This window comes from Strongylocentrotus purpuratus, unplaced genomic scaffold, assembly GCF_000002235.5.
Source record: "Strongylocentrotus purpuratus isolate Spur 01 unplaced genomic scaffold, Spur_5.0 spur5_scaffold_11, whole genome shotgun sequence".
Taxonomy (NCBI): Eukaryota; Metazoa; Echinodermata; class Echinoidea; order Camarodonta; family Strongylocentrotidae; genus Strongylocentrotus; species Strongylocentrotus purpuratus.
Genome location: NW_022145596.1, coordinates 20,878,655 through 20,950,743, shown reverse-complemented (window position 1 = coordinate 20,950,743; position 72,089 = coordinate 20,878,655). Strand labels below are relative to the sequence as shown.

Genomic DNA, 72,089 nt, shown 5'->3' with positions numbered 1-72,089 from the left:
TTGGTTAGGGATATTTCCTTGTCAAAAACATATATTCATACATATGAAAAAAACAAAAAAATGACAATTACTTTTCAAAATACGGGTGGATCAAGAGGTTCAGGGCCATTAATTTAATGGCTTTGTTCTTCTGAGAGGTGGAGAACAAGAACAAGAACAAAAAAAAAACAAGAAAGAATTAATGGAATAAGAGCGTTTTGACAATTTAAGGCTAATATATCAACAAAGATAAGATCGTTGTGAGTCTATTTCAATATATGCTGCAAAGCCAAAATGAGAACTGCTAAACAATATATGAGATCATTGTGTCCCCCCCCCCCCCCCCAACCACAACAGCTGCACTAGGGCTGCAAGAGATTGTTTGCCGCACACCATTTAATCATTATAACATTATCATAGTTTACAATCACATTATCTACATTTAGTCACCGTTTTATCAGGGAGGTGAGACCCTGGTTTTATTCAAAGTTGTTCTATTTAAAGATACACATCAGTTGTTTGAGAGGTAAACGTTTAGTCTCCTACAATCAAGACCGAGTTTCGTTTAATGTTCAAGTGTAAAGTTTATGATAAAGAAAAAGTTGAGTACCGGTCATGCGATTACATTGTGAACTAAATGGGTTAAAGCAAGTAGGAAATGTTGACTATATAGTACATAAAAAGTGATTTATTCTGTGAGGGATAGACTGGATCATAATAAAATAAATCTTGCTGGAGATGACTGAAATTGTTATTTAGGGCTAACGTGGCTTGACAGTTTGGTCTAAACTTTTTTCCCGCCATATTTCGAATATAAGTCCAATGGAAGAGCAATCCATTATAGGAATTCTATGAAAATGTTTCCAAAACAGACATATAAAGAATAATCAAGCTCATATATTAATATTCATCTTTACAATTAATCAACTTTCTTTTTAAAGACCATCATTGATTGCTGTTCTTGAGGTGGGCACTTAAATTTCTCTCTTTTGTATCTTTCTAATCGAGTGTCATAGATTATGAATTAATACAAAAGACAATGATATTTATTTAATCTAACGAAACGATTCCGTACCGACCTTCAAATTTATGAGCCTGTGTTATCATTAACAAATTAAAATATAAATTCACCCATTTAACAAATAATTACATGTTCAGACATGATTTTTTTATTCCCCCTATGTCTTATCAAATATATCATCCCAGAAACATATGGCACCAGCTTCACAAAAAAAGTCGTCATTCGGCCAACCATTTCTAGAAACTTTTTTTTTTTTGGCTAAAGTCCAGTCATTCCCGCAGAAACGTTTATTTTTTACTCCAAAAAATCCATGAAAGAATAAAGGTAGAAAATATCATCTAGATAGCAATTAATTAATCATTAATTATAAATTATCTGTTACTGTAAACATTTTACCAGTATATGATACAGTTTTTACAGAATTTCTAGTAAGTGGCTGTCAGTTTATGATCATTAACCATATCATTCCTTCAAAGATAGGAAGGTTGATTAGGAGCATTTAACCTTTTGTGTTCAGTAACAAATCTCTTTTGTTTTGGGGTTTATATAAAGACTAAGTTATTTTTCAGACCAGCCTTAGAATTATTAATTTGAAGGCTTTGTGCTACTTTTAACCGCTCCGATCTTATCTGGAAATCAACCGAAGTAAATATATTTGTAGCTCACCAATCGATGAGCATATTCCTAACAAAAATTCATTACCAAAAAGAATCCCCCTTTCTCTATAACTACATAGGTGTTTAGATGTCTCGTAGTGGAGTGGTGAACACTCGACTAGAGGTACGTAGGTCATGGGTTCGAACCTCGTCACTTTTAATCTATATTGCTTCTTTTTACCAGATTGTATTAATGGGCACCTACCCTGACTATTCAACGTACTGCAATGCCCCAATTGCAGACAGGGTGCACCGTGTTTGTGGAATAAGATCGAAGTAACATTATATGTCAATACATTATTGAGTTAATTCAGAAGATCATTCTAATTTGAGATAAGTTAAGTTGTGCGACAGTTCATTTAAGGTCTTCTAAAGTTTACTGGAGCCGCGGGGGAGCGTTTCCGTAGATAAAAATCTCGTTTTATTTGGTGGCATTTGCGTGTTTGTTTGCCCATTGCTAAGATACTATCTATCAAAGGTCTATAGTATTTGGTTGTTGATCAATTTGAAGACGTCTTCGGGGTTCTGCATTAGCTTACCTTTCAATAGAAAACCATAGGTTTATGTGATAATAGCTTTCATGGTTATGTTCGGAGCATCAAGAAAATGCGTTAACTCATGTAACAAATATTGTTTATCATTATTTATGTGTTCTCCTGGTAACATAACAAAAAGAAAGGCGACAGCAGAAGAGAAGTTATACATAAATATGCAATAACATTACGGGATGCTAATTTTATTCTCTCTATCTACCCTCATGACTCTCAAATACGGAATACTATAATATGCAGAATATACAGCAGCAAAATACAAGGGTTGAGGGGAGAATAGAAAGATTTGAAAAAGTTCGGTCAATTAACAAAAGGCCTACTTAAAATGAAGACGTAATAATGCAATATGATCAAATTTTATTCATCGTTGTCTGGATTTCGCGCCGAGCGTTTAATATGTTCAGGGAGATTGGTACTATAGATCCTCATATAGAAGACAGAATATTGCATATTCGAATGCAATAATCTGCCGATTTGTATGTATGTGCCATAGTGTATGTGACTGTATGAGTGCGTGTACAATGAACAGGTCCATACTAACTTTATCTTCTATATGTATTGAAGGTCCTTTCCATTCCTTTTCGTTGACTAGCACTTTGACTTAAAATGTGCATATGTATACAGTGCGTATCAAAAAAGGTTTCCTCGTCTTTGGTAGCTTTTAATTAAAAAGTTATAACATATGTGAGCTTGAATAATATTTTACTGTCAAGAAGAACGAATTTCCTGCCTAATGCTACCATTTTCACGAAAAGTATTTTCAAAACCCGCTTGTACCAGGGGACAGTCGATTCATGTTTGCCTATTCTCTACATTATTTACGTCTATGTTGTATCATACAGTGTGCTGTTTGAAAGGGAGGTGGGGTACATATTACTTTTGATGTTTTAACCCACTCCACAATATTGTATTTATTACAGGACCGCTGATGGCCACTTTCCCTCACGTCAAAAATATGATAGATAGTTTAAATCCGACTATCAAAAGCTAACAAATTTTAAGGTAACTACTACCAAATGTCTTTTTACATGTTATAAAGAACTTAAAGGCAGAACATATTAATTTGTGTGTTTCTCTTTCTCTCCCTTTCTTACCCTTTCAAATAGAACATGGCTTCTTCCACAACGATCGCTGTTCTTTGCTTCGGGATCTGCATCAGTGTCCTGCTGTCACAAAGTAATCTGTGTAAAGCTCAAACTACTACGGGTCTGGACACGGCCACATACACATATACAGATTTAGTAACAGATGGAGATATCCTAACCACTAGTGAACCCGGCATGACAACCACATTGGATGCCATATCAACAGTAGCACCTGGCAGAAGTACACAAACAACGTCTGATCCAGGTGTGACAACAGGAACACCAGAAACCCCTGATCCAAGCGCACCAACCGTAGTACTAGAAACTCTTGTTCCAAGTGCATCAACAACGGAAACAGAAACTCTCGATCCTACTGCACCAACAACGGTATCACAAACTCCTGGTCCAAGTGCATCCACAGCAGCATCATCAGAAACCCCTGATCCAAGCGCATCCACAGCAGCATTAGAAACCCTTGATCCAAGCGCACCAACAGCAGCATCAGAAACCCCTGATCCAAGTGCACCAACAGCAGCATCAGAAACCCCTGCTCCAAGTGCACCAACAGCAGCATCAGGAACCCCTGAACTAAGCGGATCAACAGTAGTACTAGAAACTCTTGATCCAAGTGCACCAACAACGGCACTAGAAACCCTTGATCCAAGTGCGCCAACAGCAGCACAAGGAACCCCTGATCCAAGTGCACCAACAGCTGCATCAGAAACCCCTGATCCAAGCGCTTCATCAACCACAGAAAGAGAAGAAGAAGGAACGACACCCCCAGTCACAACAAGTCCCCCAGAGGAAGGTCTTTCGGCTGGTGCTATCGCAGGAATTGTCATTGGTTCGGTAGTGGGAGTGTCTCTTATTGCAGGTGGTATTGGTTTCGCCGTGTTTCACTTCAAGAAAGCCTCACAGGTTACTCCGATGAGCAACGATATCGAGATAGCGAATATATCTACGGACAATATTGATGATGTAAACGACAAGACAAAGCTAACTCCCCCTGATAATGGTCAATCCCAGGCGTAATTTCAAGAATGACATGACTGTGAGATACTGCCTATATGTAATTCAATTTCAATTCGTAACTTGATTTGTTATTGTTCTCATAGAAATATTATGCAAAAAAGAAAATTGAAAGTATTGGCATTCAAGAATCTGTCACCTTAAGTTCGGCAACAAGGTGGACTTCTTGTGATTTTTTTGTCTCAGCGCAGTACATTTCACTGGCAAAAGCATAGTTAGAGACTATATATAAATGAATGCACCGACCATGACTACAATTGATATTATCATAAAAAAGTATAATACAAATTGTTTGTTTAAATAGCTTCTTTCGATCGCAGAATCGAGAAAAGAAAATCGCTAGCTTGATATGGGAGCAAGAGGCATCATTCCTTCCTGGCAAAATAGTGCTTATAGTAGTACGTTTGTGTGATGTAAATCAATTATTCATCTATTGCCAATAAAATCTATATGCAATGTGATTGTTCATAAACTAAAACTAAAACAAATCTAGATTTATCATCATCATTCTGTACATTAAGACAAATACATTTCTATGATAAAGCTGCAATGATAATAATAAATGCTTTTCATATTAACATTTGTTTCCCTTGGATTTAACAGCCCTATTATGTAGAAGTTCTTTCGGTCTTTCTTGTAAATATGAAATTGTATTTTATGGTATGACGTCATGAAATCATGCGGTAAGAGATATATGTATATATTTGTAGCATTGTATGCCCATAAGTGCCACCAATGTCATTATAAAGAAAGATATAAAAATGATTTGTTAGGTTATAAATTAAATGTATAAAGCAAATATGATATTCAGATTAGTATGTACAACCTGCTAAACAACCTGCAAACATTGCACAGTTAGAACGTACAGCTGCGTCATGCAAACTTATCATTTAGATGATTACTACAACAAAAGAATAGCTTTGCTACTCTTAAACTAGGGGATGTACCATTGTTGCTTTTACTTCGTTTATTTGTTTTTTGTTTGCTGACAAGCCAGAGAAAAATAGCATTTAACGATTTCAAAGTGGTGGAGTGTGACGTCATCAAAAAATCTATTTTTAGAATTTCTCAATTTTTTCTCCATTTTCCGAAAGAGCATCAAAAATATTGTCCAAATGTCGAAAACCAATTTAATATGTTAGGTATTGGCTGAGATCTAACCATCTGAATACATATATTTCCTATAGGAACTCAGTGTTATATGCTCTGGCTCCTAACGGTTAGGAGCCAGAGCATATATGTGTTCAGATGGTTATATCTCAGCTAATACGTAACATATTAAATTGGTTTTCGACATTTGGACATTATTTTTGATGCTCTTTCGGAAAATGAAAAAAAAAATGAGAAATTCTAAAAATAGATTTTTATGACCTCACAGCTTCGATACTCTTATTTCAAATACAGTGTACATAAAATCATTGTGAATAATTCTGCCAAATCAGGGGGGCGGCATCGACCCTGTATCGCCGGCCCTCTTTTAGACACATTTTGTACCCCAAAAATGTATTCAAAGGATCGTTCTTTCATATGCATTGTGTCTGCTCGTATTTTTATTCTTAAAAAATTTCAAATTTTCATAATAATTCACGTGTTTATATTAAGACCTACATCGTGTTTATTGCTCGTGGATGCAAAAAAAAATCTTAGCCAACTATATAACTAGCAAAACGGCATTTCGAGACGACATGACGTTCAGCAGTTCATAATAATTGTGATTGATAAGCGTCTGAAATGTAGATTTTCTTTAAAGGCATTGTTAAACAATGTTTCCAATTCTACAAATCTGAGATGCATGGCCCTACGTGTTATCAGTGTATGTGATATAGTATAATATTGAAGCCCTAATAAATTGCGCTTCAAAATTACCATTAAGTGCCTCAAAAAGTTAAAATCATTAAGTGATCGGTTTTACCATACTCATTTTCCCCAATAGACTGTAGTGTAATAAAAACTTTTGGGCAAACAGTATTTGAAATTTCGAATTCCAGTCATTAATATCTTGATAATCAGACAGGCGATCGGCTTCTAAAAGTCATGGATTCCTGACTGACCTAAAGGTTTATAATGATGATTTCAGCATTAGGTGAATCCAGGATTTTGTTTAGAATCTGAGACAAATAAACCCAATCCCTTTAATATAAATTCATCCATAAGCACACCTTGAGATACAATCAAAGATCATAAATATTGTTATCATGAATGTTTGTCCACTTTCCTTGCATTAACAACGATACAAATGATGAATGTAATATAAGGCTTTTAACAATACATACAACGATGTATCATATTTACTTGTTCACACCGTTTTTGTGATATGAATAAATTTCCTAAGGAGCGTGAGTTTAACTGTTATTGTCTATGTTTCGTATCTTCATTACATTTTTTGTTGCTATGGAGCTCAGGAGAAAAAATTAGTTGTAAACTGTAGCCAATTGTAACTCGTACACAGAGCTCGTTGGTGCCACAAATTGCTCGAAGGTTAATGACCAAAATATTGTTTCCTTCAGTAAGAGATGAAAGTTATAATGCCACAATAAGCTTTGTCACAAAGCTCTCCCCTCTTCGAAATATCTGTTCTCGCGCGGAAGTTCTAAATTCTAAAGTTCCTATTATGATATTTTTAGATCTGTCGATTCACCCTACCCCCCATGTCTACCATAGATAAGATATCTTTACGTCTTCTCACCAAATAGTACACCAATAACGATTTTTTTTTTTTTTTTGTCTGATAAATCATTAACTAACATGTACTCTACCCTCGCAATGATCATTAAGGCTTTTGAAAAAAAATACTTCAGAATATTAATTTAGGGGGAGTGTTATGGTTGTTGTCATGGTTATTAATTTTATACGTCATCAGAATACGCCAATCTATATAAAAACAACCCTTCCTTCCGAACGAATCACTAAGATTGAACTCGCAGGCTTACATGGTCGTCCGAAATTTAATTTTACGGCCTCGTATAATTTTCAATTCCCAGAGGACTGTTTTATTTTGGAATACATTACCAACAAATATCAGAGGTAAGTTTAAATATCACTGCTATCCTTACGCATCTTAAAGTTTAACATCTCAAGTTCTAGTTCTAGCCACAAAGAACTCATTTTTAACTAATCATTTGAATCAAATTAACAAAATATATTCATCAAATTTGAAGAACAAAATGTTTGCCTCTCTAGGTTACAATCTTCACGAAAAATATGAGTTGAAAAATGGGTTGGTGTAATAACCACGAAATCATCCATCAATTTTAGATGAGAGTATGAATAGATGAGCGACGATCATACTATCAAAATTAAGGGACAAAATAAGGTAAAATACATTTTCGATTGTCTAAAGGGTCTTCCAAACAGATACATCGTGTTTCCCGACTTTTATTTTTTAATGACAGCCCGTCCTCCCCACCCCACCCGAACTCTTACTTACATTTTCATTTAAATGAAAAATGAAAGCTTTTTGCATTATTCGTCTCGATTATTATTCGTAAAAGAAAGTTCGTTTAAGTACGCCACTTTTGAATTAATATTTAAGGCAAAATAGAGAAAACAACATTGACAGCCAATGGGAAAAATACCTCTTTCAAAAAACAAAAAAAAGTCTCTTTCCTTTTTATTGCTATTTGTAAAAATATACAGGACTATGAATACAAAATAAAAATTCTGTATGTTCGGGTTCCATACTCTATAATAAATATACGTCGGAGCCACGAGTTTTTGTCTTACCAATTATCTTTACGCTGGCACCTGAATTAAAATTTAAGACTCAATGCAAGATGTGTATTCTTCAAATAAGTTGGCGTAGTATTTTTATCCATGGTAATTCTCTAAAAACGAAACTCGTCCAAGAATATGGGTACACCCTTTAAAATATTAATTGAAACAAAGTGAAAACGAAAACAGTAAACCGAGAGATTTGTTTGGATGTAAAAGAGGCTACGATATAAATTATTTTTAAATTGTATTTTTTGTCTACTTTGGGTGACGGCTTTAGCAGCGTAAAATATGGATATACCAAGTCGATTGTCCCCATAATGATAAATAATTTGATAGAATTTAGGATATTAAGATAGTTGAACATTTGATACGGAGGTCCGTCTTCCAATGTAAACTTTATATTTTTGGCGGGCCGCATCGAGTCGGCTGGGGGCCACTTATTTAGAACCAGCATTTAGAGAAATGCCCCTCAATTTGTGAATCAATTTTTAAGAGAATAATAGGTCTCATTATGCGAATGATAAATTATTCTCATGTAAATAATTTAACCATGCCGAATATCCAAACCATAGCAACTGTTAGTTAGTTAATCAATCAACTCACTTATTATACTTATTAATAATCTCTTCTTCCTCTAGACTGACACATCTGTGCAACAATATCGTTGTTTCTCTTTCTCTCCTTTCTGTCTCTTCTATCCCTCTCTCTCTCTCTCTCTGTTTCTCCTTATATTATTGTATGACTATGATATACATGTACTTTTTTGTCGTTTTATTTTAACTGGGAAGCCCTCTCAGTTATAAAAAAAAAACTGTGCTAGCAAGGGGCTAGACTGTTCTATCAACATAATCAAACAAATATTGACAAAACATTTTAACATATATAAGTTATAACGAACACACACATTAAACAAGATATAATGTTAAAATGAGTGGGGGGATATAATACTCATGTACATATAAGTATCAATTATAATTTAAATTATGTGAGGGAAGGAGTTTGTAGTGTTCTTTAAATGAATCCAGTAAGTTTAATAAACGTAAAAAAATGCATTCCATATAATGGAGCCTTTACAGAAAGATCTTTTGAAGTACTCGGCTCTGTGTTATCAATGTATGTACAGATTTGTATTTTTTTTTTTTTTTTTTTTTTTGGGGGGGGGGGGTGATTTTACTTTGTATTCTTCATGCAATTCAGCCCTTGTGCTGCTATCTGGATTCTTTTGAATGAATCCCAACTCAATTAAATTTAATTCAAATAAACTTCCGAGTTTATCCCCGGATCGACGCCAAATTAACCTAATTTGTCTTTAACGTTCATATCATCGAATAAACGTGCTCTTCTAAATCATATACGCACGATTTAGCATGTGGTATGGCTCTGCTACAACTGCCCCATACTCAGTTGAAGGGGCGAAGGGGAACATTTGCCATCCCACATACAGACACACACACACACATATCTATTTAATTAAATATGAGTTTTTCCCAAATTTGGTGAGGTTTCCAAAAAAACTGTCCGTCATCATTATTACATTGCCCGGGAACATGTTGAATTGCACAAGATATGGATTTTTTTTTTAAAGCCATTTTTTGCTGAATCATAATGAAACCTTTCATGGTTCAGAAGCTAGGGTGACACTCAATGTCGTAAAGTTTGATCCATATAAAAAGATCGATTTCTTTTGTAGTCTATGCCTGACATATCGGGTTGCTATAGGACACAGTATTGGATTAATCTGAGACCCCCCCCCCCCCCGACAAAAAAATCGTCCCACGGTAGAACCACGTGACTCAACCTTTCGTTTCCTTAAACAAATATTTCAAAAATGATTGCAATGCAAGGTTCAATAGCGAGGTGGCGTATTCTCATCCGCATTTGAGTCACACAAAAAATCGGTCCCAAAAGACCGATTGTTGTTCTTTTTGTCATCAAAAGGTACATCTTTATCGTATTAAACGCTTCACAAAGGGTACGATATCCATGTAGGTCTATCTTCCGAACAATTAATGCTCACAAGGCGGCTTTCTAGCAAATTAAATAAAAAACAATTAAAACAAGTATAGGAGACTGGCTTTCAAAAAAGTAAACAACAGACATAAGATGTTAGAGAAAAAGTCCATTATATCTGAGCCACTTTAATGGGTATACGGGCAGAATTTTGGATGAGGGCGGATCAACTTTTTATGAATATTGTGGACGAGCAATTTTGACATTGCCTTAAAAGGTAACATTCACTTTCAATCTCCACTGTATGAAGAATCACCTGACTTGAGAAAGTCTACATGAGTCGATGAAAGGTTGCCTTTTAAGTTGTAAGGTTGGTAGAAGTCTAAATTACCTGTATCTACCTCCTTCCTATTCTTTTGGGTGGACAAACTTTAATAAATTAATGGTAAAGCTGTTGATTGTTCTCAAAATTCCTTCTTTTATTTTCTTTCTCTCCTTTTCCCAGTACGGAATGGCCCAACTATCAGAGATGAGGCTGCACGAGCTGATCGTTTTGTTTATTATAACTATAATTAACAAACCGATTATGATAACTGGTCAAAGCACCCAGTTAACGACAACAGATCCTACAACAGACGTTCTAACGACAACTTCATCAGATCCGTCAACAATTGAATTTAACACCACTAGCGTAACCACACTAGAAACAACGACTGATAACGCAACTTCTAATCCAGGTACACCAGTAACCGATGATACAGACGCAACAACAACAGCAACATATACTCATACCAGTGCACTAACAACAGGACTAACATCCACGTCAACTCCAGATCCAACTGCAACATTATCAACAGTAGCATCTGGCAGAAGTGCACCAACAACACTACTAGAAACATCTGATCCAGGTGTGACAACAGGAACACAAGAAACTATAGGTGCAAGTGCAACAACTTCAGGAACAACCCTCGATCCGAGTGCATCAACAGTAGCATCCGCAGCTCCTGATCCAAGTGCACCAACAACACCACCAGAAGCATCTAATCCAGGTGTGACAACAGGAACACCAGAAACCCCTGATTCAAGTGCACCAACAGTGGCACAAGAAACCCCTGATTCAAGTGCACCAACAGTAGCACAAGAAACCCCTGATCCAAGTGCACCAACGGTGGCACCAGAAACCCCTAATCCAAGTGCTCCAACAGCAGCACCAGGATCCCCTGATCCAAGTGCACCAACAGTGGCACCAGAAACCCCTGATCCAAGTGCTCCAACAGCAGCACCAGGATCCCCTGATCCAAGTGCACCAACAGTGGCACCAGGATCCCCTGATCCAAGTGTACCGACAGTGGCACCAGAAACCCCTGATCCAAGTGTACCGACAGTGGCACCAGAAACCCCTGATCCAAGTGCACCCACAGTGGCACCGGAAACCCCTGATCCAAGTGCTCCAACAGCAGCAACAAAAACCCCTAATCCAAGTGCTCCAACAGCAGCACCAGGATCCCCTGATCCAAGTGCACCCACAGTGGCACCAGAAACCCCTGGTCCAAGTGCACCAACAGCAGCACCAGAAACCCCTGATCCAAGTGCGCCAACAGCAGCACAAGGAACCCCTGATCCAAGCGCTTCATCAACCACGGAAAGAGAAGAAGAAGGAACGACACCTCCAGTCACAACAAGTCCCCCAGAGGAAGGTCTTTCGGCTGGTGCTATCGCAGGAATTGTCATCGGGTCATTAGTAGGAGCTGCTGCCATCGCAGGTGGTGTTGGATTTGCTTTGTATTATTTCAAATACATGAAAGGTGGTGCCACAGTTACTCCGAGCGATCATGCTAATGGCGAAATGAACATGACGGGTATGGAGGAAGGATCCATGACGACAGGAGCTGCTAATGCAGGTGACAATTCTAATCTGATTGACGAGAATTCCGGGAAGTGAATTTAATAGCAACATTCGTCTCTTTTTGGGCCAATATATATATATATATATATAAATTTAACACAGAGTTGACGCTCTTTTAAAGCGGCGTATCAACGATCAGGTAGAGCGTAAATTGGCGTTGGGTCCATTGCCTGAGCTCCGGCAGGGGGTCAAGGGGCTGAGTCACCGGAAGCTCTGGGTTTTTAGACATTAAATTACGGTCAGAAAAGCATATTTAGATACCTTATTTGTGACACTGGCATGTCACTAATTGGCGGGGGAGTCCGGGGGGCGGGGCCCCGGAACCTCAGGGGTTTTAGGTATTTAATTACGGTTAGATGAGCATCCAGGGGCCCTCTTTAAGGCCGTTCATGTGGTCCAGGGGGCAGAGCCCCCTGAAGCTCAGAGGTTTTAGATATTTAACTACGGTCAGATGAGTATCCAGGGGCCCGCCTAAGGGCCCTAGGTGGGGTTCCAGGGGGCAGAGCCCCCGGAAGCTCAGGGGTTTTAGGTATTTAATAAAGGTCAGATGAGCATCCGGGGGCCCGCCTTAGGGCCCTTAGTGGGGTTTAGGGAGCAGAGCCCCCGAAAGCTCTGGGGTTTTAGGCATTTGATTAGGGTTAGATGAGCATATTTTGATACCTCATTTGTGACATTGGCAGGTCACTTATTTTTCCCCTCTCTCTCTTTCTTTCTTTTTGTCTGAACATAATATTTCAAAAAGTGAGGGGGGCTCGAGCCCCCGAGCCCAGCCGTTCTGCAGGCCTTAACATGAAGGCTTCTAAATAAGCATAATTTTCGCCCTACTGTTAATATGGGAAGTTTTAATTTTCCAACAAATGCATAAAAAGGTATGACTTCCAAAAAAATTGAGAAAAATACCGGAAAATAATTTGTCATTTCAGTAACATTTGTAAGAAAGTGGTATCGAATAAGAAATACCCCCCCCCCCCATCAGTACACCAGCGTTCAGGGGCTCATGTCTTCTCACCCCTATAACAAAAAACACAAACGCTTTCTATCCTCTCACAATATTTCCACGATATGCGCGTATCGATAATATAAAAACCTCCATTGATAAATATAGGTGGCATGCGGAATGTTTAGGAAATTTTAATTTCTGTTAACATTCCTTTTCTTTGAATGGAATTTTGTATGTGATTTTTTGGAGGGGGGCGTTGGGGGGGGGGGGAATTGCGTTTTGCCCCCCCCCCCTCCCCCCACTTCCGGCGCCTATGCATGGTAATCTATTCTGCACACTAAAAAATTAACAGTGTTTGGTCGGTACATAGCCTTTATGCCATGTTGAGGTGGGAATTCGAGATCTTATAATAAAAGTATTTCTAAATGATTTCAAGGTGGTTTTTATGTGAAAAATGTATAATGTCTCCTATGAACAAGCCTTGAGTATGACAGTTTTTATGTCCTTAATTGTTGCACTAGGATTGTTGACATTTTAATAGTGTGTGAAAGTTAAAAAAAAAAAGAATAACCTTGTGCTTGCTTATTAATTACGAATATGTGTTTATTAGCCTAAGTTAAGTTAAGGCAGGGGCGTAAATCCCGGGGGGTGGGGGGGGGGGCTGCATCCCCCCTGGCTTGAAGTAGGGGGGATGGCCTGTACAATCACCCCCCCCCCTGATATTACCAAAAAATAAAGAGAGGAAAAAAAAGGAAGAAGAAGAAGAAGACAAAAATGTGATTGTTTCAATTTCAGCATAATGCATGAGAAATGAGTTATTTTGTTTATGTATAGCCTACACGTATACAGTATGTCACGATAAGGAAACGACGAGGCTTCTGCGCTTCGCGCGAGAGGGGGGAACTGAATTCAGATAAATATGGCTTATTAAGAGTCGAAAACGGTACAGCAAATCGTCTTCTTTTTATAATAATTTAAGGAAACGTCTAAGCTTCCGCGCTTCGCGCGGTAGGCCTATCACCACACACCCCTAATGAGCGAGCGTGTGTGTGTGTGTGTGTTGTGTTTTTGTGCGTGCGCGATCGCGCGCGCTTGCGTAAATTAGTGTGGGCGTGTGCTCGTGCTAGTATGTGATGGCTATCGCCGATCATCCGCCCCACTCCTCGGTACGGATTTACGCCCCTGAGTTAAGGTATGTGATAATTCTATAAGCTATAGTATGTCTGATTATTTTAAATATGTCATGTTATAATGTAAGACGTTAGTAATATATCCACAGATCATTTATTATATATCGTACCGTCCTGTTGCCGATTTGATGTTGTTACATTGTAGCGATTTTTATAAGATACATGTAGATCTTTATTTCATACATAAAAAAGTTATCAAATATTTTATTGTCTTTCAAATTAGGTATGTTTGTACATAGTTATCTGAGTAACAAAGAGATTATTGTATTGTTTCAAAATTGCATGATGATGATAAAGATTTATGATGTGTAGACCATGTACTTGATTTGCGTCACAAATATATCATTTCACTTTTATAGTGGCAAAATTATTTGACGTTTCGTAATTAATGATGATAAACAGGCTTCTTTTATTCATTCGGGTCTACGAGTCCGGACGGTTATTCGGGCTACACTATATTTTGTGACACAAAATGTCGGGTAAACTGAATGCAAATAATCACTTTCCTTTCCAAAGATGGTGGTTATTGAGTTAAAGATAATTTGTTTACATGTACATTATTATTTGAATATAACCACAAATATTAGTGGCAAAAATAATATATTCTGACTGGTTTCCGAACAAAATTAAACAGTAACAAAATAAGTTGTGAAAACATACAATAACGTTGTTGTTGCTGCGATTTGTTTAGTTTTTAGGCGTGTATCATTCAGTTGTTAATATTTACGACTATCGTATCCTCCTGTTGCGGGCGAAGTGTCGATCACTAGCCTTTTTACGAACTTTAATGAATATTATTATGAATGTTATTGAGCTGTCGTTTTATCAAGCAATCTGCTTTAATACAATGACAGTCCTTCTTGTGCAAATAATTTCTAATGTTTGAGGAATTTAGTATTTATGACCGTTTATCATTTCATTTTTGAAAATAACAATTATTTTATATATTTGCTTATTTATGTTTCAATGTCAGCAAAAGTACCTTTTTTACTTTGTATTATTATCGAAAAGCTGTGTACTTGCATGAATGCAAAAGAAAGTCAAATCAAATCAAAAAAGATATTTAGCTCGTATTCAAAAGTGTCAGGTCGAGACGCAATTTTTCTCAGTTTTGCTGTAGGTTTGCCAGAAAATGTCGGGTAAACTGGACCCAACACTTTGGGTGGTGAGAGGGCTGTATTTTACAAACCCGACCCTAAGGAAATTGTGGCTTAATTATTCACGAAAGGTCGTGTAACCTGAAGACGTGAAGATCCGATTGAACGAAGTAAGCCTGATGATTAGGATCTAGGACGTAGATTATGTTGTGCATAACAAACTGCATTTTAGGAGATAAATAATGGAAATCATGGGTGTATAGGCGAACATAAAGGTAGATGACTAATGACACGGGCGTTTTTCTTCTTCTTCTTCTTCTTCTTTTTCTTCTTCTTCTTCTTCTTCTTCTTCTTCTTCTTCTTCTTTTTCATCATCTTCTCCTTCTGCTTCTTATTCTTCTTTCCTTTCCTTTCTTTTGGGTAAGCAATTTAAGATAACATCGTACATGTATTGTTACGTATCTCTTTTGTATTTTTTCATGTAAACTTTGTATATATTGGTATACAATATTGATGGCAAAGAATTACGAAAGATCAACCAAATGCAATGGCGAGAGGCTTGTCCATGATGCATTGAAAAGTTCGAACATTACAGTGACGTAGAATGTAATCCAAACGTTAGTTTATTTGTCGAAAGTCTTTGCGATCGTGTAATAAATTGTCATACAAGTATAATTTGCTGCTCAAAAATATTATCTATTATCTAATATATTTGAAGAAAATGTTATGAATAATATATATGTACCAAAACATTCTTGTGCCAGTTCTTCGGTTGATCCTTAATGTTTTCCGACTTTCAAGTATATATATTTGAAAGGAAAACAAATTAATGTTGCTCCACTGGGTCAGATTGTTAATTATTTGTTTGTGAAAATTGTCGTATTATCTTAATTTTTCCTAATTTCTCCTATTATTTTGTATATTTGTTAAAATCACAATCAGGATGATTCAAATTTAAAGCTGAGCGAGCCATTTTATTTTTGTGTACATTTTGCATTTAGGTTGGAATATAACAGATATGTTGCAGTGTATAATACGAGAAGAGCAAATAAACAGAGATTGACTCATGTATACATTAACGAGAATTTGGTTGCTTTATTTTTTTGTAAATTATTCACTAAAAATTATTATTTCTTATAGGCGTGCAAGGCTCATTTATACGGTCACACAATCAGAGAAATCTTGTACGTTGCTATTTCACTTGATTTATTTTCATTTCCGAACATAAAATAGACATTACAACATGTTGACACGTGCGGCGTATGGTTGGAAATAAGTTTAAACAAACGTTCAATGAATGTGATCGCGTGACCAGTAATTAAACTTTACCTTTGACATTGTTAACATTTTTAGAAATGAGAATTGAAAAAGAAATGTTTAAAATTCGTCTGCAATCCACATACATATGAAGAAAAACAAATAAAAAATTATATGATATTTTCATGTTTGAGGAATTAAAAGGGAAAAAAAGAATCAATGTAAGAGATACTGAATGAAAGTGGGTTGTCGGTCAAATGAATCCTCTGAGGCAAAATACAAGAATATCTACAAAGCCGCCATTGTCAATCGTGTGGCTAGTCAAAGGATGTTGGTCCGATGTTCCTGTCGGTATCGTGATCCTTAAAGAATGGACAGACGTCCTGCCTCTCACGAGATCACCATTTTCGATCCATCTGGGTGTCAGTCTAACCGGATGTATACATTTTTAAAGGTTCATGACTTTATTGATATTTCTGAGATGTATTACTGGTTCTAATTGTTTGTTTAGGTAGGTTTGCCCTTTACTTAAAGGTGTGGATATTTATCTCTTTGGAACGACATAAATTAAACAAACAAGTCGGGTGCAGGCAGGTTGTACAAATTCTATCATATTTCATCTGCCTTGACACATTATCCCTTATAAAGATATGGCATTGATACTATAACCCAATTATTAGCACCAATAAAAAAAATATTTAGAAATGTTATCGCATGCTTTATTATTAGCACATACTTGCATAAAAGCGGTTTACAAACTAAGTCTTGTTTTACAACAGTTCTACGGGAGTGTTGTGGTAGTTGTTATGGTGCTGTTTATTTATTGTGACCGAATCAAAAAGGTACCACACCTACATTGCCTTGCTCTTGCCAAGAATCCCTCAGATTGGATTGATATGGTTGTCTGACACGTTTTGTTTTTTGTTTCTCATCCGATACAATACACTACATCAAGAGGATTTTTTTAGTTTGGAAAACATCGACATAACAACTAATAAAGGTAAGATTGAACTAGTAGTATGGCTTATCCATCATGAAAAGGGGATATGGGATATTAAATGACATTTTTGCGCCTGAAATAGGATAATTCCTTTTGAGAGTGTTTTAAATTTGAATATATTTACAATTGATAGGTATTTATCTTTATTACTGAGAACGTAATGATTAATGAATAATTAATTACTTTATAACATTACTCATAATTTCTAATTATAAAATAAATACCCGAACAAATATTACACCCCCAAATTGAAGGGTAAAACTTAAGTAATGGTATGTTGCAAACATTGACACCATAATCCTCGTCTCAACGTTAAAGTGTCTGCAAGGATTGATTCCTGCTTATTTGACTGAATTGTTTACCCCATACGTACAAAAAAAGAGAAACATCAGATCTCTTCTCAAAAGTTTCATTACTACCCCTCAAATAAACACAAATTTCCAATGTTAACTAATTACTTCAGTAGGTATGCTGAGCGTATTTTTACCTTCAAACCGTTTTTAATTCTCTCTAATTTATTTCTCTCTATTGCAGCGCATAGGAAGATATTTGTGATAATATTTCCGGTAACAGTTGTTAATGTTATTATTATTATCCCAAGCTGTGTCTCTCTCAAATTAACCCCCAAATGGACACTTCGATTAAGGTTTTCATTCAAATGCAAATATCATTTTATTTCAAGAATCATTCTATATGGCCATGAGACCGGCATGTCGATCTTCCGGGCCGTCGGGTATCAAGATGGTACCCACAGTGAACAATAGATATACGGCCGATTACAAAGGGTGTCAAATGTCAAATCATGATTTTGGGCACACTTGATTAACAGTCAAAAAATGATGTCAAGCATAGATTACCAATTACTCGCAAGATGCAATTGTTGCACGATCACAATGACTGATCTTGTTTATTGCAACCATATCATTAGGATATAGTAGTTTTAAAATAATTTTCATGGAACTAATACGGACAACAAAAGGGTCAATTTATGCCTACTGCTGTGTAAAAAATGCACGTGTGGAAAATGAGCGATCGTGCAGAGGGGTGAAGGAAGCAACCAAAGTGTTAAGTTTCTGTCTTTGAAAAAATGCAGGTACATAAGGGATGCATGTGCTCAGAAAAAATTACGTTGAATTCGATACTCATCATTCGAACAACTGAGCAAAACGTAGGCTTTATCATATTGATCCTATAGTGGTGTAGAGAAAGCTGATTCTATGATGTATCCATTCTGTAAATTCGTTTTTAATCTCTTTCTCAATACAGAATGGCGCGAATTTTGGAGAAAAGGCAGCATGGCGTAGTCGTTTTGTTTGTTATAACAGTAATTTACAAATCGATCATGATAACTGCTCAAACAACCTCTCCATCAAGTGCAGCAACGGTAATTACAGAATTGGATACAGCACCTTTTGGTAGCACAGATACATCATTCACAACAGATGTAACAACGGCTCACCGGAGCGGCACCACTGCATCAAATTCTGCAACAGCCGTACTATCAACCACAAGCGCAAGTACACTGCTAACGACTACAGCGGCTCCTACCACGTTTTTATCAACCACTGCAACTGCTGCAACAATGACTCAATCAGATCCATATACAGTCACTACAGTCACAATGGCTCTAGATAGAAGTACATCAAAAGTCGTAACTTCTGTTTCGGGACAACCTACAACAGCGCTAGTGACAATTGATACAAGTGAACCAACAGATATTGCCAGGACTACTGATCAACATGCTCCAACAACAGTGCCTGCAAATCCTGACACCAGTGAGGCGGTCCTAGTAACAGAAACTGTTGATCCAAGTGATCCAAACGCGCCAACAGTAACACAAGAAACTCTTGATCCAAGCGCACCAACAGCAACACAAGAAACCCCTGATCCAAACGCACCAACAGTAACACAAGAAACTCCTGATCCAAGTGCACCAACAGCAGCACAAGAAACTCCTGATCCAAGTGCATCCACATCAGCATCAGAAACCCCTGATCCAAGTGCACCAACAGTAATACAAGAAACTCCTGATCCAAGTGCATCAACGATGACTACTAGATGGGAAAAGGTGTCTACTGAAGCGAAAGACACAACCATAAGCCCTTCTGAGGAGCCGATCTCGGCTGGTGCTCTCGCAGGAATCATCATAGGATCATTAGTAGGAGCTGCTGCCATCGCAGGAGGTGTTGGATACGCTTTGTATCATGGCAAATATATGAAAGGTGGGGCCACAGTTAATCCGAGCGATCAGGGGAATCGTCATATTAACATGGTGGGTATGGAGGAAGCTGCTAATGCAGGAGACAATTATAACCTGATTGGCGAGAATTCCGGGAAGTGACCTTGATAGCAACATTCGTCTGATTTGGAGCTCAAAATGGTGTTAACGCTCTTCAGACTTATATCGCGGTCACGCGGTGGTTTGTTCGTCTGCCAGTGTTTATGTCGTTAATTGTTGCACTAGGATCATTGACATGTTAATAGTGTGTAAAAGTAAAAAAAAAATAATAACCTTGTCCATCCTTATCATTTACAAATATGTGTTTCTTAAGCTAAGTTAAGTAAAGGTATGTGATAAAGCTGTAAGCTATAATATGTCTGATTAATTTCAAATCTGTCATGATATAATGTAAGAAATTAGTAATGTATACACACATCAATAATTTGATATCGTACCCTCCTGTTGCCAATTTGTTGTTATTATATTGAGACGATTTATATTAAAGGTAGATCTTTATTTCATACATAAAAAGTTATCAAATATGTTATTGTCTGGCAAATTGATTGTGTTTTTAAGGTATACCCTGTGTACATATTTATTTGAGTTACAAGGAGGTTACTTGTATTGTTTCAAAATTGTTTGATATTTCTTTTAAAGTAGCATGATGATGATAAGGATTTGTGATGTGTAAACCATGTGCTAAATTCGAGTCGCAAATATATTTGATTATTTGATGTTTCGTTATTGATGAAGATACAGGCTTCTTTTGTTCAATCGGGTCTTCGCGTCGGGACCGTTAGTCGGGCTAAACTATATTTTGTGAAAACAGGCCCCTGTTCTTCACGAAATGGTGGGTAAACTAAATGCAAATAATCACGGATGGTCCTTGAGATAAAGATAACTATTTTTACATGTACATTATTACTAGAATATAACAACGAATATTAGCGGCTAAAGTAGTAAATTCTGATTGGTTTCCGAACAAAATTAAACAGCAACAAACAAAAATGTGAAAACTTGTCTATACAATAACGTTGTTGTTGCTGCTGTTTTTTAAAATAGTATTTAGGCGTCTGTCATTTGGTTGTAAATATTTACGCCCATCGTATGAAGTGTAAACTCTTTATATTTTTATACAATAATGAGAGCAAAGAAAAACGAAAGATCAACCAATTGCAATGATGAGAGGCTTGTCCATGACGCATTGAAACGTCCGAATATTAGAGTGACGAAGATTTCTGTGGGTTTACAAAAGGGCTAAATCGCCCTTTAGTTGATTTATCGAAAGTCTTCGCGATCGTGTTATAAACTGCCGTAAAAGTATAATTTGCCGCTCAAAAATATTAACCCTTTGACTACTTAATTATCTTATTCACATTGACTTTAACACAGGGACCACCAGGTTCCAGTAAGCAATGGGTTAACTGATATCTAAGATATTTGAAGAAAATGTTTTTAATAATACATTTGTACCAAAGCATTCATGTGCCAGTTCTTTGGATGATCCTTAATTTTGTTCCGACGTTCAAGTATATATATTTGAAAGAGGGAAAACAAATTAATCTTGCTCCACTGGGCCAGATTGTAAATTATTTGTTTGTGAAAATTGTCATATTATCTTAATTTTTCCTAATTTCTCCTATTATATTTATATTTTTTAAGATCACATCAGGTTGTTTGACATTTAAAGCTGAGCGAGCCATTTTATTTTTTGTACAATTTGTATTTAGGTTGGAATATAAGATTATGTTGCAGTGAATAATGTGAGAAGAGCAAATAAACATATATTGACTCATGTATACCATCAACGAGAATTTGTTTGCTTTATTTCTTTGTAATTCATTCACTAAAAATGATTATTTCTTATGGGATGCAAAGATCGTTTATATGGTCACACAACCAGAAAAACCTTGTTTGTTGCTTTTTTATTTGATTTATTTTTCTTTCAGAACATAAAAGAAACAATACAACATTTTGACATGTTCAGGGCATGGTTGATATTCAGTTTAAACAAGTTGTTCATAAATGCAATCCCATGACCAGTTATTCAACTTTACCTTTCACATTGTTAAATTTTGTAGAAATGACAATTGAGAAAGAAATGTTGAAAGTTCGACTGCAATCCATATCTATGCAAAAATTTAAAAAATTAAAAAATTAAAAAATGTTCATGTTTGAGGAATTCAAAGAAAAGAAAGCATTAATGTGAGAGAGAGGAACAAAAGTGGGTCGTGGTCAAATAAACCCTCTGAAGAAAAATACAAGAATATTTACAAGGCCGCCATTGTCAATCATGTGAGTTGTCAAAGGTTGTTGATCCGATGTTCCCGTCAGTATCGTGGTCCTTAAAGAAAGTGACTCGGTAACATTGTTGAAGGTTGGTGAAAGAAATTGCTTAATCTACTGTATTAACCCTCTGACATGCAAAAAATCCTGAAAAAATTCTCAATCCACGAAGATATCTAGGCCTATGGTTTTCTTTGAAGGCGTCGCTGTGCAATACCCTCTAACCGTAGTTAACAGTAAATTTTCCCAACCATTTTTGAATTTTCCCAACCGTTTTTCCACGAAAAAAAATGACATAAACCAGGCTATTAAAATCTGTCAACACTTATTGTCTGAAATGGTATGTAGAGCCAATTTATTGCTTTGTGAGGATTTAGATTCACCTAAAGTGTAATTAAATTGTAATAAAATAGTTGAGGGAATTAAGGAATCGATCAGATCAGTTTTTCCCAATTTGTATAATTAATAATGGTCCGTTTTCACTCATATTTACAGATTATCTTAACATCTCTCATTGAAGTCACTACCTTAGCACCACCAACTCTCATCTGAGCAATGTTACCAAGTCCCTTTAAAGAAAGGGACAGACGTCCTGCCACTCACGAGATCAACATTTTAGGTGTTTGCCTCTTTGGGTGTATTCCCTTTTAAAGGTTTATGACTTTCTTGGTATTTATCAGAGGTATTACCGGATTATAATTGTTTGTTTAGGTAGGTTTGCCCTTTGCTTAAAGGTGTGGCTAAGAATCCCTTCAGAAAGAAATAAATTAAACAAACAAGTCATGTACAGGCATGTTTTACAACTCCTTTAATATTTCATCTGCCTTGCTACATTTTTCCTCGTGAAGATTTGTCTTTGATACTATAACCCAATTATTGGTACCAATAAAAATAACAGTATGTTATCGCATGCTTTATTATGAGCACATCCATGCATAAGATCGGTTTACAAACTAAGTCTTTTATTACAACAGTTTTTCAGGCGTGCTGTGGTAGTTGTTATGGTGCTGTTTATTTATTGTGACCGAATCAAAAGGGTACCACACCTACATTGCCCTGCTCTTGCCAAGAATCCCTCAGATTGGATTGATATGGTTGTCTGACACGTTTTGGTTTTTGTTTCTCATCCGATACAATACACAACATCAAGAGCATTTCTTTAGTTTGGAATACATCAACATAAAAATTAAAAAAAGGTAAGTTTGCACTAGTAGTAATTCTTGTCCATCATGAAAATGGAGTGAAGCGGAGAACTTAATGACATTTTTTGCACAAGGAAATAAAGTGAATTTTTCCCAGAGTGCTTTTCATTTGTGATTCTACGAGTAATAGGTACTCTTGATTGACTATTGAGAACGTAACACAAAGCAAAGACACACAATTACTTTAAAGAAAATTTAAAGAAATAAGATTGAAAAGTTGTTGACTTTTCGATGTTATAAACTCCTGAAGAAAAAAAAATCATAAAATGAGTTGGTGAAAATAATTATAACATTGTTCATAAATTCTAATTAGAAAAAGAAAAAACAGCGATGTGGAGAATTTAATGATATTTTTGCACTAAAAATTAGAGAATTTCATTTGACATTTTTTTTCATTTAAATGTATTTACAATTCATAGGCATTAACAAAAATTTACCGGGCGTGTTTCACTTTGCCCCGCGTTCCACTTTGCCCCGGGTTCCCCCGCTTGGTAAATACGTTGACTTCGACACTCTTCATTCGAACAACTGAAGCAGCACGCAGCACAACGTAGGATTTTATCATATTGATCCTTTAGTTGTGTTGAGATAGCTAATTCTAAGAAATATCCATTCTGTAAATTCGTATTTAATCTTGTTCTCAATACAGAATGGCGCAATTATTGGAGAACAGGCAGCATGGCGTGGTAGCTTTGTTCGTTATAACAATAATTTACAAATCGATCATGATAACTGCTCAAACAACAAGTGCAGCAACGGTAATTACAGATTTGGAAACAGCACCTTTTCGGAGCACAGATACACCATTTACAACAGTACTGTCAACCACAGGCGCAAGTACACAGGTGAACACTGACATCATCGAGACAGCCCTTATAACAGAAACTGTTGATCCAAGTGCACCAACAGTTGCACCAGAAATCCCTGATCCAAGTACATCAACGGTGACTACTAGACGGGAAGAGATGTCTACTAAAGCGAAGGTTCCTACTACTAGCCCTCCTGAGCCTGAGCCACTCTCGGCTGGTGCTCTCGCAGGAATTGTCGTCGGGTCAATAGTAGGAGCTGCTGCCATCGCAGGTGGAGTTGGATACGCTTTGTATCGTTACAAACACGGCAAAGGTGGCGCCGACGTAACGGGTGTCAGTGGGAAAATGAACATGGTAAAAATTAATGAATAAAGGAGCTGTTTATATGAACATGATAATTCCAATGCGATCAATTGATTCGAAGAACAGTGCTTGTATATGATAACTACAACAGAATTATAGTTACGAAATTGTATTGGGTTCTTGTATATCGCCCATGTCCACAATACAAATTATGATTATGTCGCTCCAATAGTACCCCGGCTTTAACTTGACTACCAATATGTGCACATTTTGATTGGAATCATGCCAGGCATCCATTTCCGACACTTGGAACGAGAGTGGAGAATATGTATAAATACCTTGCCAAATAATATCAGTACTATACTGGGATTAAATTCGAAGCCCAAGTCAATCACGGCATAATATCCCAATGCAACCAATGAAAAGCTTTACCATATAACAAACAGAGTTAGACACAAATTCGAAAAACTGAGCACAGAAAACGGCGTAAACAATACAATGCGAGGCAGTTTGTATTTGAAAGCAGGGGCGGATCTAGCTTTTTGCTAAGGGGGAGGGAGGGGGTTGACCCAACCCAATGATGATGCAGAGCAATATTATTTCATAATGACGATGCAGAGCATCGTCCACGAGCCGCAAAGCGGCGATGCGATTTTCTTTTGGCTATTTTGGATCCCTGTAAGTGATGTTTTCCTGGCATCTACTTACATGCGGAGCATGATCCACGAGCACATAGGCGATTTTTTTTTGTTGTTGCTATTTTGAACCCCCAAAAGTTTTGTTTTTCTGGCATCTACTAACATCTACTGACCCTGTGTGGGTTTGGACAAATAATGGCGTTTTTCTATGAACATCACATTTTCACGTGGCAGCCCAAGGGGGGAATGGGGGTAAAACCCCCTAACCCCCCCCCCCCCCCCCCGTAGATCCGCCCATGAAAAGGCATGGGGAGAATCTTACAAAGTCAACCTACCGCTCATATAATATATATTTATATATATATGCTATCGGTTAAAAAACTTCAAAGTCCTTGAACGATTCGTCATAAAATATGAATTTTACATGGCAAAATGTGAAATACTGCAATTATATCCGCAGCATTTATTTGTTTTAAACATATGTCAACACCAGAGCGGCAACGCCAAATCTTTCCCTTTTACACAGCCTCGCATTGAACGATGTTGGTTTCATTATGCGTTATAAGCCGTTACCGGGATATTTGCCTGTGCTTGGTTATCCAAAGGTGTGACTCACATAAATGTGACTCCATAAATTGAATAAAATAAATATCATTTTATAATGTAAGCAGTAATAAATGTACCCATTTGTATGTACGTTTATACATGTTCTTCCTCATTCATTAATGCTGTAATGAGTTTATGCTCGTGATTTTGTCATTATTATTATTATCATTATATATATATTTGTTCTGTTAAAAACTATTGTTCCTCATTATGTTTAACAGGGCCTCATGGAAGAGCACCAGTATTGGTGATAATGAGTAACCCTGTCTAAATATCAGAAGTAAATAAATAACTAAATCCTCTGTGATTGCGTACGCTACTGCTACCAATTTTATCGTTGCTGTTGAAGGATATTTGTCAACTTATATATTACATATTTATTCAGTTCAGGTACAATAGCAGTACTTTACTGCCTGATGAATCAAACTTATATGATAAAGGAACAGACGATGTAGGCTCACTTGTAGATTTCTTTATATGTTTACTTTAATTCGATGCTATTGTTTGAGCATTAGCATGAATATGGAGATAATAATGAGGATTGAGAACGTTTACTTGGAAGCGAATGAAGAGTTCAAGGACAAATTATAAAATGGTAAATGGAGACATACTGGCATGCATGCACGTATAGCTAAAGCCTAGGGTTCTGGTATTTGTAGTAGTAGTAGTAGTAGAATGGTTTATTAGAACAACTGCAAAATGATAGCCCGAGAGCTAAATGACATTGCAAGTTTTACACACTCAGATTTAAAAAAACATTTTAACCAAACTTAGATCTACACTGTAGACAAGTACAAATAATACACAGTAAAATAGATTACAACTTATTACATATTACATACTTGCAAAAAATTTGAAGTTACAAATAGTATAAATTCGTCATTATTATTATCTTTTTTAATTATTGTTAAGTGAGGAATATTCATATTTCAAATATAAATTGAGGCTGATTTATTGAGTTTATGACAAGTAAATATATTTTGTTTACGAATGTTGTAATACACATACATAATTTTATCACATTGTCACCTCCTGTTTTGTATGTATGGTGTGTAAGTATATGTATTATGTGTGTAAATAAAAGTTTCATTATTTTTATTATGTATAATTTTGCTTGTTTAGCTGTAAATGGTAGAAGAGAAAGAAACAAGAATCAATTTTTTAAATTACAATTTCTTGCATACACAATGTGCCAAAGATACGCGTCCCAGTTATATATACGTACATATGTATTTATATATTTATATATACCTGTGATCCGTCTATGTTTTCCTATGGTTTTACTGTGAATATCTGAAAGTAAAGTTAAATTAACAAGATAAACTGAACCCTCTTCTTATTTTTTTGAATGTTCAGCAGATTGTTAGTATCATATTCATTCATTCATATTTGTCTTAAATTCTCAAGATATTGCGGCAATTGAACGCAATCAGCATGACTATCATTGCAAGTTTACCCGGTCATTTAGTTTTGTGAATTATTTATTCAGGCTGTAACATATAACATAAAACTTATGATTATGGAAAGAATAAACGATCCGAAATTGATAAACCTAATTGAAAATAAATCATACTTATAGGCATACTGGCCAAAGAAGTGTCAGTTTTAAATGTGTTATTCTCGAATACTAAATTTGGAAATTTCACCCGTGAGATATTCCTGATTAATAGAGAAAAGGTGTGAGAAAAAGAAAGGAATGAGCAGGAGAAAGGGGGAGAGAGAGAGAGAGAAAGAGAGCGAGGGGAAGAGAAAGAGAGAGAGAGAAGAAGAAGAAGAAGAAGAAGAAGAAGAAGAAGAAGAAGAGAGAGAGAAAGACAAGGGGAAAAGAAGAGATGAAGAGAGAGAGAGAGAGAGAGAGAGAGAGGGGGGAGTAGAGACGGTGATGACGGGAGTGAAGGGGAGAAAGAGAAAAAGAACTGAGGGTAAATGGTTAGAGTTGGTTCTCAAATAAAACGATTGTCTGAATATTATGATAGGCCTACTTCCCCCTTACCTGCAGTACACTATAGCATTCGTATATTCCAATCGTTCGTTTTTCTTAGCTTGGATGACGAATTTATAGGGGGTTTCGAATTATTACTTGCCAAAATGCAATTGGGACAAGACGAATATAACTCATAATTCAAACACAAATGAAGAGATATATCGAGGTATTCAAACGTGACTGCATGTGTAAACGGTGTGGCTTTTATAAATTGGTCACATGAAATATCCCGATTATGACTATCATGACAAGTGAGCAATCAAGTTTATGACTTTTTTGTTTAACCTTTGAATGTTGTCTGAACGTGACAACCGTTATTAATTAGCTCTTTATAGAATCACAATAATGATGCAATGTGTGAAATGGTTATAGTTATCAGATGATTGGCTGTACTTTCATGACGTAGATGGCGTATGACATATCTCCATATAGAGATCCTATATTTGTATATGTATGCATGACGTAGATGGACTTTGACATATCTCCACGGATCCTGAATTTTTATTTATGCATGTCTCAAAGTAATAGAGTTTTGTCTGTGCAGTAGTAGAGTAAAGGGTTACTCTAGCTTGCCCTCCTTTTTCTCCCTCCCTTCTTCCTCCCTTCCCCCTCCCTCCATCCCTCCATCCCTCCCTCCCTCCCCCTCCATCTCTCTCTCTCTCTCTCTCTCTCTCTCTCTTTCCTCTTGCTCCCCACCTCGCTCTTCCTCCTTCCCTCACATTCCCCTCCTCCCCTTTCTCCTCTATCTCTCTCGATCTACATACACGCATGCATACACACATTCAAGTTCATTACATGTAATGATTAAAACAATTGGAATACAAATCCTGAGAGTTCACTGCTTATAAAGTGTATCCGTCACTCCTCCATTTTGCTCTCTCCTTCTCTCTCTCTCTCTCTCTCTCTCTCGCTCTCTCTCTCTCTCTCTCTCTCTCTCTGTGTCCACAAAATATCCACAAAATAAAAGCAGAGAATATAAGATGAACAGGTGAAAGTTTGCGATTAAATGGAGAAATTTATTAATTCATTTTTGAAGTTTCGATCAATCAAGCACAAATTGGCAATACTTTGACGTATCTTGCGCGCTCCTCTCCAGTTCGCTCTGCACATACATTTTCAAAAACTTTCATTTATTTGATTATTGGTGATGGAATAAATGTATTTCATACAGGTGATGTATAGAAACGTATCTGTAAAAATAAATTTAGGCTGCATGTATGATTTTAAAACTTTCTTGAGGGAAAATATAAATTACAGATTTTCTTTTAAAGTACAGCGTAAATGGAAGGGGAGAATCGCCAATTTGTATATAAATGATCGAAAGATAAACAAATGCATAACTTTTCTTTTTTTTTAAATGGGAATGTTCTCAATATTTTTCCTGACCTGCCTTTCGTATCAGCTAGGGTGGGTTTTCCCTTTAGACAGGGATGTAACCCCCCCCCCCCCCTCCTCCCGGCAACAGCCTGGAAGGACGGAAGACGTTCTTCATGTTGATTCTTACCGTAATCACTGGCGGAAATATTTTCCCAGCCTATCTAATATTTCTAGATTGTACTTGATTTCATACGTCCCCTTTCGATGCAGATTTTATTATTACTAATTACTTACAATATCCTAGAATCATTTAATTTAAAACAAATACACTAACTATACAATTTAAAAAATTAAATAAAAAATTATAGTCAGATGGTGGGGGGGGGGGGGGACGGCTCGGGGGGGGGGGGTTGCATTCATCTTGTACACGTGCCTCCTTTAAATTAATTTATAACATTCCGCCGGTGTGGAAAGCCCGCTCTCCATCCGCAAATTGTTACAATTCTCCATTCCATTGTAGTTTTTTCCTTTTTATTTGTATTGTTAACGCTACCTTAGACGTATTTTGCCACGTGTGACGTGTGACGGACGTGTCTTTGGTTCTCTCTCGGAATTTACCGAAATATTTGGAATTATCTTTGAAACGTACTTTGGAATTCAAATGGTAGCATTTGGAAAGATTTATGAATTTGGATTATTTCTGTAGGTAAGCAATTATTTTGTGGGCTTCTAACACAATCCTGCACCTTCTAACAGTATAGCACGTGCGACGGCATTCAAATTTCCCGCCTTTTCTGGGAGGCCAATCATGGCGACGGCTTCGGCTCTCTCTGAGCCGGAACTGTCTGTGAGAAGTGAAAGTGATGACGTGTTCAGAGTTGTTACTCATAATCGACCTAGGAAAGGAGAACCTAATCAAAAAAGAAGACGAGAAGAAAGTGTAGCGGTAGAAAACTTAAACACTAAAACATCAGAATCAGACTCAAACACCACGGTTTATCAAACCCCTTCTCCTGGCAAAGATCCAAAGCAAACAGATTTCAAACTGTTCATTACCCCAATAGACAAACATAAATCTTTAAAAAATATGAGTCCCATAAAAATCGCACGAGCGATTAAAGATGTGTGTGTTAGTCCCGTGGAATTCATAAAACCTGTTAGCTCTGGATTACTAGTTAAGTGTAAGAACATAAAACAAGTTCGAGCAATCCTACAGTTGGATAATATAGGGAATATTCCCGTCAAAGTGACCGAGGGTGCAAGAGGCGCCAAAGGGGTAATTTACGCCATTCCAATAGAAATGACTGAGGAAGAAATTCTGTCTGAATTAAGAACGCAACAGGTAACAGCGGTTAAAAGAATGACAAAAAGGGTGAAGAATGGAGAAGATAAAGATCAAATGGAAACAAACGAATCAAAGCAGATTCCTCTAACAAGCGTCATCCTGACCTTTAGTACATCCACTCTACCAACATCGATAAGGATGTGCTACCAAATAAAGTTGGTAAAATTATACATTCCCAAAGTAGTCAGGTGCTTCAAGTGCCAAAGATTTGGGCATGGGGCAGCAGAGTGCCGGTCTAACATGAGATGCGTTAGATGTGGCGAAAGCCACAAGTTTGAGGAGTGCGCCAAAAAAGACACCCCGAAATGTGTAAACTGCGGAGGCGAGCATTCTGCTGCATATAATGGTTGCACACAAGCAAAAAAAGCTAAACAAGTACAACACATCAAAATCACAGAAAAAATCACATATGCACAAGCATCACAAATATGGACAAATAAACAAAATACCCCTCAAACTAACATTGTCACACAAACCTCCCAAATGAGGAAAGAGGAACAAGAAAACACACAAATTAAAACAAGAGATACGATACCTGGCTCATATGCCATCGCTGCAACCACACAAAACGTACCTCCCGTAACCACCAGCACCCAACAAACTCAAAATGTCTTACCACCTCGAACAACCTCAAAACATCCTTCGAAAATCCCTCGAAAAATCCCACAAAATCCTTCAACAACATCAACAAACTCCACAACAATCACTTCAAAAAAAGACAATGAAAAGAAAGAAAATCCTTCTGTAACCACGAACTTTATAGCTACAGCAAATGATGATCAGATAATTGACTTTATATGTCAATTGATCCTCTCACTCACAGAGGGCAAAACTCTTAAAGAAATAAATAATTTAGTTCTGGTCGCAGCGAAAAGATCGCTGCAGCAAATAAGTAGTGCTAACAATGTTTTTTTTTTTTTTTTTTTTTTTTTTTTTTTTTTTTGTAATATTCTTTATTGTATTCACTCAATAAATAATATTAATTCATACAAATTGTAATATATAACATATTGAAACCAATTACAGAGTACAAAATACAGTAATCTCAATTATATTGAATGAATTAATATTGTTATAACCCCCCCCCCCCTCTATATTTTGTTCTGTGTTACTAGTATCCCTAATACATATTATAATTTATAACATATTGGAACAAAGTACAGACTACAATCAACTTAGTTATATCGAATGAATAAAGTTTGTTAAATCCCCTACCCCCGTTAAAAACAAAACCAACAACAACAAACAAAAAACAAACAAAAAACCAAAAAAAAAGAAAACAAAAACAAAAACAAAAAAACAAAACAAAAAAACAAAAAACAAAAAACGATACAAGAAGACGTGGGCAGTCTATGGCAGTCGAGACCGGTCAATCACACACAGCTGTGAACCGGGCAGGCCCCCCCCCTTTCCTCATCCCTTGCATTTTCTTGCATATTATCCATGTTTACCTTGAGATGTTCCCATTTTTTATAGTGGAGCGTCAACGTATTTCGTTCAGTAGCACTCTTTCTTTCTTCCCGTTTACTTTTGAATATTTTCTCTCTTATTTCTTCAATACTTGGAGGCTTCTTTTTTTCCCTACTAATAAATATCAAATATTTAATTAATAAAACCACGTGATTAATCATTTGCCTATCTTCGGTTATTTCGTCTAATCCAATGTGAACTTCCTTCCAGCTCATATCTTTAAGGATTGGAATATCCAAACTATCACTACATTGATCCCATAATTTTCTCACCATTTCGCATTCAAAAAATATGTGCCTATATGTTTCCTCTTCTTTTCCACAAAATGAGCATTTATCACTTAATATGAATTGAAACCTGTATAAATAACGATTGACATAAACAATTTTATAAAGCAATTTGAATTGAAATTCTCTTAGTTTATTATCTAAAGTACTAATTCTTGGTCGGACAAAAACCTTTTCAATTTCTTTAACCGACAGATTGTATGATGAATGTAAATTCTGAAAACTGACAGGGACGTCTTGCATTTTTTGTATGCATGCCCTGTACAGATTTTTCGAACAAACCGATTCAAATTGGAATGTTTTTTTTGTAAACATAAATTCTATTTTTAGATCATGAAATGAAATTTGCCTTTTTGTTAATTCGATTTTCCATTCCTTTGGTATATTACCATAGATTTCTTTAAGCATTGATATTTCCTCTTCCTCTAGTCCCATACATCTGAAATAAGTTTCCGACTTTAGTGTTCCTTTTCCATCTATAATATGGTACAATCTATAAGTATTTTTTAAGAAAAGATTTTCATTGAAGTATGTTTTTCCACTATTGTGTATATACCTATTATTTAAAAAAATTTCATTCCCTTTGTGAGTTGTATCTTTTTTAATAAAATCATTCATATCTAACCAAATGTTTATTAAATCCCGATAGTATTTTGGTAATTGTATATCGATCTTGTTAGGTAAATAGTTACAGTAAAAAATAAGATTTCCTCCGAAAGGTCTCATTAAAAATTTGAAATACTTTTTCCATTTAACTCTCTGGTTTCCTGTTACAAGTCTTTTAATCCACATCACTTTTTGTACTTTCACAAAAAGTTGAAAGTTGAGCATTTTTAATCCTCCTTGCTTGTAATCAAAATACATCGTACTTTTTTTAATTTTGTCTTTACCTCGCCATAGAAAATTAAAACAGATCTCATCAATTTCTTTTATAACCCATTCAGGCACTGGAGTCAAAGAGCTTACATAGATTAGTTTTGAATATGCGTATGTTTTCAGTAAATGAATTTTTCCTATCAAAGTAAGATCTCTTTGTTTCCACCAATTTAACAATTTCTTTATTTTGCTTAATATTTCTTTGTAATTCATCTCTTCCGCCACATTGGGATCTAATGTAAAATATATACCGAGTATTTTTAAAATGTGTGCCTCCTTTCCAAAAGGATACACAGTCGCAGAGCCAACAGAAGATCCTAAGGGTAAAATGAATGTTTTATTTCCATTAATCTTTAGTCCTGATATTTTCCTAAAATTTTCCATGATTACCTCTATTCTATTAATCGAGTTTATGTCTCGTACAAAAATTGACATGTCATCTGCATATAAGATCATCTTTATTTCTGTTTCTCCAAAACAAATACCTTTTACCAACTTATCATTTCTAATGCAGTGAGTTAAGCATTCTATGCATAAAATAAATAAATATGGAGATAACGGATCTCCTTGTCTTACACCCCTTTGAACTTTAAAATATCCGGTTGATTTACCCCCATTAAAAACACAACTTTGAGCATTGGTAAGTAAAATTGTAACCCATTCACAAAACATTGGCCCAAACCCGAAAGAAATGAGCACTTTCTGAAGAAAACTATGTGAAATCGAGTCGAAAGCTTTTTCATAATCTATTGCCAATAGGTACCCTGGTTTGTTAAAACAAGAAGTATGAAAAATCATATCATTGATTAATCTGATTGCATCACCGATGTTTCTATCTTTTAAATAACCTACTTGATCGACCGACACAATGTTGATAACAATGTTGATAACGATACTTAAAACATTGATGATACTGTTTTCCATACTACAATGGAATGCACAGGGATTACTAGGGCATGGAAAAGAACTTATAAAGTATTTGAACACACACAAACATTGCTATGATTTGATATGTATACAAGAAACATGGTTTCAGGAAAATAGAGTTTTTCAAATTCCTGAATACACATGTCTCCCAAGAAATAGGGAAAATCAGGCGAGGGGAGGATGTGCGATATACGTTCATAATAAAATCAAGTATGAAGGTCCAATGAATGATGTAAATTTAGAAATGCAGCAAGTAAACATACACGCAGGAAATGAAAAGTTATCAATTGTGAACTTTTATAATCCTTGTAAGAAATTAAATGAATATATTATGAATGTGCTATTAAAAGACGTTAATAAAAATGATAAAGTTATTATAGTAGGCGATTTTAACGCTCATGGTACCATGTGGGGAAGTGACAAAACAGACAAGAATGGACAAGTGATAGAACAATTCGTGAATCATCATAATCTAACTGTTTTGAATGATGGCGAAGGAACCAGACTGGATCCACGAACAGGAAAACTGTCATGCTTAGATTTATGTATAACCACTCCTTCACTGGCATGTAGAAGTACTTGGAGAGTCATGGAAAGCCTTTTTGGAAGTGATCACTTCCCAATAAATATCCAAACAACTTTAGACGGGAAAAGCTCTGAATATAAAGATGCTTCAATAAGAAGTGCAGATGATTTTATCTCCTTTAAACATATAAATTTGAAAAAATTTGCTAAGAAATGTGAAGAGATGATTACAAATGATCTCATACTTATAAATAATGATATACAGGAAATATATGATAATTTCATGAAATATTTAAAACTGTGTATAAAAGAAACTGTACCGAAAAGGAGAAATGTCTCTAAAAATCCGGTGCCTTGGTGGACCAAAGAATGTACAGAGAAAATCAAAGAGAGAAATAGAATGTGTAATAAGATGTCACGGAAAATAACTTTTGAAAAGGTAGATGAGTACTTAAAAAAGAAAGCAGAAGCACAGCGTGTGCTCCGCCAAGCAGAACGAAATTACTGGCGAGCATTTTGCACAAAGCTTGATCAGTATATGCCAGAATCTAAGATCTGGGCTTGTATAAAACGGCTGAATGGTGTACTAATAAAAAAAACAAAAAATATGTCAACATTGATTGTAAATAGTAAAGATATTGTCTCCGATCAGGAGAAAGCAAATGCCTTTGGAAATTACTTTCAAAAAATAGGAATAAAAGACAGGGATACTAATAAGGAATTACCGAAGGCACCAAATAATGACATTCATATTTTAAATGTAGATCATGTTATAAATGAACCCTTTTTTATAACAGAATTTGAAAAGGCAGTGCAATCGCGAAAAAAGACTGCCCCAGGAAAAGATAATATACCTTACGTTGTTTATGAAAATCTGCCAAAAGCAAACAAGGAAATCATGCTGAACATTATTAACTTAATATGGAAAACCGGGGAAATTCCAATTCAACTAAAGCATTCTATAATAATCCCTATTCTCAAACATGGAAAAGATCCCAGAAATACATCGTCATATAGACCAATTTCTTTAACATCATGTTTTGCCAAAATAATTGAACGAATGATAAAAGAAAGATTACAATGGTATGTTGAAAAGCATGAATTATTACCCAATTTTTTAAGTGGATTTAGGAAAGGTCGTAGTGTGACGGACAATATTGTACAATTAGAAAATGACATCCAAAAGAGTATAAATTGTAATGAACATGTAATAGCGGTTTTCTTGGATGTCGAAAAGGCTTTCGATACAGTTTGGATAAAGGGTCTGGTTTTTAAATTAGCAAAAAATGGAATAGAAGGGAACATGCTGAGATATATAGAAAATTATCTAACAGCACGAACTTTTCAAGTACGAATTGGAAATACAGAATCTAAAACTTATAAAACGCATAACGGGTTACCACAAGGGAGTGTTATAAGTCCTCTTTTATATAATATAATGATGGGTGATATACCTACAGACCAAGATGTAAGCATATCTATGTATGCAGATGACTGCGCAATATGGATATCAGGCAGGAACATTGTACATATTACTGAAAAAATACAGAAATATTTGAATCTTTTAAATCGTTGGTTTGAAGAGTGGGGGTTTCGACTCTCACCTGTCAAAACAGTGCCCGTACTTTTTACGAAAAGCTGGAATGCCGTTCTACCGCCTGATATAGAACTGAATGGAAATGTGTTAATGTACGAAAAATCTCATCGCTTTTTAGGGGTTATATTTGATAAAAGGTTAACTTGGCAACCACATATCGAAAATGTAATCACGAGAAGTAAAAGAAAATTAAATATCTTAAGATGTCTAACTGGAACAAACTGGGGAAGTTCCTCGAAATCACTTATCATGGTGTACAGAGCAATTATAAGGTCTCTTTTTGATTACGGATGTGAGGCGTATGACAGTGCAGCTGCTACCACCAAAAAAGCCATTGACTCTGTCCAATACCAAGCACTGAGGATATGCGCAGGTGGACTGCCATTAACCTCCTTAGAATCACTACAGGTGGAAATGGGGGAAATGCCTTTGGATATAAGAAGACAAATGCTTTCAAGTAAATATAGACAAAACATCGAAAGATGGGCGAATCATCCGTTGTTAAAAAACATTGAACCATGTTGGCATTTTGAATACTTGAAGGGGAAAAACGTAAACAAACCTTTTGGATATAGAATACAAAGCAAGCTGGGAAAACGTATAGAAACGATAACCTACTCCCCATTTCCACCATGGTTATTCTACCCTCCGGCAGTGTCAACGGAATTAAGTACTCGAATAAAGAAAACAGATCATCCTACACAACAAAAACAAAGCAGCCTGGAAATCATACATACTAAATGGGCGACTCAATTACATATATACACCGATGGATCAAAAGTACCTGAAAGAGGGACCTCTGCAGCTGCTTTTTACGTCCCTTACTATTCTGTACATCGGAGCAAAAGGTTAGCAAATTTCACCTCTTCGTACAGGGCTGAATTGGCTGCCATCATTCTTGCTCTCAGATGGGTAGATGAATTAGACATTTATGTGGGGGTTGTTATTTTTAGTGATTCACTGAGTGCACTTATTGCATTACAACAACAGAAGGACGAATCTTTTATTCTGGAAATTCTCACCATGACTACTCACTTAAAGAATAAAGGAGTTGATATATATGTAGAGTGGATACCTGGACATTGTGGAATAAAAGGGAACGAGATGGCGGATTTCCACGCAAAGGCCGCATTAGTAAAGAAAATAGAAGTCAATAATAACCTAAATATGTCAGAAATGAAAAGCTTAATTACTACAAGTTCCAAACTCCTTTGGCAAGAAAGGTGGAACAAAACCAACTCGTATTTGAAAACATATCAAAAAGATGTTAATAAACCATATATATGCTCATTAGAGAGACAACATTCAACAATAATACATCGACTCCGCTTTGGAGTCCTTGGACTTAACCAGGATCTCCTCAGATTGGGAATTCATGCTACTGGTTTCTGTAATAGATGCCCCAGTGAAATAGAGACTGTAAAACATTTTTTAGTACATTGCCCTAACTATATTATAGAAAGGGCTATGTTTCTAACAGAAATTAACGAATCCCAACCTGAAAAAATTATGGAATACTTAAAAAAGAGTGAGTCCAGTATACAAAAAGCTATTGTACGGTTCTTTCTCAGAACGAAACGGTTCCCTATCAGGAAGTAATACCTCCCTTGATGAACAGTAAAATATAATACAATATTATAAATATGCTAAATTACACTCAGTACATTAAAAATATAATAACATAATGTAATAAGAAAATAAAAAAAGAACAGTAAAACATAATACAATATTATAAATATGTTAAATTACACTCAGTACATTAAAAATATAATAACATAATGTAATAAGAAAATAAAATAAGAATAGTAAAACATTATACAATATTATAATATGCTAAATTACACTCAGTACATTAAAAATATAATAACAATCATAATGTAATAAGAAAATAAAATAAGAACAGTAAAACATAATACGATATTATAAATATGTTAAATTACACTCAGTACATTAAAAATATAATAACATAATGTATTAAGAAAATAAAATAAGAAAAAGTAACAACAATGATAAAAGGTATGATAAGATTACTGAATATAGAAGCTTGTGTAGGTGCTATCTTATTTTATGTATGGTGTGTATTAGTAGGAGACCAGCCTGTAGGTCCCGTGACCAATCTCTTGGAACAAAGGTTTGAAAGTGTTTTTGTGTTCCCTGATGAATACCGAACTATTTTGACTTGGGCTGCCCCCTTGAAAATCCCAGGCATTTTCGTGAGGGGTCAACAAAGGTCACACAGGGATACAAATTCAAATAGTTACAATCGTGTCAATATGCATATCAAATTACTCGTGTGGTCATGAGGATTCCAAAAATGTATAGTTTGCTATACCTCCGACCTGAAATGAGGGCGCTATGGTCAAAAACGTTGAAAGGTCAACACACTTTTGACTGGTGGTCAAATTCACCAACACAGTGAACCTAATCAAATTGCATATCAAATTACTCGTCTGGTCATAAGGATTCCAAAAATGTATAGGTTTTTAAACCTCCGACCTTAAATGAGGGTGCTATGGTCAAAAGGTCAATGCACTTTAGAAATTCACCAACACAGTTAACATCGTCCGATTCTAATGATTTTAGTGTCTAATAATATGTTTTCTGACAGAAAAAGTTCAACTAAGCAACTTTTAAAATCAAAAGTAGTTGCCATAACCTTGAAATTTCCCCCAAACCCATGGCTAAGAAGTTGTTAGATGTTTGTCACCGAAACGGCAGCCATTTTGAATGTACATGGTCAAGGTAAGCACTTTTACTTTTGAAAGTTGTATAGTTGAATTTGCCATGTCAGAAAACATATTATTAGACCCTAAAATCATTAGAATCGGACAATGTTAAATGTGTTGGTGAATTTCTAAAGTGCATTGACATTTTTGACCATAGCGCCCTCATTTAAGGTCGGAGGTATAACAAACTATACATTTTTGGAATCCTTACGACCAGACGAGTAATTTGATATGCAATTTGATAAGGTTCACTGTGTTGGTGAATGTGACCACCAGTCAAAAGTGTGTTGACCTTTCAACGTTTTTTACCATAGCGCCCTCATTTAAGGTCGGAGGTATAGTAAACTATACATTTTTGGAATCCTCATGACCAGACGAGTAATATGATATGTATATTGACACGATTGAAACTATTTGAATTTCTATCCCTGTGTGACCTTTGATGACCCCTCACGAAAATGCCTGGGATTTTCAAGGGGGCAGCCCAAGTCAAAATTGTTCGGTATTCATCAGGGAACACAAAAACACTTTCAAACCTTTGTTCCCAGAGATTGGTCACGGGACCTACAGACTGGTCTCCTACTATATGTGATATAACAAATAATCTGCACGTACTGTTAAGAAACACTAACAAAGCCCATGAATGTTTTGCTTACGATATTATTTTACGATACTATCTTAAAAGATAGATAAATATAAAACGAAATAAATGTATTTTTAAAAAAATCCAAAATTGAGAGATATAACACGTGCCGTAAAGTAATTTGGCGACAATAGTCAAATCACTGACTAATCGCCAATAACTCAAAACACAACAACAACAACCGAAACAACGAAGCTGTGTCTCTATTCCAAGGGCCCTATTCTAACCATGTAAGTTTGTTGATTTGTATGCTTATTTAGTATCTGGAATGAATTCAATGATTATAGCTTGCATCAAGCAATATTTATAAAAAAAACAACTTCAGTATCTTTTATATGAAATTTAGCATTTAGACAAACTTACGTACCTTTATTTTTCCGGAGGCTTTCACTTCGGTCCCGTATCATTTAATTTGATGTGTGCATATTTTCATATTCCTTAAGCTTAGCCTAGACTCTCTAAGCTAAGCCTTGGTTTTGCCTTCCGCCGGTCGGCCCTACGGTGACCAAGAGGGCTGCCTGGCCAGAAAGTAATGCGTAGCGCGTATTGACCTCTAGGCTCTTGCACTGCACTGCGTGTTAATACTTATAGTCTAGGCAGCATTTAAATATGTGAATGGTCAATACCCTCATAAAACACAGATGCACACAATCATGCTGATGCGGCTGATTGGCAAGTTTGACAGTGGACTCACAAGTTGAATTCTTTAATTATACATCGAAAAGTTTAAAAAATGTATTTTAATGCTATTTAGGTGTCATCAATCGTCACTAAAGTACCGGTATTGAGTGAAATCAGTTGAGTTTTGTACAGTGGTATTAATAATACACAGCCAGGATAGAATGCACCTATGTGTGGTAATCGGCCCATGTTCCACTGATGGCGATGTGCGCACGATCATCGCCCAAATTTTTTAAACAAACTTTCTAATAACATTTATTTTCCGCCCACCGATCCACCACCGGCGATCCCAAACGGGCGTTGCGTGGTGCCTGGCTGACCCAGGCCCGGCTGATTTTCAATTTTATTTTCATACTCTTACTCTTAGTCTTATCTAGACTAGATCTAGGCTAGGATTTCATGAAAATTAGATCTATCATCTAGCATCTTTCCAATCATCATTTTTTTCAAAATCAAACTGTACTTTTGTCTAGACTCTAGATTTAAGAAAAAGTGAGGGCACACTTGTATTGTAGCTGGATTCCGGAGAAAATAGCTAGTAATTAGTCTCCCTGTTCTGTGTGCGGCACTATCACTATCTTCTTAATTCTCCTGTAGTGCTGTACCGTTGCGGTGTACAAAACAGGCAGATTTTGTGGTGCTCATTTGATGCTGACTTTATGAAAAAAGCTATCAACTGTAAAAAGACGCTATTGTAATTATCATGTACCATTGCGGCGTACAAGAAAGGCAGATTTTGTGGTGCTCATTAGATGCTGACTTATGAAGAAGCCATCTGTTTAGTTTAAAAAGACATGTTGCTGAAAGCTGATAACGTATTTGTTTAATTTTATGAAACCAAAAGTGAAGTAATCTAATGGTCTGTTAGTTTAATTCATCTTTATTCTTCCCTTTTATCTATTAGGACTGAATTTTGGAAGTCAAATCCAAGAAAGTTTTGTGACTTTTGCAAGTGTTGGTATGCAGATAACAAATCGGTAAGTTTTTGAAGTCTGTGGTGGTGGGACTACCTTTAAAAGTGAGTGGGCCTGGCTAGTGACGAAGTAAGTTGAAAATGCATGATCCTAGAATTATATCAAGCATTATGGTATACGTCCCAGAGGGGGGTATGGGGGGAGGGAGGGAGGGTCAAAACCCATACTGGAAAATGAAAAATTAATGACTGGCCTTCCCCACTCTTTTTCTGTATACAGCGTGAGTCAAAAATAAAGTTTACACCTAGAAAATTGCTTAAAAAAGTTATCTATGAACAGTAAATTATTATACATCTTAATATGAAAGAGTGTTTTATCCTAAAGCATTTAGTATCATTTTTATGTGGAATGTGTTCACGCTTGCCTTCGTATTAAGACATCTTTGATGGAAAACGTTAAGTTGCCTTGAGATGGCGACATAATCTTTCCATGTCTGCTTGCACAATGCATTTGGAGAATCTGCATTGATATTGGTGCTAATGGAGGCTGAAGACCAAGAGGAGCACATTCTTGGGGATATTGCTGCTGCCTTGTCTATTCTACTCTTGTCATATTTTTTGTTAAATTCTATGAAAATGTAATAATCTTCTTTATTTCACTTCAGAGTAAGGAGTTTCATGAGAGAGGGAAGCGACACAAGGAGAATGTGGAGGTCAAGATTGCAGAACTGCGGAAGAAAGGGCAGAAGCAATATGAAACCAACCAGAAACTTGATGGCTACCTCAAACAGATGGAGGAGGTACGTAAATGAAAAGCATCACTTTGCCCCTCCCCCCCCCCTTGTCACAGCATTGCAAAACATACCTCTTTTTTTTTTAGTGTTCAAGTTTCAAATTTTATTTGTTCCACATTTTACAAAAAAATATAGACATAGCCTACATATAAATTAAAAATTATATATACCGGTATATATATACACAAGTCATGTAGTATTTGATTTGATTTGATATTATGAGAACGTCTCAATGATTCTCAATTCATATGATAGATTAAGTAGAATGTGAGGAACCGAATAAAAAGCAGTGCTTGTATATTGTACATTGTAGATGTAAAAACTGTTGCAGTAGAGAAAGACGTAATTTAGATGGGCGAATTTAAAACGCAGTGGAAAAAGGATGTGTTTATGCAAAATAATGCACTTGCAGTAGTACGAAAAACTGTATCTGTCACAAGCATCTTTAATTTATAGGGTGTTGTAGACTGAATCTAGTCGTACTCCTACATCATATATATATATATATATATATATATATATATATATATATATGATATATTCTGTATAAGATGTAGGACTGATACACATACTTTGAGACACAATTAAGACAGTCCATACTTCATATGACATTTCAATGCTTAAAAAGATGATATTTATAATATGCTGTTCATTGAAAATTTAGAATTCATGTAATTCAGGATATCTGTATCTGAATTTTGATTATTTCAACTCTTTGAACAGGATGCTTTGAAAGCTTTCAAGAAGGACGTTGAATCGAATCCTGACCTGATGCCAGAGTACAAGGTGGCTCTCGTGGAACACAGAGTAAAACAACAGGAAGGTAAGTTATAGCAGTGCTACTACATCACATTGGGTGGTATTCTCGAAAGCGGACTAACTTTAGTCCATGGTTTAGTCCATGGACTAAGTATGGAATGCCAAGTGTCCATATGAATATATTTTTGAATAATTTGATATGTCCCTAAATTACCATGATAACATAATTATATCGTTGTTTATTAATGATGTTATTACATTTTATTTTTAATTTAGTCACAGATTAAATTATTCAAAAACATATTCATATAGTCACTTGGCATCCCATACTTAGTCGGTGGATTAAACCATGGACTAAAGTTAGTCCACTTTCGATAATACCACCCATTTAGTCTGCTCGATTTAGCTTTTGCGAGATGAAAATATAATTTTTTTTTTCTTCAAAAAGTCATTTGCAAGCAAGTTTAAAGTGTTCTAATCACCAAAACATATTTTGCTGTGTATGTAAGAGGTGTTGGTCTGCTAAATTAATCAGATGCACCCTGCCTCTGGTATCAACTGCCCCGGAACATCCGTACATCACCCACACTAGACACCTTTAAAGAGAAGGTTGAGTTCTGATCATGCGATTGCATTGTGAAAGAAACGTTGTGGAATCGATCAGAAAAGAATTGATCATCTAGCATATAAGTATTTATGTGTATTGCAAGGTTCTGGCATCATCAAAATGCTAAGAAATTTGGCGCAGTCTAGGTAAAGTTACAAGCACTGTACACAGAAAGATGTATGAGATTAAACGAACACGTGGCGAAAAAATCCGTCCTGATTTTGATGATGTTACATGCCATATTTAGAATATTAATGCATTTGAAAGACCATGTTTTTCAGGGAACATGTTTTATCTGATGTTCTTCCGCACTTGCATAGCACAATGATAACGCTCACAAATTATTTGTCACCTCTTCCCAGAACTCAACCTTCAAGCACTTCAAGACATAATTTGTTAACCGATTTTCCCACCTTTATACCATGTAAAGCACTGTGAACCCATTGTGTGAGAGCACTACATAAATGAATATTTCATTATTATTATTATTAAAATAACAAAGGGATATTGCAAGTTCGAATATGTTCTCAATTCACAAAAAAAAAGATTTGCGACTATAATTCATAGTGCCTGTATGCACCTGTGCCAGAATGTAGCCTGTGCAGAACCCAAGTCTGTTTTGGGTTTTTTGTGGGGTTCGAAGATGTACATGCAAGATGGGCTTCGATACACTTGCTTGACACATATCCACAATGGTACCGACCTTTAGGTCCAAGATCAGATGCTCTGCATGGTGAGCCACTCTGCTAAGCACACTACTTAGCACACATGTATTTTAACTGTAGTGAAATCTTTGAAGGTTCATATATTGGTCTCTCCACATTTCAAACATGTTTCCTTATTAAAGGGGACCCAACAGCTCTACAGGGGAGCAGATACCAGCCAGGCCCGTCAGGGGGGACGTCAGCGGGGATGTCAGGTACCACGGAGACCATGCCCTCGTCAGATACCCAGGAGACCACACCCTCGTCTTCAGCCACACCCAGCACTGAGACGCAGGAATGGGTGAAAGCAGTTAGCCCAGAGGGACACACTTACTACTGGAACACCAAGACAGCAGGTAGGTGTTAATCTGTTTAGTAAAGCCTGTATACATGTAGCCCACTTTGTTTTCTTGTGGCTGCTTTTCCAAAGAGACAAAAAAAAAGAAAGTGGACATTATTTATAGTTGAGATTTTCAAATAACAATTGAATATAAGCTTTCATAACATAAACTTTCATATATCAAAATAAACATGACTTAATTCTCTTTAAGGTGATATGCAATTGGAATCATCTCATTTATACATGAGTGAGCATAGCCATTTAACAATGAATGAGTCTGAAAGAAACTTGCAAAAATGGGGCATCTGGCCATTCAAATGTTGATGAACATTGGAGTATGCTATGGCGGCTCGTCCACGACATCTTGGCCGTGCTTGTGAAATCCATACATGTTAACATGTTCTCTGTTGTTTCCTCACTCCATTCTTCTCTCTCTCCCTCTCTCTTCTGTTCTCTCTCTGTGTCTCTTCATCTCCTGCACACCCCCCCCCCCCTTTTACCCTCTCTCTCTCTTTCTCTCTCTCGTTCAAATTCTTTCTCTTTTTGTCATTCTCACTCTCCTGTTGTCATACTCACCCTCTCTCTCTCTCTCAATATGTCTCTCTCTGCATCACATAACTACCCTCTCATCACCTCGCTTTGTTTCTCTTCAAATCCCCGTCAACTGTTCTTACAATGCAGAGACCCAGTGGGAAAAACCAGCAAACTTCACCTCATCAAAAGACAAAAGTTCTTCAAAAGGAAAGGTAGGTATTCATGCTCTCATAGGTTAACCATTCAAAAAAGTTATTCCCATCATCAACGGGCCTGGAATCAACACTCACGTTGACAGAAGAAAAATGGTATTATGTACTACGTCTGCATAGCTATCTTTTGTCCAAACAAGGTCAGAGAAAATCAGTGTTGACAGTAGCACTGATAATGAATAGAAACTCATTCTAAAAAGCTCTAAAATAACAAGATACCTGATGTATATATCTTTATATTTTTTAAAACCCTGATACAAAATAATAAGAGAGACATCAGGGTCTCTCAACAAATTTGTTAGAAGTAAAAGTAGATGGTACTAGACCAAGAGGGAAGCTGAGAACAAACTGGGAGGAGAACATAAAGACCAGGGGGGGGGGGGGGGTGTTTCACTAAGATTCTAAGTTGAACTTATCTCTAAGTTGGACTAAACAATTATGGAAAGCTGCTATTTTGCAAAAGTTATTTTAAAAGGCATAAAATGTTGATTTGAATCATTCATAATTTCTATTATCAAGGAGATTTCTTGTTTTTTATGTGGAATTTATAAAACAGTGTAAAATCCTTGAATTTTTGCTTTTGAATATATTTTATTTTAAAGGGATCCGGTAACTTTGTCTCAGATTCTGATACAAAATTCTGGATTTAGCTCATGCTACAATGATAATTATATACCTTTAGGTCAGTCAGGAACCCCATGACCTTTACAAGCCGATCGCCTGTCTGATTATAAAGATATTTATGATTTCAATTACAAATTTTGAAAACCGTTTGCCAAATGGTTTTCATAACACTACAGTCTATTGGGAAAACAAGTATGGTAAAACCGGTCACTCAAAGATTTTTACCTTTTTGAGGCACTTCTTGATCATTTTGAAGCGCAATTTCTTTTAGGGCTTCAATATTACACCATATCACAGACACTGATACCATGTAGGGCCATGCATCTCAGATTTAACATTGTTAAACGATGCCTTTAAGTCCAACTTAGAGTTAAGTTCAACTTAGGATCTTTGTGAACACCCTCTGGAGTGGAATGATGCTGCACGGGTGCACTAGAATGGCAGATAACAGAGATGTGTGGGGGAATGGTGCAATCAACCTCTGTGCTGGGAGAAGACTCCAGGATAGGATAGGAAAACAAGGTTATTTTCATGGTGCCAATGTCCTCAATATAATGTGTTTTCAATGTAATTACCCCATCTTTTAAATTGTGAAAAAATACGATCTTTCTGGAATGTTATATTTGTATGGTTAAAAGAAAAGAACATACGAAATGTTTTGTTCACAGATGAAGAATATTTTTTTTGTACTCTTATAATCAATAATTTTTATTTCATCAAATACAGTTATTATTTTTGCAAAATATTTTATATTCACTTGTAAAATGCAAAACGTTATTCCACTATTTCCTTCTTTTCAACGAGCTCTCAAACATTTAGAAAATATGGAACGTATAATTGTTTTCAAGAAAAATCGTCTCAATCTTCATAATAAGAAATGGCAGATATTTTGTTAACTTTTTTTGTATTGCTGACGAGTTAACTATTACACTATATTTTGAATTATACATATTCTATGTTTATAAGAACATGTTATTATTACTATTATTAATATCATGTACTATTGTTATTATGAATGAGATTTGTTTTCAATAAATACTTTCCAATATAATTACCCCATCTTTTCATCTGCCAGGCTGGAGAGAAGACAGATTCTGATTCCGATGAAGACAGTGAGGATGGGGAGGATGCAAAGAGCAAGTCGAGAGGAACCAAAAGAACGACTGATCATGCGTATGGTGGATGGTCATCTGTTTCCACTGGACCTGAGGAGTAAGTCATTTCCCTTTCATTTCTGTTTTTGTACAAATGATCATCACTTTATTTATTGTTTATGGTAATACAAATATATATCCTCAATGGTGATACAGAAATCAATAAGTAAACATATGCAAACAATTTGTTAGTGACACAGAGAACCTGGGGCCCGTTCCTAGAAACCGTCATAAGTCTAACTTCTTGACTATCCCATTGAAACGCGTGTTAATTCTATAACACACGTTTCAATGGGGTAGTCAAGAAGTTAGACTTATCACGGTTTCTAGGAACGGGCCCTAGATCCTCAACAGCCTGAATCCAACACTCTATACCTTGAGGTAGACAAAAGACATGGCCACTTCAGACAGGCGACCACTAAGACTTGATTCCAGCCCTTTTTACATCAGCTCCTTTGTATGTATCATATTTTCTACATGCATCGACAATAAATATTCATATATTGTTATCACAACAAACAATGTATAGGGTACACAAATAAACGAAAAAATGATTAAATCAACCATTCTTTCCATGACTCAGAGTGCCTGACCTTCAACTGCCTGAAGCCAACCCACTTTACATGAGCTCCTACGTACCCCAGGCTGTACAGTACGAACCGAGAGAAAAACTGAAAATACAAGAGAAGGTGGTCGGGAGTATCAAGGCGAGCTCAAGGGAAGCACCGGGGAGTGCGTCTTTTAAGAAGAGGAAAGGAGGCCAAAGACAAATCCGCTCTAGGGATACCTCCTCGTGATGTGACTCTGCCTCATTGGACTCTGTCACGGAAAATGTCAGAGAAGAGATTTTGTTGCATGTGTTGTCTGACCTCCAACTGCCCGAGAGCCAATCCTCTTTACATGAGGCTGTCCAGTACGAACCGAGAGAACCAACTACGAACCAAGTGATGTAACTATGCCCCAGTGGACTCCAGAAACAATGTCAGATTTTGTTGTGTGTGTTAAACAGTGTGATATTCTGAGAAGAGAGGGGTATGTTGGCATTTCTTCTTGAAGCATTCCGGCCTCACAACGATGGAAGTTTCTCACTGGCTATGTGAACAGGTCGATCCATGTAGTAAAGCCAATGGGAATGAGAGAATTCAAAACCGGTAGTCAACAGGTTAACAACACTTGCGCTGCTCCACAGAAGTGTCATGGAGGAAATTCTTCTTCTTTTTCTTCTTCTTCTTCTTCCTCCTCTTCCTCTTCTTCTTCTCCTTCTTCTTTTTCTTTTTTTTCTTTTTCTTCTTTTTCTTCTTCTTTTTCTTCTTCTTCTTCTTCATCTTCTCCCCGTCCTTCTTCTTCTTCCTCCTCCTCTTCCTCTTCCTCTTCTTCTTCTCCTTCTTCTTTTTCTTTTTCTTCTTTTTCTTCTTTTTCTTCTTCTTCTTCTTCTTCTTCTTCTTCTTCTTCTTCTTCTTCTTCTTCTTCTCTTTCTTCTTCTTCTCCTTCTTCTTCTTCTTCTTCTTCTTCTTCTTCTTCTTCTCTCCTCCTCCTCCTCTTCCTCCTCCTTCTCCTCCTCATCCTCCTCCTCCTCCTTCTTCTTCTTCTTCTTTGGTGTAGTCTGCTTCCTTCAATCTTGAGAGTTCTTGCAGGACTTTGACATAGTGTGTGTCATAAGAGTAGGGCGCATGTGCCAATAAATTTCAAGGTGCCACTAAAAAAAGCTTTGGATCTAGCTGCTGCAGCCTCTCGTCAATCAGAGACGGAAGGCTTTAACTTTGTACACTGTGAAATTCTTTGATCACTTTATTGAGACTGGAAAAGTATTATTAGGCATAAGTGAAAAAAGTTGGTCATTCCTATGGAAGGACTATATACGTACCGATACCTTAGCATATAAAATCTACCAGGTATATAAATATATCTTGGATGATCTTGATCAAACTTACGACAAATGCAAAACCAACGTAGCGGTCCAAGCATTGGCTTTGATAAATCTCAGGATGTTGAGATTATTGAGCAAGAATTATTATTAAACACCAAAAAGCAATTCACATTGCGATTTTTCCTTTTTCATAGTATACAATTTCCCAGATATTTCCTGATATTTCCCAGTATATCCCGGGAAATAGCCAACCCTGATGTTAAGTGAGGCCCCCCAAAAAAGAAAAGCTCCAGGATTTATTTTTAAAGTGTAAATGAATGGCAACTGCCCGCAAAAGAGGTCATGCGTGTATTCACTGAGTTTTGTGATATAAGATAGAGAAATGTGATGCAGCGTTTACAATTTCCATCATAAAACACAGCAGTGGTTTTGGCTCGTCATCTGCAGCAGGCCTTAATCTATTGCATGATGCACTCGTGATTCATCATTGTACGTTGTTGGCCAGAACGTTGGAATAATTTTTGCCTAACTCTTTTAATGACATGATTGTGAGAATATGATTTATTCTTGATAGATAAAGTTCATATCTTCTCAGAACCTTATAAATCGATCTTTATGACTCTTTAGATTGATCGGTAAAGTTCTGGGAAGATTGCAATTATATCTTTCAAGAATAGATTGTATTGCCACAATCAATTATTGAAATTAGGTAAGAACAATATATATTTCAACTTCACGGGTAACATCTTATTTCATTATTTGTGTATATCTGTATAAGCGCTATGTACCACATGTATGATATAGTATAATTAATGTTATATGTCAGTTGTGAAATGGATTAGTAAATAAACTAAACAACAAATTATTACTCTGAGAAAGTAATGAACAATAAAACACAATTTTTTTACTATGATAACATTGTTTATGATACAGTAATTATTGTTTTTAAAATCATTGACGTAACATATCTGCTTCACAATTGGAACACTGATATGGTCCAACGCATAGGCGCCGAAAGTGGGAGGGGGTAGTTGCCCCCCCCCCCCAGGGGGGGCAAAACGCATTTTGCCCCCAAAAACGCCCCCCCCCCCCTCAAAAAAAAAAAAAAGCAGTAAAGGAGTAAACATGGTTTGTATTCTTAACCCAAAAGAACATACAAATTATAAAAACCTGAATTAAATCACATATACAATTCCATTCAAAGAAAAGTAAAGTTCACAGGAATTAAATTTCATAAACATTGCGCATGCCACCTATACGGTATTTATCAATGGAGGTCTTTATAATAGCGATACGCGCATATCGTCGACATATTGTGCGAGAATGTTTTTTGTTTGTTATAGGGGTGAGAAGGCATGGCGTACTGATGGGGGGTTGTATTTATTATTCGATACCAGTGATTTAAAAATGTTGCTGTTATGACATGATTTTCCGGTATTTTTATGCCTCCGCCACCGAAGGTGGTGCCGGAGGCATCATGTTTTCGGGTTGTCCGTCCGTACGTCTGTACGTCCGTCCGTACGTCCGTCCGTACGTCCGTCCCGTTTGACCGTTATCACAATATCTCAAGAACCATTTAAAATTTAAACTTAAGACTCGGGAATAGTATTTATCACCATAGGAAGACGATCTGATTAGATTTTGGAGTACGTAGGTCAAAGGTCACAGGTCACAGAGGTCAACTTATGAAATTCCTTGTATTGAGTTTGTTAGCGCGATATCTCAAGAACCATTTGAGATTTAAACTTCAAACTTAAGGATAGTATGTATCACCATAGGAAGACGATCTGATTAGATTTTGGAGCACGTATGTCAAAGGTCAAGGGTCACAGAGGTCAACTTATGAAATTCCATACATTGAGATTGTTATCATGATATCTCAAGAACCACTGGAGATTTAAACTTCAAACTTAGTGATAGTGTGTATCACTATAGGAAAACAATCTGATTACATTTTGGAGCACGTAGGTCAAAGGTCAAGGGTCATAGAGGTAAACTTATGAAATTCCATACATTGAGATTGTTATCATGATATCTCAAGAACCACTGGAGATGTAAAAACTTCAAACTTAAGGATAGTATGTATCACCATAGGAAGACGATCTGATTAGATTTTGGAGCACGTAGGTCAAAGGTCAAGGGTCACAGAGGTCAACTTATGAAATTCCATACATTGAGATTGTTATCATAATATCTCAAGAACCACTGGAGATTTAAACTTCAAACTTAATGATAATGTGTATCACCATAGGAAGACAATCTGATTAGATTTTGGAGCATGTAGGTCAAAGGTCAAGGGTCACAGAGGTCAACTTATGAAATTCCATACATTGAGATTGTTATCGCGATATCTCAAGAACCACTGGAGAATTTTCACTTCAAACTTAATGATAGTATGTATCACCATATCATAATATCCCAAGAACCACTGGAGATTTAAACTTCAAACTTAATGATAGTGTGTATCACCATAGGAAGACAATCTGATTAGATTTTGGAGCACGTAGGTCAAAGGTCAAGGGTCACAGAGGTCAACTTATGAAATTCCATACATTGAGATTGTTATCATGATATCTCAAGAACCACTGGAGATTTAAACTCCAAACTTGTTTAAATTGCTCTATGGCGGAGGCATCATTTTCGACTGCGCGCAGTCAAAATTCCATCTAGTTTCTCCATTTTTTGGTAAGTCATACCTTTTTATGCGTTTGTTGGAAAATAAGAAATTCCCAAATTACAGTCGGGCGAAAAATACGCTTATTTAGAAGCATTTATGTCATGGTCTGCAAAGTGGCTGGGCTCGAGCCCCCAGCCCCCCCCCCCCCCACCCCCTCACTTTTTGAAAAAGTATGTTAAAGAGAAAAAGAAGGAAAGACGGAGAGAAAAAATAAGTGACCTGCCAATGTCACAAATAAGGTATAAATAATGGCTCATCTGACCGTTATTAAATGCCTAAAACCCCAGAGCTTACGGGGCTCCGTCCCCCGGACCCCACCAAGGGCCCAAAGGCGGTCTCCTGGATGCTCTTCTGACCGTAATTAAATACCTTAAACGCCTGAGCTTCCGGGGTCTCTGCCACCATGATGCTCATCTGACCGTCATTAATATCTAAAAACCCCAAGCTTCCGGGGGTTATGCCCCCTGGACCCCACCAAGGGGCCTAAGGCGGCCCCTGCATGGATGCTCATCCGACCGTAGTTAAATATTAAAACCTCTGAGCTTCTGTGGGTTCTCCCCCTCCCTGAAACACGTCAATGGCCTTAAATAGGGCCCCTGGATGCTCATTTAACCGTAAGTAAATACCTAAAAAACCCTGAGCTTCTGGGGGCTCAGCCCCTTGACCCCCTGACGAGGCTCATGCCCTGGACCCCACGCCAATTTACGCTCTACCTGATCGTTAATACTCCTCTTTGAAAAAACGTTCCGCGGGACCTGCATGTAACGTGTAAGAATGATGGTGATGCAGATTTTTCGTCTGCCCCCCCCCCTTCCGAACGTTTTTGTCTCATTACGTCACTGCCCCTGGAAGGTGAGCCCCCTGGAATGTTTGCCCCCCCCCCCCTCCCCCAATCCCAAACTGCTTCCAGCGCGCCTGGTCCAACGGACTAGGGACTATCCAATGTTCTTTGTTTGATGCTTTACTGTAATCTCTTTAAAAAAAGATCCACTGAGTCAGCCAGAATCACCCCCAAATAATGATGATGAAGATGATGGTGAAGAGAATGATGATAGTAATGATGTCGATGACAGTGATGATGATAATGATAATAAATAATAATATGATATTAATAATAATAATAATTTGTTTGATTCTTTACTCAAATTCCCTTATGCCCCTGTGCTGTTCAATTTGTTCTGGCGTTGCAAAGTTTTGTAATCTTTGTTTTGGTAAAAAAAAAAGTCTCCACACTAGGCCTGACCCCATTCTAATTGAATATAGAGTGCACCTACAAAGAGCATTCATATCCAGCCCCTCCCCCTAATACGATGCAACATTTGTATTATACAAAAAAAGATCCACTCAGTCTGTCAGAATCGCCCACAAATAATGATGATGATATTCATACATATTTATTTATACAGGTACACAAGATCAGAAATAAATCTGTTTTACATCTTGGACCTGGTATAAAAAGGAGAAACAATGACAATTCAGTATTCAGAATTCAAGTATAACAAAGTAAAATACGAAATAGATGTATGTACATGTAGGATACTGTTGGATGCAATGGAGTATATTCTGTTTGTTATTGTATTGTGGTTCTCTCTCTCTCTCTCTCTCTCTCTCTTGTCCTACACTTGGCGAGTTGCAACAAATCGCTATCTCGTTCTATTGATGCTCTGTATAGAGTACCAAAGTGTAATATACTGGTGAAGTTGTCAAAGTTGCTGGTTCCCCGGTTCCAAACAATACTGTGCTAAACATAATATGTGTTGATCACACCAGCTCAATCCCCAAATACAGAATTTGCCCTGCTCCGGTCCGTTGCTTGAATGATTTCGCAGTGAACCTCATATTATGTTGTTTAGCTCCAGTATACTGGTAAACTTGACGAACCTTGACGACGAGCGAGTATTATGATGTGGCTAGCTACTTCGGTACTGTACGCTATTGAGTGCGGGTAATAACAAACATTGCGTTATAGAGCAATATGGGGATTGCCTATAATTTTTGTCAGTGTGCGCGAGTACGATCGAGTCATTTTCATTGTTCATACACGTAAAACAGAACCAACTCGTCGGCTAAACCATTCCAACTCCCTTGGTAAACACTCATTTTTCGCAGTTCAGTATTGGCGGTTAACTGATTTTCTTAGTTGCTTTTAACATAAAGCGGAAAGAAGTTAAAATTACCAAGTCTGCAAATTTGATTTCTTGTTGCGGAATTTCAACGGACTGGACCTAACCAGCTTCAGCTCACGGTATGTAATTTCTTCTTCTTCTTCTTCTTCTTCTTCTTCTTCTTCTTCTTCTTCTTCTTCTTCTCCTTCTCCTTCTCCTTCTCCTTCTTCTCCTTCTCCTTCTCCTTCTCCTTCTCCTTCTCCTTCTCCCAAAGCAAAGATGCATAACAATGGTAGGATAATCAATCAAAGGAATGACACAATATATCTAGTGGCGGAGCTGCATGTGTCGTTGCTAACGTAGACAAAATAAAGAAATAAATAAATAAAGTATGTTACATAATCAAGAATCCTGGAAAGCAGTTCCACGAAAAAGTCAAAGTGAATGAAGTTTTATACTAAATACAAATACTATATGATATATGTAACACAGTATATAGAATACTAAAATAAACACCATTATTAATGGTAACTGTGTTGATTGATATACTCGAAGATCAACACTAAACACAAACAGTAAAATGTACGGTTGATACACTATGATAACACTAATATCATTTTTCACCAACATAAATAAAGCTTTCTTTCTCATTCTCTTCTATCTCTTTTTGTTATTTAATTCCTCCTTCTTTCAATTTTCTTCCCTTTTTCCTTTTCATTTCTTTTCCGTGGGATAAAAATAAAAATTCATGCCGAAAAATAGTACGTCATACTCGAAGTTCCAAGCTGAAGGAAGTTACCTTACCATAATGATCACGCGTAAATAACTGTAGTGTACAAGGAAGTTGACATATGAATCAAATACATGTATAGGGAAGTGAAGTCCTCTTTCATTACGTGGATAAACGTAGAAAAGACTGGAACAGTTGGCGATTGACAAAGGTTGATGTCGAAGAAAAGAATTAAAATTAATTGCAAGAGCTTATGCCGAAAGGGTGGGTAGCGTCGTCCAAAGCCCCCCTCCCCCCCCCCCCCCCCCCCCCCCCCCCAGGTTCGGCCGAAAGAGTGCGTTGACTAGTCTTCCACATCAGTCGTTTATAATAGAATTTAAGGAATAGAAATTAAATTAAGTCGTTTAAATTCAAATAATCAAAATAGAAACAGATTAAAAATTAAATAAAACTACTTTTTACGTAGTCTTGCAGATCAGACGTTTATAATACATAAATCAATACATAACAAGACACACAAACAAATATTTTACTTTGATATTTAAAAATGTCAAATAAAGGTGTTTATCTAGTCTTGCATATCATTTATTTATTAAAATAACAAAGAATAATATCCGTTTCTTTTTACGTAAGGAATTCAGAAATTTATTTGTTATTTCATTTGTAAAGACTATTATGCATGACTAGTTTACATCAAAAAATGAATTCTATACATAGAAATAAATGGATATTATTTTTATTCGACATTTTTAAATATTTATTGAACTTATTAATTGATTTAATTCTTATCAACGCCTGATATGCAAGACTACATGCAAACTAATTTTATTTAATTTTTAATCTGTTTCTATTTTGATTATTTGAATTTAAACGACTTAAATTTCTATTCCTTAAATTCTATATTAAACGACTGATGAGGAAGACTAGACAACGCACCCTGTCGGGCAAACCGGGGGTGGGGGGGGGGGGGGGGGCTTTGGACGAATGGTCGAGTTTCAGTCAACGCGACACTTCCAACGCACCCTTTCGGCCAAACCGGGGGGTTTTGGACGAATGGTCACGTTCAAGGCAACGCGACGCGACGTACGCTACCCACTCTCTAATATGTGGTGACGTACCCTTTTTAATGAAAAGAGCCAAAGTAAAACCTGTTTTTAAAAAAGGTGAATCGCGTGAACAGGGAAATATAGGCCAATTTCTTTACTTACCTCTTTTTTCAAAATATTAGAAAAACTTGTGTATTCACGAACTATAAATTTCCTTACACAACATAATTTACTTAGTGATGTTGAATTTGGATTTAGAAAAAAAACACTCTACAAGTCATGCTATGTTAACACTCATTAATTAAATATTTTGTGCAATTGATAACTCTCGTCACACGTTCGGTTTATTTCTAGACTTCTCAAAGGCGTTCGATAATATTGACCATAACATTCTTATTAATAAACTGTCTCACTATGGTGTCAGAGGGAAGTCCCTTGAGTGGTTTAATAGCTACCTTCAGAACCCAATACATATCTGTAAATAACTTCCAGTCATCAATTAAAAATATTACCGGTGGGGTGCCTCAAGGCTCTCTTCTTGGCCCTCTTCTTTTCATACTATATATAAATGATTTCAAACGATCATCTTATATTTTATCTTTCATATTATTTGCTGATGACTCTAATATTTTTCTCTCATGTCATGACCCCCAAGCTCTCCTAAATACAATTAATTCGGAATTAGTTTTGGTTCAAAGTTGGATACATGCCAACAAACTATCATTGAATATTAAAAAGACAAATTATATGATATTTAGCAACACTATTGATCATCTTCCTGGTCCTATTCAAATAAATGGTATCGAACTAGAATGTGTTCAAAGTACAAAATTCCTTGGTATTTATGTTGATCGCAAATTGACATGGAAAGTGCATATCAATTATTTATGTAAATTATTATCATGTTAAAAATACATTTCCTGTACCGGTTTTATCATCACTGTATACAACCCTTATTTTGCCTTACCTAAATTATGGGATTTTAGCATGCGGAAATCCTTCTAAGACTCTAATTGACCGAATATTAATTTTACAGAAGCGTGCATTAAGAATAATTCATAATGTTTACTTTCGTTCCCACACTATCCATTTATTTTTCACAAGACAAAATTCTTAAAATTAATGATTCGTATTCTTGGTACCTTGGTATTTTTATGTTCTAACTGAAACGAGTTACCTCTCCCGATTTCCTCCATTTCCCAAAAGAATAACGAGATACATTCATACCCCACAAGACAGTCGAACCACTTCCACACTCCTCGAATGAGAATAGCTTTCGCACAAAAAACAATTATTTACACCGGTCCAGTATTTTGGAATAACATAGATCCATCTCTTAAGCAAAGTACCAGTCTACACACACTTTTAAACAGACATACATGATCGAATCTCGGTTTGTTTGACTCTCGACTCAATCTCTTTCTCCCTCATTCTACTGATCTAATTTCCCTTTTCTAGAGCTTTTGCAATCATTCATTTTTTCTCATTTTCCTCCATTTTTTTTCCTCTCCCCCCCTAAATTTAGAATTTCTTAGCTACATATTTGTCTATTTATTGATTTCTAAGCATACTTTGTTCATGTTATATTGTAAAGCAGCATCTGAGGAACTAACACTTCAACAAGCTCTGATTCAAGTTAGTTCCTCTTTTTTCGTGCTTTTTCAATTACCGGTAATATTTGTCGTTTCATTGCATATTTTTTGTGATATAATGATTCTTGTATTATGTTTTGCATGAGAAATGAAATCATTTGAATCATTTAAGATAGTTTCAAATCGAAATTAGCGTAAATAATCCTGACTCGCCGACTCATTCCTTATGGGCTTGTCATCCAACACCTTTGGCATTCTTGGGTTTGGTGATGAGGATGACTTTGGCGCCTTTAAGTGCATTTTTTGGGGACAAATTGCTGTCTCTCCTAAGTCGGAAGGCTTTGGCTGCGAGCATGCTTCGCTCTACTTTTACATGTAGCTGGCGGGAGTCGTCTTATTTTTTTTCGTACGGAAGCTAGCCCAGATTTAGCGACCTCTGAAACAGAAAAATGCATATATTTTGTTTTAATCCTACCAGTTTTTAATGAAAATTACTTGAAGAATAATTGTTATCATTTTGTATGTGCTGTGAAATTGTCATGAGCTTTGAAGCCAAAATAAGGGAGATACGTACGCGCAGGGGCGGATCCAGCCAGCCTGCCGCTGGCTGGATCCGCCCTGAGGGGGCCCAAATGCGTGAGAAAATATTTAGCGGTGAAACAGCCGGCCGATAATTCCCTCAGTGGGCGGGGGGGGGGGGGAGTGGTGAGCGCTTATTCTTTTTTTGGGGGGCCCTCGAAAATTTGAAAAAGCGCCCCCGCCCCCTCTTGAGCGCCAAGGGAGGGGGCCCATCTCGAAAAAAAGGGTAACATTAACGTGTTTGTACATGTTAGTTTCCTCAGGGGAGGGGGCCCGGCCCCCCCCCCCCCCCCCCGCCCCTGGATCCGCCATTGCGTACGCGAAGGTGAATTTGGATAAACTTTGCTCCTCTCTCCGAGCAGGGCCTCGATAGCCGTTACGAATTCAAGAGCTTTTACGATTTTTCTGGGTTTTAATTGCATCCTAGCCCCAAACTGTAACGTATTTTTAAAGACAAAGGCATTTTTCTGTTTCAATCTGGGCTCCCTTGCGTACGAAAAAATAAGACGCTGGCGGGAGATCGGTGCAAACAGAAATCCGAATTATGGGGGCTTGATCTTGAGTGATTCCTCGGTGGGTTACTCATCCTTCGTAGGCTGAAACCTAACGATTCCTATATGCCATGTTTGTAGTCAAATTGTAGATTTCTTCATGGGAGGAAAAAGTCACCTTGGCCCAAATAGCCCATTATGATAGGCTAGTTTAGAGAAGTATTAGGTGGTTCCAGTTGGGGGAAAATTGTGAATTTAAGATCTCTAGGCGAGAGCTCAAATTTGGTGCTCTGGTCCATTCCGCTGCGCATGCGGTTTTTTTCTATTATTATACTACATATCATATGAAAAAGTAATGTAATTAATAATTTCATTACAATCATAAGGCATCAGTGTGCTGAGGATCAACACGTGGAAACAATACAATAATGATGCCCGTAATGATTATGAGCGTAATGGGGACAGAGAGAGAGGAAGGAAAGGAAGTTTGACTGCTTCTTCCACCACTTTAACTCTTGGTTTCATTTCATTTCTTCTCTTTTTAATAGTCGAGTGATTTAACGAGTGGATTGTTCAGCCTCATCGACAGTCAAGAATATGTCGAGTAAAAAAGAAAAGGATTTCCAAGTCTACGGTAAAATGTCGAATGGAACAGTATCGCCCGCCATCGACGTTGCCAAAGATGACCTTCTAATTAATCTCAAAGAGTCCTTCGAGGCATGGTCCAAAATTGCAACGTCGCAGCAGAGTTTGATCTTCGAAGGGAAGCTCCTCGACGACGATGCACTGTCCTTGGAATCGTACATGCTCATACCTCTGTCCATTGTCCAACTTCAAGTGAGACCTCAGGACACTGTCCAATGTCCAGCGGGGTCCATTTGTGTTAATACCATAGATGATATTCCCGATTGCTTGGATGGGATATTCACTCATGAATACAACCCGAAACTGCTACCAAAGGCGGCGCCTCCGTTGGTGCAGCGTAAGCTCAGTAATCAAGGCAATTCTGACCGACAGTATACCATCTACGACAAAACACAGTCCTTTAATCCATCCATGTTCAGAAATCTGTCTGATGTCCAACATCAAGCGAGCCTCTTTGACGTTAATACTATGAACACAACATATGGTTATCCCGATTGCCCGGATAGTATACCCACTAATAAATACAACCCGATACTGCTATCAAAAGCGGCGCCTCCGTTGGAGCCGTGTGAGCCCAGTAATCAAGGCAATTCTGACCGACAGTGCACCATTGACGACAGAGCACAGTCCTTTAATTCGTCCATTTTCGGAAATCTGTCTGATGTCCAACATCAAGCGAGGCTACCTGGCGGTCTTGCCATGGATCTAACACAAGATTGTAACGATAACTTGGCGCATATGTTGCAGTGGGAGCTCAGCTATCAATCGGAGTTATTTCTGAAGGCAGTCCGTATAATACTAATAATAATAATAATGATAATAATAATATATCACATTTATAAAGCGCTTAATGCAATGTATTCAAACTCAAAAACAAACAAAAAGTAATGTTAACCTACAAGTGACAACAATATTATAAATGATACATAATCCTTCGATGGATCACTGGCTTTGGCAGCCTCTAGGATCCGTTTAGGCTAGATATGGATAGTTTTGAGATGACTTTCAACCCGCAGGGCTTGGGGGCACTTTTTTGAATAACCATCAAACGCCCCTATATACATCGTAAAACATTAATTTTTACTTCAGATAAGTGCCCCTTTTTCATTTCTAATTGGTACCCGTTTCACCACCCTATAAGTGTGCCTTTAGCCCCATTGATGAGTACTTCCTTCCACAACGATAATTGCCCTTATTCAAATATGAGTGGTGCCCCTTTTACTTTTACAAAAATACCCTTTCCTTTGTAATAAGTGCCCCTTCCACTTTCGATAAGAGCCCCTTTTCATCTCTGTTGAATGCCCCTTTTCACCTCTGAGAAGTGCTTCCTTTTTCTTTCTAATAAATGCCTTTTTTTTCCTTCTGATAAATACCCCTCTTTCTTTTTTTTAATGAGAGCCCGTTCCCCTTTTTATAAATGCCCCTTCACACCTTTGATTAATGCCTCTATTAAAATCTGATAGGTGCCCATTTTCCTTTGTGATGTGATGAGTGGCCCCTTATTTTCACAAATTCACCTATTCATTTTGGGTGAGTTCCCATTTTCAGCTACAAGAAGTAGCCATTACCACCTCTGATAAGTGCCCCTTCACCTCTTATAATTGCCTCTTTTCAAAGATGAGAGTTGCCCCTTTTTTTCTATCTATCTATCAGGCTATAGTTCATCCAGACGTTGGACAAAGCCCTCCTCATAACATTTCCATTCTCTTCTGTCTCTAGCTATCCTTGTCTAAGCGGCCGTTACCATGTATGATGTTAGGTAATCTCTCCATCTTCTCTTCTGCCTTCCTCTTCTTCTCTTTCCCATCCTCGGTTGCCATTCTGTTATACGATTTGTCCATCTATTGTCCTGAAGTCTTGCTACATTCCCAGCCCATCTCCACTTTGATTCTCTGACATTCTCCATGATGTAGTTTGTTTTCTGGCGTATGACTTTGTGATTGATTTTGTCTCGCAGAGATAAAGAGTTGCCCCTTATATTTTGACAAATGCCTCTTTTCTTTTGTATGCCCCTTTTCATTTATTTAAATGCCCCTTTTCATCTCTGGTGAGTGCCCTTATTCAATTATAGAGACGTGCTCCCTTTAACTTTGTAATAAGTGCCCCTTTTCATATCTAATGTGGGGTCCTTTTATTTTTACACGAGCCCCCTTTCTCCTTATGAGGTGCCAGAAGTGCCCTGTTTTCACCTCTGATAACTCACTTTGACACATGCTCCTTTTCTTTTCTAATAAGTGTTCTTTTCCCTTTGGATAAGTGCCCTCTTTTCCTTTCACCATAAAATGTGCTCCCAATGTAAAGCAAAACTTGGAGAACTAAGACTAATGATTTTCATTATTTCATGTTCAGATTGTGCTTAAAACCCCATCAGGATTGGGATTTTTCCTCTTTTTATAAAATGTAATTTTTCGCACTGCAACCTCACAAATCTAGAAATTTTGAATGAATAGTAAGACCATCACAGCCAAGTGCAAAGTATGATGCTTAAGTAATATCTTGGACCATGTAAAGAGAAACAAAGGACGAAGGACGAGATATGGAGACACATAAATGCTGGAATGAGAAATCGACTTCAAAAGGCAGTTAATTTCGAACATACACTTGTACTCGTGTACTCGCCTGCTGGTAGTGCCCATATCTTCCAATGTACAATCCTTGTACCACCACTGAAGTGAATTTTTATGTTTGTTTACTGTGTGTTGTGATTACTGGTACATGTATAAATTGATGTATACTGGAGGTGTATAGAGGTTCGCCTTTGGGAGGAGGTGATGGTATACATAATGTACGTGGGCGGATCTACCTTTTTGCCAAGGGGGGGGGGGGAGGAGGGGTTTGACCCAGTGGCGGATCCAGGATTTTCCAAAAATCGCGCCGCTTTACTGTTTTACTTTTTTTTCCTTCTTCTTCTCCCCCCCCCCCCCTTTTCCCCTCTTTTTTCACTTGGTCGCCCATGGGAAGGGGGGGGGGGGTTTAACCGAACCCCTCTAGATCCGCCCCTAATGTACAGTTGTGTTCTCTAAATGTCGTTATGTTGTGTGATCTTTGTAAATGTCAACTTTATAATGGTTATATTAGACGGGGGGAAAAGTCTACGTATTTTCGTGGGAGGCAATTTCTTAAATTCTTACATGAAGAGCTATGGTATTTAGCTTCAATTTGCTTTACTTGGGTTCATTGGGCATTGTAAATTTTTAGGGATTTCTAAGACCATGGATACAACTAGGGCCTCGGATATGTCAATATTAGTAAGCGATCTGCATCGTTTAGGCCCCGGTAGTGCAATGTTTATAAGGCTTCAATTTGTTTAAGCAATCCGTAATCATTATTTTGTAACAAATACCTTTTTATTGAATTTATACGCGATTAATCATAACTTAAGTTGTAAATAGGTCATAGTCATTGTATGGTATTTCATTTCTTTTGTTAACTAACTGTTCAAAGAATAATTTGAATGAAAATCTGGTGACAGAATGTGCAGTGGTATTACCTTTGTGTCGATATATTCTGTGTGATGTCTGTATAAACGTCAATCTGAATTTAATTAGACGGGGGAAATACGTATTTTAGGAATATATATGGGTACAATAAGTGCCTCGGATATGTAAAATGAGTAAACGGCCCGCATCGTTTGGGCCCTGAAAATGCATTGTGTGTATGGCCTTAACTCTTTAAACAATCCGTTAAAATCATTTTTGTACCAAATACCTTTTTATAGCATTTTATACGCAAGTAATCATAAATTCAATTATAAATTTAATCATTTTAATCACTAATCACGCTTTTATTCATTCTTTACCCTCGTGTAATTATGTCTCCTTTCTAGTACATGAAATACCATTGGTTGCGGTAGAATAAAATCATAGGGGGAGGGGGATGAGCGAACTTACTGACAATCTGAAGTTTTTTTTTTGTTCGATCAATATAATGAGTAATTCACCAGCCATCTAAACTGGTTCCACGCGGGGATTATGGTGATGCTATATCCCCTCAAAAATTTTGTTGTTGTTGTCTTGTTTCGTTTTTTTGTCACCCCTCAGATTTTGCACAGGAGCCAAATTAGGGGGCGAAGTAGCTGCCACTGATTAGCATGTTATTGAACACCCTCAATTATGTTCCTGTTGATGTTTATTTTTCTAAATATATATTTTTAAAGTTTTGTATACAAAATATATATATATTTGAGGAGTAAACGGAAAACAAAGTAAAATTACATACCAGGCCATTTAAAAAAAACTTAGGTCCATCATGACAACCTAACTCTTTTACTGGAAGAAGAAGAATTGTATAATTTTTTTAAAATAGAATAAGGAAAACTAAATGAAGAGAAAAAACTTTCTGAAGAATGGTAGGAAATAAATTGTGAACTAAGTAATTAGAATATAATGCCACATTCCTCCAATTAATATCGTTGTAATACCTTATTAAAAAAACATAACCACTCTTTATTCCCCCAAAATGATTACCTAATTTCCCTGCCTAGTTCATACCTGTTTTAATGATAATAGCTTATTACATGTATATATACACAATAGATACAGTTACCTTCCAATATATATAGTAAGCATAAGCTCAGAATGAGGATATATAAATATTTTTTATATAAACGTTAATGTGTATGATTCACTCATGACCTATCATTTATACACTGTTGCCCATAAAGTTGGAATTATTTTTTCTTAACTCTTTTAATGACATGATTGTTAGAATATGATTTATTCTTGATAGATAAAGTTCATATCTTCTCAGAACCTTATAAATCAATCTGTACGACTCTTTATATCAGTCAAGTTTTGAGAAGATTGAAACTTTATCTTTCTAGAATAGATTGCATTGCCACAATCATTTAATGAAAAGAGGTAACAAAATATATATTTCAACTTTACGGGCAACAGCTTATTGTATTATTTGTGTATATATCTGTATAGGTGCTATGTACCACATGTATGATATGTGCATAATCGAAGTTACATGTCAGTTGTGAAATGGATTAGTAAATAAGCTAAATGAAATATTATTACTCTACATTGAAAGTCTGAGAAAGTCATTACTGTAATCAACAATAAAACACATAATTTTTGACTATGATAATATTTTTGTGCTACAGTCATTATTGTTTTTAAATCATGACGTAACATATTTGCTTCACAATTGATTCACTGATATCATCCAACGGAATAGTGACTTTGCTTTATTTGGTGCTTTACTCAAATTCCGCTTACGCCCCTGTGCTTTTTAATTTCCTCTGGCGTTGCAAGAATTTGTGATCATTGTTTTGGTAAAAAGTCTCCACACTAGGCCTGACCCTAATCTTATTGTATATAGAGTGCAAAGAGCATTCATATCAAGCCCTCCCCCTCCCTTATGATACAACATTTGTATGAAACAAAACAAAGATCCACTGTGTCAGTCAGAATCGACCCCAAATAATGATGATGATGATGATAATAATAATGATGGTGATGATGAGTATGATAGTAATAATCATAATACTGTAATCATAATATTAACAATAATGATAATATGTTTGATGCTTTACTCTAATTCCCTTATGCCCGTGCGCTGTTTAATTTGCTCTGGCGACGCAAGGATTTGTAATCTTTGTTTTGGTAAGAAGTCTCCACACTAGGCCTGACCCCATTCTGAGTGTATACAGTGTGCACCTACAAGGGGCATTCATATCAACGCCGCCCCCCCTCCTCTCTAATGATGCAACATTTGTATTATACAAAAAAGATCTACTGAGTCAGTCAGAATCGCCCCCAAATAATGATAATGATGATGACAATGATGATGATAAATAATGATGGTGATGATGATGATTATGATAATAATAATCGTAATAATTATAAAAAATTATGATAATACTTCTACTATTAATAATAGTAACAATAATAATAATAATGGTATTGATAATAATACCAATGATAAAAATATGATTATAATTATAAACTTTAAAAGTAAACATACATTTATTCCGCTTCAGTGCATTCCAGTACGTCTACAAAATTATAACAGTTCATTTTCAACAAAAGTGCGCATAATCCGCAAACAAATATGTGCCATTTTATAAAAGTCATATTTCCAATATAGATCAGGTGAAATAGATATGCATTAAAGTACCCAATTAAAAGAAAGCAAGAGCTTGCATGTTGTCAATGAAATTGAGAACCACTTAAGATTAACAATGATTTGCATAGAATGCAATCTAACATCGACCGTAAAAGTATATGCACGTGTAAGGAACCGCTGACTGCTGTGGAATATATTCTGTTTTTGTATCAATTGTAGTTACCCAACATGCACAAGAAAGGGCTTTGGTGAGTCGCAACTCCTGCTCTCTCTCTCTCTCTCTCTCTCTCTCCCCCTCTCTCTCTCTCTTTCTCTCTTTCTCTCTCTCTCCCTCCCTCCCTCCATCTCTCTATTGTTTAGACTTGGCGAGTTGCAAGAAGTCGCTATCTCGTTCTCTCTATGTTGATCACACACTTTTACACACTGAATTTGCCCTGCTCCCGCTCGTTGCTTGAATGTTTTCGGGATGAACGTCATCTTATGTCATGTTGTTTAGCCCCAGTAACATGGATGACGATCGAATATGACGTTTCGATCGACTTTGGTACAATAATCATAACAAACATTAGGGACTTTTAGATTCACACGACGAGACCTTAACACAATGTCACACGCGGCAGTCCACGCTCTCGTCGTGTAAATCTAAAAGTCCCTATTGCGAAAGAGCAAGTCTGTAAGGGGGTTCCCCCATTGGGATTCCACCTGCGCTTAATAGTCTGCCAGCACAGGCTCTAATTTCGCACTTGAGCGTATTTCATTTACATTTTGAAGAGCTTTCAGCTTACGTATTAATTATTATATAGGCAGAGAAGGCATGGAAAGTCTTTGTTATTTTTTTTTATGATGAACCTGTACCGTTAAAAAAATTGCGTAGATCTTGAATTTCCAATGCAATTTCACTGCAGACCGGTTCTGCAGACTACACATTGCCCCCATTTTGGACATTGGGAATTTCCCAGGCGCTGTTTTGAAATTGCATAGTCAATCTGCGTGTATGAGTCATTTTCTATCAAGTTTTCTACGGTCGTACATGTTAAACTGAACCAACTCTCTAGCAGAACACTAATCTTCGTCACGGAAAAAGTTGAATTCACCAAGTCTGCAAATATCCATTGATTTCTTGTTGCGGAATTTCAACGGACTGGACCTAAAAACCGACTTCGCCTCAAGGTATGTAGTTTGTTCGGTTACATAAAACATGTTGTTTTTCCGAAGGTACATGCTACCGAAGATACATTTCTCCGAAGGATCCTAAATCCTTATATTTATAATTCCGAAAATGTAATAGCCACGTTCATTATATTTCGAAACGAAATAGAGCTACGTTTAGTTTTTGAAAATTGTGGACCTTCTGGATAATAAACCCTGTTTTCTCTTTGGGGGAATTATGCTCATTCACACGATCGAAAGACATGCATAGCCTTGCAATTGAATATCAAAACCGATCATGAGACTTTGATATATTATCGTTGGTTATAATACATGACCTTCGGTAAAATAATGTGTTTAATATTGTCATAAAATCATAAAGCATCATTGTGCCAAGGATCAACACGTGGACAAAATACATTAGTAATGATAATGAAAATAATAATGATAATAATAATAATAGTAATATCAATGATGATGATGATGATGATGATGATGAGTGATGCTGAAAGGAAGAAGGAGAGAGGGAGGTAGGTATTGAAGTTGGACCGCTCCTTCATTTTAACTCTTGGTTTCATTTCATTTCTTCTCTTAATAATAGCCGAGTGGATGATCCAGCCTCATCGACAGTCATAAATATGTCGAGTAAATTAGAAAAGGGTTTCCAACAAGTCTTCGTTCAGCTGTTAAATGGAACAACATCCGCCATTAGCCTTGCCAAAGATGCCCTTCTGAATGACCTCCAAGAGTCGATCCAGGCATTGACCAACATAGCACCGTCGCAGCAGAGATTGACCTGCTGCGGGAAGCCCCTCGACGACGGCGCACGGTCCCTGGCGTCGTACATGATCGGATCTCTGTCCACTATCCAACTTCAATCGAGGCTCCGCGGCGGTTAGATATAGATTACCGAGACACGTAAATGCTGGAAGATGATAAACATTCATGAACACACACCTAAAATCCTACATGTACTGGGGGAGGCGCTCATGTGGGGGCAATATAGGGGCACAGTGATCAAGGGAATGACCGACATTGCTGCATCACAGGAGTGATTGAGCTTCTGTGGGGAGCCCTCCGACGCAGCACGGACCCTGGCATCGTACACGATCGCACCTATCTCCACTATCCAACTTTACGCGAGGATCCTTGGTCGTTAGATATGGAGACACATGGATGCTGGAAGATGATGAACATTCATGCAATTTATACGTCTACAACGAAGGTCATCTTCTTTAATGAATGACACCCCGGCCGGGCCCCCTCACTCAGTGTTATTTAGGGTACGCATATGCTCGTTCCCTCTTTTTGAAAGCACCCCCTATCTGAGGACTGCCAACATTTCCGAACCCCCCTTTCGCGGGCTTTTCGCGGGCTTTTCCTGCCTTGGAGACCCAGTCGTTATATACGGTTCAATTCAACATTTAATACAATTGCAGAAGAGTAATCCAGAGGGAAATTGGATCGGACACAATAGGTAGGCTCCTCGACTTCCAAATGCAGGTAATTGAGAACATACTCTTGTACTCGCCTTCTGCTGCTATAGTGCCCCTTCTGTTGTACAATCTTGGTACCGCCACTGAAGGGAACTTTCTGTTTGTTTGCTGTGTGTTGTGATTACGGGAGTTGTATACTTGTATACAATGTATATAGGTTCGCCCTTAGGAACAGGTGCTGGGTCATATTCATTGTTTGATATTTCATTTATTTTGTTAGGCCATCTGTTCAAAGTCCAATTCGCACAAAAGCTGGTAAACATAATGTGCAGTGGTGTTTTCTTTGTGTCGTTATTTTGTGTGATGTTTGTTAATAACGTTACATTTGAGTTCAGTTAGACGGGGGGGGGTACGTAATTTCCTAGTAGGGGAGAGTCTTTCATTGATTTAGTTCTTGCATGAAGAGCTATGGTATTCAGCTTCAACGTACGTTGCTACATGTGGTTCATTAAGCATTGTAATTTTTTAGGAATTTCTATGGGCACAACCAGAGTATGTAAATAATTAGTAAAGCACCCTCTTCGTTTAGGCCCTGAAATATGCAGCTTTTCTATGGCAACAAATGTTTAAACAATCCGTAAATTATCACCTTGATCACCTTAGTACCTTGTTTTATTCTTTATAACGTCTTTTTTTTTTTAATTTAGTAATAAATTTAGTTAATCGTATTTATTATACAAGATGTTCTTATATGTAATACCATTGGTTGCAGCACAAATAAAACAGAGGTATAGGCAGTGGCGGATCCAGGGAGGGGGCCCGGGGGGCCCTCCCCTGGGAAAAATATACCTGTTTTTGGAGATGGGCTCCCCTCCCCACTGAGCGAATTATCGGCCGGCGCGATTTTTAATTTTTCGGGAGAAAAAAAAAGTGCTCCTTACCCCCCCCCCCGCTTATCTGTTTCGCCGCTAAATATTCTCTCACGAATTGGGACCCCTCTTTGACCCCATCCCCTGCCGCCGGCTGGATCCGCCCCTGGGTAGGGATGAGGGAACCGACTTAAAACTTGCCCGTTTTTTATTTTATGTGAGGAGAAATAGATTTAACGGGAAAAAGCAATAAATAGCTCGTTATCATGTACATCAATTTATAGTAATTTATAGCGTCATCAAGGTGCACAACAAGCAGATTTAATCCATTGACGACCAAACCAAGCCGAAAACCTGCAACTGCCAAAAAAAAGAATGTGTGCCCCCTACAAGGAAACTGCCAGGCCGGCCGTATTATCTACAGTGCCAGAGTCTCTGGCCCAGAAAGCCCTAAGCAATATATTGGACTCACCGAGCCCCCTTTCAAGCTAAGGTACGACAACCACCTACAGCCCTTCCGACATGAGAAGCACAAAAACAGCTACCTCTGCAACTTCAAAAGATACTATATACATAAATAAATAAATATTCATGTACTAGCACCTTGGTGGAGACTATTTTGCGATACCCCCTCCCATAACCTTCATGTTTAGAAATCCATCGCAGTATCTGAGCAATTACAATAGCCCGTTCACCCTTGAGTAAAACTTATCGTTTTGTATTGTATAGTTAAGTCTTATTTTGAACGTATTTGCACCAAGGTTGTAGAATGTTACCATGCAGTTGCCTGATGATCGCTCACAAGGCGTGAAACTCGATGTAGCAACCATGTTCCATTAGTCTGCCTTATTCAATATTATATTTAGTATACAAATAAACAGGATATACCTTGAGCATTTTGTCATCTTTTTTATATTCATGATATCAGCTGATTTTCAAAATTATCAGTCCATTATTTTCGTCACCTTGATATAAGGAAATAACATTTTGTTCTCCCTTCATTTTAATAGCGTTTCATTATATGGTTGCTAATGTCGTTATTACAGTTTCTACCCAACTTTTGTATGTGATTGTATAATTGTATGTGATATTTTGTCATTACCTGAACTCAGTGTTACCTTTATATCAACTGAATCAGGGAATTAACGGGTTTATTATGAATGCATTCTCTTTTATTGTGCACATCGTTTTTTTTTTTTTTTGAAAGAATAATGCTGGCCCTATACATGTATTCTTTGTACACTGAATAAATGAGATCCTATCGATTTTTCATGAAATCATGATCCAAACTCAGTTTTACATCTATTTATGTAACTTAGATCACCTTGTTAATACCTTGTAGATATATAATTATGCACTTGTGTGTTTGATGAGCGTTTCTAAGAAAAGTATGGTGAAAAGATGAATTCAACTAAATAAAATTCAATCATTGCCACAAATGATTATATTCTATGTCACTGTTTTCCTTCATTGATTTGAAAAATACACCAAATTTCTTGCCATACAGAGTGACTAAAAAGTGGTAGTCGGATGTGTCGGCGTGTGTGCGTGTGTGGAAGGGGATGGTGATGGTTAGATCGTGACAAAGTCATCCGTTTGGTCAAATTGGTTTCACTTAGTCGCAACATGGCGTATATTTATTTTGTTTGCTTCTACTGTAACCGTACTTGAAATCAGTTTAAAATCATGCTGATTATTTATTGTTATTACATTTATTAACTAGGTATACATTTTTTGATCTCAGTTACTGGAAAAAAAATCATAATAACTAATAACTATAACTGCGAAGATTTGTTTAAATAAATTGAATAAACCTTTTAAAAATCAAATTAAAGATCGAATGCCTTTGATCATAAATACAAAGCAGTCCAGATGTCAGGGAAATTTTTAAGAAACGAGAGAATTTCAAAATATCTTATCACTTTTGTTTAGTGAGATATCCTATTTTAAACAACCATTAATTGGGACCTACATAATACAAGCTTTGCTTTTTAGAAGATCCCGCACTTTATTTAGTTTTGTCAATGTATCTATCGTACTTTATTATGATTATTCCATTGCTCTATCGTTTGTCATAACTATTACCATGTACATTATGTTCAATTATGTTATGTTCGATAAAGTGGAAACAATTCAACTTGAAACTCGAAATTTTAGGGTAATTTTAAACCACGTGGCACAAGGAAATAGTATAATAATAATTACAGTGCTTATATAGCGCCTAACACTTACTTTGTCAGAAGTCTCTAAGCGCTCTACAATAATGCAGCATAATTACCCTGGCTTTAGCAGTGCAGCTGTTACGCGCGCTGCGTTTCAAGGAATAAATTCCTACCAGGTACCCATTTACTTCACCTGGGTGGAGTGTGGCAAATGTAGATCAATGTCTTGCCAAAGGACATTAGTACAGTATTACTACTCAGGCTAACACTGACATAGATATCTTTTGTTTATAATACAAATTAAACAAATGAAATATCTAGACCGTACTCATTTTTGTCAGTTTTATTTTCTTTTCCACTGAGCAATATGTTAAATAACATTCAAAGAAAATAATATATGACAAGGAGCACGGTGATTCCATTTACTTTCATGGAATGTTTCATTTGAAATTGTCTGGATCGACTCTTGGAGGTCAATCAGGAGTGCGTCTTTGGCAGTGGTAATGGCAGATGTTGTATTTATATATAATGATCATTAGCATGTACGCCTCTACCAGCGAAAAGATCAATAGCTCTATAAAGGTATTTTCCACACACATAAAAAGAAGGACAAGGTCCAGCAATGATATTTGTTCAACTCTGTACAGATCACGTGTAGAATCGTATAATCAACGGTCGAATCATACAACTTTATAAAAAAAACTTTATGCAGACCTGAATACAAAATCAGAAATATATATTGGTATAGAACCGCTATAATCAGTTTCCATGTTACTAAATTGCTAAGCGCAAAGAAAACTGTGGTGAGGCATCCTTGGTTACAAGAACGAAGTATGATAATTGTTATTAGTAAGATGATTAACACGATGTCAAAGACTTTCGAAATATCAACCTAGCGTGGGTTCTGTTATTGGAGAGGAGGGGGAACCCTACTAGATCAGTGGGGATTGTTTATTCTCTGCTCCCTTTTAAGAAATAAAAAGCTTTCGCGTCACCCCAATCTCAAATTCAACACAGAAGATTGAATTTGCTCACTCAGGCACTCGTCATATGCCATAATACATCATTCTATTTTTTAAAACGTTTTGGACCTGATATGGCAGAGATGCTCTTTTCATATTCATGCGTATTTAACATTAAAGACAAAGAACAATTGAGTGTCTTTTCTTCCACAATTATCGATACTGATGTTTTACCTCGTTAAAACCATATGAATGTGGTAAATATAACAGAATTATATAGCCACGTATACAGAATCAGGGATATTACCGAACAAAAAAACTTTAGATTCAGTTTCTGTTTAAAACTCAATATGAAATCAAATCGTGATTTATATTTATCATAACCTGTTGTAAGAGGTGCATTCACATAATGGTAATCTTTGAAGAGCATTTGCAAGCAAAATACAGTCCTTTTCCTTCATCTTTCCCCTCGCTCTCACTTTTTTTGTGGGTCATTCGATTGGGGGGATCATGACCCCAACACACCCTGCGTAGCTAAGCCACTGCATATGTGCGAACATGACATTTGCATTGATTACGTAATTCGAACCTGATTTCCATAGGCATTACAGTTGTTCAGAATTATTATTGACTCCCAGGTCATTCAACTTAAACTAATATAGATCAATAGTACTGTTTGGTTGTATCCCGTACTCCCACAGTTTCATGCTACCCTTCAAACGCTTTCCACAAAAGACTAATCGACTAGTGCTTGGTAGCCAGCTCCTTTTGTCTTCTAACTTTAGCATCATGGTCTCGACCGAGTCTTTCAGACGGATGGGTATCAGATATGTCCGTGATTCAAGATTTATTAGGTCGCGAACAAAGATCTGTACTGTGTTCCTCATGCCGCCTCCGATGTCGACTTCGTCAGCGGTCGCGACGGCGGAATTATTGTTAGCCGCGTGGTCGGGGGCGATCCGTTGATTTGGTCGATGCCGATGGGTCCCCTTTGATGAAACCCCTGCTAACTTGGTCCGTACGGACAGAGAACGCGAGGAGACCGACTCTGCTGCAACACGATCCACAGATCCAGAATGCACATCCGTTGTGTCATCATCCTTGATCGCAGATTCGGCCAGCTCCTGCCATCTTTTCATTCTCTCGACGACAGACTTGAGCCTGAAGTTCTGCGGAAGGGTCGTCAAGCCGCCTGGCGGTACCCTGCACTTCCTTTGACATAGGCAGCACTCGACCGTCCCTATCCAT

General features: G+C 36.9%; 5 protein-coding genes across 5 annotated transcripts in view; all 5 read left to right on the top strand.

The window, feature by feature from the left end:
- The window catches only part of LOC105446424 (uncharacterized protein KIAA0754-like), a 9,241-nt gene extending 4,329 nt beyond the window's left edge, over positions 1 to 4,912 (top strand). Inside the window, exon 2 of the mRNA XM_011683238.2 lies at positions 3,314 to 4,912. Coding sequence (XP_011681540.1) covers positions 3,317 to 4,324 — 1,008 coding nt within the window. The 5' untranslated portion in view covers positions 3,314 to 3,316 and the 3' untranslated portion in view covers positions 4,325 to 4,912. The remainder of the gene's footprint in view (positions 1 to 3,313) is intronic.
- A 5,659-nt stretch (positions 4,913 to 10,571) lies between these two features.
- LOC105446441 (extensin-like) lies at positions 10,572 to 11,927 on the top strand. Its single transcript, XM_011683310.1, has one exon. The coding sequence runs from the start codon at positions 10,572 to 10,574 to the stop codon at positions 11,925 to 11,927; it is 1,356 nt and encodes a 451-aa protein (XP_011681612.1).
- A 7,047-nt stretch (positions 11,928 to 18,974) lies between these two features.
- LOC115922274 (platelet glycoprotein Ib alpha chain-like) lies at positions 18,975 to 20,789 on the top strand. The gene has a single exon (XM_030980881.1). The coding sequence runs from the start codon at positions 18,997 to 18,999 to the stop codon at positions 19,714 to 19,716; it is 720 nt and encodes a 239-aa protein (XP_030836741.1). The 5' UTR covers positions 18,975 to 18,996; the 3' UTR covers positions 19,717 to 20,789.
- A 3,020-nt stretch (positions 20,790 to 23,809) lies between these two features.
- Positions 23,810 to 24,265, top strand: LOC105446446 (syndecan-3-like). The gene has a single exon (XM_011683330.2). The coding sequence runs from the start codon at positions 23,810 to 23,812 to the stop codon at positions 24,263 to 24,265; it is 456 nt and encodes a 151-aa protein (XP_011681632.2).
- Positions 24,266 to 39,360: 15,095 nt separating this feature from the next.
- Positions 39,361 to 47,747, top strand: LOC100888826 (WW domain-binding protein 4-like). Its single transcript, XM_030980880.1, has 8 exons — positions 39,361 to 39,367; positions 40,723 to 40,795; positions 41,397 to 41,531; positions 42,249 to 42,348; positions 43,739 to 43,951; positions 44,617 to 44,681; positions 46,381 to 46,517; positions 47,043 to 47,747. Coding segments are annotated over exons 1-8 (939 nt in total). The 5' UTR covers positions 39,361 to 39,365; the 3' UTR covers positions 47,257 to 47,747.
- Positions 47,748 to 72,089: the final 24,342 nt, after the last annotated feature.

Excerpts from the sequence above, each read along its gene's own strand:
- LOC105446441 (XM_011683310.1), top strand. The coding sequence starts at position 10,572 with ATGATAACTGGTCAAAGCACCCAGTTAACGACAACAGATCCTACAACA.
- LOC115922274 (XM_030980881.1), top strand. The coding sequence starts at position 18,997 with ATGGCTCTAGATAGAAGTACATCAAAAGTCGTAACTTCTGTTTCGGGA.
- LOC105446446 (XM_011683330.2), top strand. The coding sequence starts at position 23,810 with ATGATAACTGCTCAAACAACAAGTGCAGCAACGGTAATTACAGATTTG.
- LOC100888826 (XM_030980880.1), top strand. Across the intron at positions 40,796-41,396 it reads GGTATGCAGATAACAAATCG|AGTAAGGAGTTTCATGAGAG; the intron begins GTAAGTTTTTGA and ends ATTTCACTTCAG. Across the intron at positions 42,349-43,738 it reads CAGAGTAAAACAACAGGAAG|GGGACCCAACAGCTCTACAG; the intron begins GTAAGTTATAGC and ends TCCTTATTAAAG.